The sequence below is a fragment of the Drosophila tropicalis genome, unplaced genomic scaffold (assembly GCF_018151085.1).
Source record: "Drosophila tropicalis isolate 14030-0801.00 unplaced genomic scaffold, ASM1815108v1 contig_845, whole genome shotgun sequence".
NCBI lineage: Eukaryota > Metazoa > Arthropoda > Insecta > Diptera > Drosophilidae > Drosophila > Drosophila tropicalis.
This window is the reverse complement of record NW_027173338.1, coordinates 12658500-12721131: the sequence shown is the minus strand read 5'-3', so window position 1 is coordinate 12721131 and position 62632 is coordinate 12658500. Positions and strand designations below refer to the sequence as shown.

General features: G+C 36.9%; 9 protein-coding genes and 2 long non-coding RNA genes across 13 annotated transcripts; 6 read left to right on the top strand and 5 right to left on the bottom strand.

Annotated features, from left to right (window-relative positions):
• Window positions 1-6653: 6653 nt before the first annotated feature.
• On the top strand, window positions 6654-8349 carry LOC137580899 (protein spaetzle 4-like; the record flags this gene model as incomplete). Its single annotated transcript, XM_068295043.1, is given in 5 exon segments — window positions 6654-6711; window positions 6713-6758; window positions 6761-7305; window positions 7307-7795; window positions 7863-8349. Coding segments are annotated over 5 exon segments (1625 nt in total), but the record flags the coding sequence as incomplete, so codon positions are not given.
• Window positions 8350-8958: 609 nt separating this feature from the next.
• On the bottom strand, window positions 8959-16758 carry LOC137580894 (discs large homolog 1-like protein). The gene is given in 10 exon segments (XM_068295040.1): window positions 8959-9621; window positions 9691-9907; window positions 9969-10198; window positions 10270-10508; window positions 10583-10802; window positions 10885-11139; window positions 11437-11845; window positions 11848-12123; window positions 12125-14157; window positions 16755-16758. Coding segments are annotated over 10 exon segments (3987 nt in total). The 3' UTR covers window positions 8959-9517.
• A 1894-nt stretch (window positions 16759-18652) lies between these two features.
• LOC137581489 (uncharacterized) lies at window positions 18653-26393 on the bottom strand. Of its 3 annotated transcripts, XR_011033171.1 has the most exons (16): window positions 25983-26391; window positions 25792-25915; window positions 25681-25728; window positions 24310-24642; window positions 24119-24242; window positions 24008-24055; window positions 22761-23093; window positions 22570-22693; window positions 22459-22506; window positions 21089-21421; window positions 20898-21021; window positions 20787-20834; window positions 19536-19863; window positions 19345-19468; window positions 19234-19281; window positions 18653-18667 (listed from the first exon to the last, which is right to left on the bottom strand). It is a non-coding gene; the product is annotated as an uncharacterized lncRNA (long non-coding RNA). The 3 variants fall into 3 exon arrangements; XR_011033170.1 differs by lacking the exon at window positions 18653-18667 and having other exon boundaries at window positions 19066-19281; window positions 25983-26390; XR_011033172.1 differs by lacking the exons at window positions 18653-18667; window positions 19234-19281; window positions 19345-19468; ... (2 more) ...; window positions 20898-21021; window positions 21089-21421 and adding an exon at window positions 21879-21893 and having other exon boundaries at window positions 25983-26393.
• Window positions 26394-32262: 5869 nt separating this feature from the next.
• LOC137581567 (protein spaetzle 4-like) lies at window positions 32263-33937 on the top strand. Its single transcript, XM_068295864.1, has 2 exons — window positions 32263-33185; window positions 33252-33937. Exons 1-2 carry the CDS (start codon window positions 32287-32289, stop codon window positions 33700-33702), a joined length of 1350 nt encoding a protein of 449 aa, XP_068151965.1. The 5' UTR covers window positions 32263-32286; the 3' UTR covers window positions 33703-33937.
• A 46-nt stretch (window positions 33938-33983) lies between these two features.
• On the bottom strand, window positions 33984-42417 carry LOC137581566 (disks large homolog 5-like). The gene is given in 11 exon segments (XM_068295863.1): window positions 33984-35010; window positions 35080-35296; window positions 35358-35587; window positions 35659-35897; window positions 35971-36190; window positions 36273-36527; window positions 36824-39542; window positions 39544-40286; window positions 40289-41314; window positions 41388-41464; window positions 42073-42417. Coding segments are annotated over 10 exon segments (5808 nt in total). The 5' UTR covers window positions 41443-41464; window positions 42073-42417; the 3' UTR covers window positions 33984-34906.
• Window positions 42418-43331: 914 nt separating this feature from the next.
• On the top strand, window positions 43332-45208 carry LOC137581308 (uncharacterized). Its single transcript, XM_068295518.1, has 2 exons — window positions 43332-43374; window positions 44282-45208. Exon 2 carries the CDS (start codon window positions 44314-44316, stop codon window positions 45130-45132), a length of 819 nt encoding a protein of 272 aa, XP_068151619.1. The 5' UTR covers window positions 43332-43374; window positions 44282-44313; the 3' UTR covers window positions 45133-45208.
• Window positions 45209-48865: 3657 nt separating this feature from the next.
• On the bottom strand, window positions 48866-51292 carry prd (paired). Its single transcript, XM_068294954.1, has 2 exons — window positions 51058-51292; window positions 48866-50865 (listed from the first exon to the last, which is right to left on the bottom strand). Exons 1-2 carry the CDS (start codon window positions 51122-51124, stop codon window positions 49085-49087), a joined length of 1848 nt encoding a protein of 615 aa, XP_068151055.1. The 5' UTR covers window positions 51125-51292; the 3' UTR covers window positions 48866-49084.
• Window positions 51293-51526: 234 nt separating this feature from the next.
• Window positions 51527-56892, top strand: LOC137581026 (uncharacterized). Its single transcript, XR_011033055.1, has 4 exons — window positions 51527-51583; window positions 51938-52091; window positions 52360-52770; window positions 56683-56892. It is a non-coding gene; the product is annotated as an uncharacterized lncRNA (long non-coding RNA).
• Window positions 56893-57895: 1003 nt separating this feature from the next.
• On the top strand, window positions 57896-59340 carry Pex19 (peroxin 19). Its single transcript, XM_068295181.1, has 5 exons — window positions 57896-58033; window positions 58121-58241; window positions 58313-58622; window positions 58700-58863; window positions 58918-59340. Exons 1-5 carry the CDS (start codon window positions 57985-57987, stop codon window positions 59159-59161), a joined length of 888 nt encoding a protein of 295 aa, XP_068151282.1. The 5' UTR covers window positions 57896-57984; the 3' UTR covers window positions 59162-59340.
• LOC137581024 (probable ribosome production factor 1) lies at window positions 59259-60651 on the bottom strand. Its single transcript, XM_068295180.1, is given in 2 exon segments — window positions 59259-60277; window positions 60279-60651. Coding segments are annotated over 2 exon segments (1191 nt in total). The 5' UTR covers window positions 60579-60651; the 3' UTR covers window positions 59259-59386.
• A 206-nt stretch (window positions 60652-60857) lies between these two features.
• Window positions 60858-61516, top strand: LOC137580893 (tRNA (cytosine(38)-C(5))-methyltransferase-like). Its single transcript, XM_068295039.1, has 2 exons — window positions 60858-60876; window positions 60927-61516. Exons 1-2 carry the CDS (start codon window positions 60858-60860, stop codon window positions 61448-61450), a joined length of 543 nt encoding a protein of 180 aa, XP_068151140.1. The 3' UTR covers window positions 61451-61516.
• Window positions 61517-62632: the final 1116 nt, after the last annotated feature.

Here is a 62632-nt window from a genome sequence, read left to right as displayed (position 1 = left end):
ATATATACGCATTAAATTAAAAAAAAATATTCTGTATTGTAATCTTGATTAGCGAAGATATTTATACAATGTTACACAGAGCACACGCTTCAGGTACCAGTTGGTTTCAAACTCTAATCGAGTTGCTTGATCGCTAGCTACTGCTTTGAACTCGACGTTTATGTTTCGTTTTCAATTCCCTTACATGCTTTTGCAAATATGCAATATAATCAACCATTGAAGACGTTAGTGCCTGTTTACAAAATATAAGAAAATTAGTTGAGACTTTATTTTAGGCACCAAAATTTTTGACTCCCGTCATCTAATACATAGCTGGATATGTAGCCCTTCAGGTCCGGATAAAGCACCCATTCCAATATACAATTATCAATTTTCCAATTATTTCTCCAACAGCAAAGCCGGAGACAATATTCTCCCCCTCTGTATGAAATTCCAATGTAATAATGCAATTAGCTGTGTAATTTTTCACAAATTGTTTAAAATATATTACCTTGTGTATTTTGGTCTAGGAAACTCTGAAGCATACTGAACACTTATTGCAGCGCTTATCTATACTTTGTCTTTGGTTTTCCAACGCCGACGGGCAGAGTAGTTTGCGGATTAATTTTTGCATCCTTAGCGTCTTCAAAGTGATGCCTTTGATTTTTTAATTTTATGCGGCGAATTATTGGTGTGGGACGAATTTTTGGTGTAAGCGGCGAATTTAGAAAATTGCAGCGAATCTAATGTTTAGCGGCCAGATACTTTATAAAAACAGCGAATTTAATTGTGATGGGCGAATTCGGTGCGGAGCAACTTTGAAATTTGAATGCTAATAATCAGATTAATTAAAATGATATATCGATAAAAAATAAAAATACTGCAATTATCGATTGTCAACAAACTATGCGCTTATCGATGAATTTAAATATTTTTTTAATCTATGTTGAGCAGTTGTAAATTTGAAATAAATAAAAGTGATATTTAGAATTAGATAATTTAAAATGTGGCACGTCAATTTAAAACTAAATGCAAAATTGTTACTGTAAAATCAATTAGCTGTTTTGGCAAAACTTTCACAAAAAATGAAACAAATATATATTGACCCAATGTGTTCAAGTTGACTTCATGCCATTCAATATTCATGTATGCAATACAGGATATAATAATGCAGCATAAAAACATGCAATAATAACATTCTGCGTAAATTCAGAAGACGGCTAAAAAGCATTCATTTTATGTATATTCCTTTGGGGTTTATTTTTACATAATTTCTAAATTTTTATTTAAGTAAAAAATTAATTGTTAATTTTGGATCCGAAAAGGAATTTAATAAAATTTAAATGTTTAAACATCTTTTATATACAAGTAGCTATGAATTAGCTAACACCTGCTATTGGAACTTACGTTACTCGAAGTACCAGTTTCAACATTGATGCCACCGGCAAGGAAAATGGCCGCAACCAATACCAATAATACTACTTTTGCACTTTCACTTATCTTACCCCAAATACCAGGTAGCTTACACAGATACAAATACAGACATCAACACAGAAAATCATTTAGCGCCCTAAAAACTCGAAATTATACGGATCTCACATTTTGAAGTAACTTGATATTTCTATACTCTACACATTCATTTAATATACAAATATATAAATTTTCTAAATACAAAATTTACCACGTTTTGAACATAAATAATACAATGGTCAATGGCTACACAGGGTATCTAGAAATTTAAGCACAGCAAATTAGCTTCTTTTATGTTGTTAACGAATACATTTTAGCCTCAATAAATCTTCTTTTCTAATCACTTCTGTAAAGGCTTCATTGTAAGTATGCTTTTACCTCAAGTTCAAAACAAAATTGAATGGACCTTGCATAAAGGTGCCTATGTTCTGTGTATAAATAAAAATGAACAATATTTTCAAATATTTCGCAATAACTGAAACCAGTTTTAGAAGTAGGGCAAAACAACCCAGTGCACAGATAAATAGACAAGACAGAGAAAATGGAGAAAGACCAAAGACTGCAAATATTATTTGGATCCTAAGCCAAAGCATTTCCCCTCTTTGACACTTGGTCAAAGAAAGGCGAAACTTACTCAATGGGTAATCTTTCGGTGACTTTTGGTTAATTAAAGTTCAATACTATTCAGCCACCTACTCGTTGTCGACGTAGGTAGTGAAGTAAATATTTTGGGGAAAGGCATCGCAGAGAAATATGATACAGTTAAAAATAACAAAACTGTCGTTATATTAAAAACGCATAATATGTTGTTTTTCAACTCTTGTATGCATGGAGGCTAAGGGCTTCTTTAGGTTTTATAGATAATTAAATACGCATATTGCTTTTTCATTCCCTTCTATGGCCTTAAATATTGGTTTGGTGCAAGATACATGTTTATTTAGCTACTTATCAGACCTAATAGAAATATATTATAATTTTTTTAATAACAATAAGTTGAAACTATACCGATAAGACTTTCCACAGAAATTGGCTGACAAAAAAAAAAAAACGATACGCGCCAAAAAAAAGAAATAAGTTAAGCCATGGTCCACGCCAAAATGAATCAAAACAAAAAAGCGAAAGAAACAACTAAAAAGTCCCCTACTGACCTACTAAGCAGGCGCATCTCAACGCAACGCAAAGATCCCCCCCACTTCGACATGCGCCTCCCCATTACACCTTTTTGTTGGAGGCAGAACAGGCGAGTAAAAGTTGTTTTTTTTCGTCGTCTGCGTTCGTTTGCCTTCGGTACTTATCTCTGCCACAAAAACAGTGGGACAGAAGCAGTCGAAACTGTGATAATATGAGTTATTCAATAACTTCAAATTAAATGTTTATTAGCTCCTGATCGGTACGATTTGCTAAAAAAGCTATGTTTATGACCCTCAGAATTTAGTTACAAATAATAGCTTTGAAGCTTAGTCCCTCTAAACCTCCACCACCAAAAACCCTAATGGGTTTTGTTACACAGTCTATATTATTGACGTTGCGTGTGGTGCTGTTTTGTTTTTTGTCTTCAAGTTTTTTTGCGCTGCTCGTTTTCCAATGTTTGTAGTTTTACTCCACCACCCGATGACGACGACGTCGAATAAATAAGAAAAAAGTTCCTGCAAACCATATTTGTAACAACGACACTGCATAAATCAAAAAGTATTGCCCCTACAATACCCTGTTTATCTCTTGCTTGATCTTAGCAAATTAATTTCTGGATTTCGAAATGTGTTTCTTTTTTGTAAGAAATCATATATCCAGAGAACCCGAAAGTATTGACTTTTTGAATAACCAAACACAAATGGTTAACTAATGGTCTTGGCCTTGGTCTTAATATATATGTACCTTTTTGGATGGCATAGTGATTAGATACAATGTTGTAGTTTGAATATACTCTTTACCTTATGAACACGCGGTATCACTCAGTTTTCGCTTGCGCCGACCATAGGCTATTTATCTACGGACCACCCGACGTCGTGAGCTTCCGGTTTTGGGGCGGGACTGGGGCTTAGTTGGGCTCTTACCGTATAGCCTGGTTGCAAAACGAGTGCGAGTTGTGAGAACGTCTTTGTGAAAAACTCTAAGGAAGAAAAAAAAAAAAAAAGAAAATTGACAACCGAACAAGGCAATCTAGGTACAAGTACCAAACACCGAAATAATATCTACCTGAAAAACTGTTTGACACATTAAAACTATGAAGTTTACTTTCTTGGTTGCAATACTAGTACATATATTTAACAGTGCAAAAAGTGTATATTCTGAGTGATGCCACCGCCGGACTACAAAGAAGAGTCATTATTAAGAACTCAAATCTATGGAGATAATCAAGTTTAAAAGTGGACACATTCTCATTTTCTAAAGTTGAAATTCTTTTCAATTTATATTTTTTACCTTTGTAAAGTGAGTGAAAGTAAAAAAGTGAGCATTTGATCACAAATCGAGATTTGCCGATTTAAAATAAATAATGACAAAACGGTAATTTTGGTTAAAAATAATGAACTTTAGGTTTGGTGTGAAATTTCAGATATAGGGTTACGTTCAAGTTCAGTTTTTCAACATTACCATCTGAAGAGTAAAAATATTTACACATTTAAAAGTAACTAAAGTAGGTTAAAAAATAGTGAAAAAGGGTTTCAATTTTTCTTGCAAGAATTGCTAAGTGACTTCTTTACTTCTTCTTAAAAAAATTGTTGATGTGTTTGCCGATTTTAGCGTTGCAAATGTTCACGTTTGTCTTAATAATTGTGCTGAAATCGATAATCGCTTTATGCATAATGCTGCTATTTTTTCGTTGTAGACGCTACAACACAGATACGCAAATACGCATGTAGAAGGTTGGATGGTATAGATATTTTAACGCATGACTACGCAATCATAAAAGAGTGACAAAAAATCATAAAAAGTTTCACTTTCTTTTACCGGCTTACCTTGATTTTTGTGTTAAGTTTTGCCGTTGTTTTTGGTAACCAAAGAGCCTCAAAATACAAAAGTGGAAGAAAAGTTAAACGTTTTTTTCTTTATGTTATTTGCTTTTGTTTTTGGCTTACCATTTTTGGTGGCAAGTGAAATTTTAAAACAATTTACGAATCGAAACGATAACTGAAAGCATGAATATGCATTATCGTAGCTTTAGGTGCAAGTCAAGTTTGTTGCCTAAGTCTTTTGTTTTTGTGGAAGTTTCACCTTTAATTGCCCATAGGCAGAAACGGCTTCTTCGACAGCTGCAGCAAGTAACAACCGAATTTGGTTAAATGTAACATACAACTTGATTTATAAATAATTCATTCTAGCTGCAATTGTGATCCTTGAGATCAACCTTGTATTTAGGAAATGAAGACATTAGGCAGCATCATAGATTGAAGATCTGCTTCCCTCATCCTCCTTCTCCATGGTTTTCCATCTCTTCAATTAAACAGCGCTACCGTGAAAATGGCGGCCTGTTAAAGTGTTGCATTGCTGTCGTCGTTGCTGTTGTTGTTGTCGATGATTGGACATATTGATTTGTTCGGGCCGTCTGACACTAGTGCTCCAATTATTTATTTTCTGTTTCTTTTCTGCCAATGGTTTTGCCAATTTCAGTTCTTCCAAGAATCATGTGAGACAATTTTAATGAATCGCTTTGGGCCATCAGTAGCTGGTCTTACATTTATTCCATTGTCTCGCCTCCTGTCTTTGCTGCTTTACTTTATTTGCCTCAACACCCTTCCATCTGAAGCGAAAGTCATCTTGTATTCGTTTATTTGTTTGCTTTCCATTTCAGGCTTTACATTTGTTGTGTGGTTGACCTGATTTAGTTTTCAAAACTCACACACACAAAATTAGTTTATGAAAGTCAAAGTTTTAGTAATCAACATAATTTTGCGGTCCTCATCTCCCCATCTCCCCTTTAAAAGCAGTTGCTTTATCAACATAGCCTTGATACCTAAGGGTTTCACAACAGTAACAGCTACACGAAACGTATTGTTTCTCTTCTGGGGAAATATTTTTAACCAAATTTCAAAAGTGGTGACCTGATTTGTTATTAACATTTTTGCAAAAAGAATTCAGTAATCTTTGGATAGTTATTATTATATTAATAAAAAGTGCTTGAAATAATTTGGACTTTATAATGTCAAATCGAAAAAGAGCATTGATTTCATTTTACATCTGTGAATTGTAGAAAAAAAAAAGACGTGTGAGAAAAAAGCTACCTATCTTTGAATAATAAACAACAAATTGGATTTTACCTAAATTATTACCTAATTTTGTATTAAAAAAAGCTAACCATACAAAAAATAAAACAGTTCAACACTTTCTTTTCATGCTTCGCTATGAATCATTCCCAAATCAATAATCACTAAATGCATTTCAATTTTTGCTCTTCCATACAAGACCGGTTCAGAGCCATAAAAGACGGAAACTCCGCATGGCATGGTTGGGGATTGTGCAACTACAGATGTAAAAAACAGTAAAAGGAAAGGAAAGTTTGGAAGGGCCTCGAACACCCAAAAAGGGGGAGGAGATACAATGGGCATCAGCGTCGTTGGGTTGTTTGTTGTTTTCGGCTGCCTCTCTTTTTCTTATACCACATGCTTCTGCCACTGCCATTGCTACTGACTGTGCCGCAATTTACTTCCACTTCAATAACCCATTTCGCTTTTGATTACTATAAAGTGTTCGAAAAAGACTAGCCGGCGACCAGGTTAAGAAGGAGGAGTAGTGGCATTGGCGATTGCGGCCAACCATTTGCAGTAGTCGCATGCAAATGCACATCGATCATCTTGGGTCTGTCAACACAAGTTGGAAGTTAAAAGTTTGAGTTGGCGTTGGCTCTTGCGTGAAAGTAAAACTTTAATATAGCTGGACCGCTTTATGTATGCTTTGGCTGTGCACTCGTCACGCTGGTGAAATAGTAATTTACCATCGGAAAGAGGCCACCTGAAGAAAAAGAAACCAACAAGTTTATGTAAAAACCCATCTGCCGGGAAGCACATATATGTATATCTACAAAAGCTATGCCAGTATATATATATGCTGTATATAGATATATATATATGTATACATGCTGTAAACACTTATTGAACTAATACCAGCTTAGGTATAAGCTTTATATTAATGGAGTATACTAGCTACTCAGCTTATTTTAAACCAACCGATTGAGTTCATCGTTTTGCTTGTTCTTTATATATTTTCAGGTGGATGCGTTGATTTTGGTTTTCTGTTGTTTCTAGTTTTGATCTGCCCGATGTCAGCTCGGGTTTGGATTTGATTCAGCCAATTCATGTACTCCCAATGGAAAAATATCTCTCGCCGAGGTCGAGCCCAAATGCTAGCTGCCATTCCATGTGATCTAGGAAAGCAAGCATTTTGCAATTTGCCGGGATCAGCGTATGCTTGGCATGCAGTGCGACGATTCGTTCGCGAGAATCAGGGACTGATGAAGCGCATGTATGGAGATGTGCGTCATATATCAATTCTACGAGATGAAATACAAAACAATGAAGTAAATGTGGATGACATGGAAGATACAGCTGAGAGGTATAGCAAAGATGGTGGCGCTCGTGGACGTAGTGGCAAGTATTTAATGCACGGCCGAGAAAGGGATCGGGATAGGGAGCGAGATGATTACGTAAGCTACAAAGGAAATGATGTGTTAATGGAGCCACATTTTCGGCCAGTTTCCGTGACAGCAGCAACAAAAACAACCACAAAACGCACAGCAACAACATCTGCAATTTTATCGAACAGTAACTCCACGGAGAAGCAGTCAAATTTGACAACATTACAGCCAGCCGATTCTGCGCAGAATTCCACAGCCAGTCCCTTACCATCCTTGGCTGTTGCGGATTGCAGACACAAATAGCGTCTATGAAAAGCCTGACAGTAGCAGTACCACCGCTTCAGCAAAGAGCGAGACTAATGTTCGCATTAACGATTCGCTTCAATTAGACCTACGTAATCTTACATTGGATGTCAAATCGGAAGCCATGAAACTATCAGCTACAACACCCGCTTCAGAAAATGTGAAGCTCCAGTCCAGCGAACCCTTAATAAAGTCTAACTCCAGCTCAACAGCCACAACCTCTAAGACACCCTTTGTAGTCCGGCGTAACATAACCAGATCCACGCCACCAGTAACCACGCCCATGAGCTTCTCCTCATTTCTCTCAGCATCCACCAGTACATCTGCAGTGTTGGGGCAACGACGTCCACTGAGCACGTCAACTCCAGCGCCAATCACTTCCACCGCCAAACCGTCGCTTTTGCGGGAGGGTCAACTTTTTCAAGATGCTATGAAACAGGAACCAGTGTCCATAAGTAATAATATGCGAGGAGTGTAAGTTACGTTTGCCGTAAAATCAAGAAATATTGGCTAATCAAATTTTTTTCTTTAATATACTTAGAAATGCCTGTCCTGTTAAGGATGAGGTTGTGGCACCATTCTGGGCAAATAATACTCGTGGAGAAGTTTTAGCCCTGCTAAATCTTTATCCGTTTGAGCAGTATGTTCATTGGGAAAAGTGTACCCAAGAATTTAAGCAAATGTTCTGCCGCGATGGCTGCCGTTGTGAGCAACAATATCGATTGCATCGCCTGTTGGCTTACGATCCTCATAATGAATGTAGAGGGATCTTTTCCGATTGGTTTCGTTTCCCATCCAGCTGCATTTGCAAATGCTACAACATACCCATGGAATTTCGAGCCACTTCGCGGAGTCCCCGCTCTGAAAGCAGTTTTGATCCTCATCCCAATCCCATTGAAACTGCCGAGGCACAGGTGCAAAGAGCTATATATGAGCATGCCACCGATGATTGGTATCGTCCGCGTGATGAATTTGATTACTTTGAAGGGGTAATATGCTCCACTAGTCTTTGTATTCCACAACTGTAAATTATTACCTAGAATAAATATTATTGTCAATTCTTTGCGAAATTCGTGCCGCATATGGAAGAGTAAAGAAAGAAATATTAGATATTTTTACAAAAAACATGTCATAGCTTTTTTCTGGGCATCATTTCCGTAGTGATAGATATTGATAAGTAAGACATTATGTTTTTGTATATATAGTTCAATATAATGCGAAAAAAAAAAAACAAATTAAACAGAGCGAATGTACCTTGAAATACTTTTGAACATATTCGTTAGCCGCTTTAGTGTGCTGCGTTTAACTGTATTTAGTTATTTTTTATTTATTTATCTATTATTTCATATTTTGTGGCCATAACATTGTTTGTATTTGTAGCAACATAATAATGTAGTAGTATGATTTTTATTACAAACAATTTATTGCAAAAATCAAATGTATAAAGTTTAGATTTTTAATGTATTTAATACGATATTTAAATGTGTTTGTATATATATAAGTAAATATGATAAATTAAATTTATGTAAAGTTTTTGCAGTATAAAAGGCATAATTCATCATTCATTTCAGTTTTAAGGCTAGTGATAGAAAATTGAATATATATATTTATATTTCTCACCATTTACTCAATAAATATTTGCTTTGTTCCGAGAATGGTTTTATTGGAAATCAATATTTGATTATTGAAACGAAATTAAATATATAACCTTCACAGTTAGACAGTTTTTAAAGCCAAAATTAACGTTTGCCTTACAGTAGTTTTCTGTATAGATATAAAAATATTACAGAATAAATTGCAATTGATATTAAAAATGGGCATAGTTCAGTATTCCTTAATACTAACACTCGTGCAAAAAATATTAAACTTTACAACATTTTTAAGACGACAGATAGAAAATGAAGAATACACAAATTATATACCTAATATGTGTGATTAGGTAAAAATGTAGGTTTATAAATTAAGTGACGGAGAATACACACATAAACAGTGGATAAGACACATACGTATTGAAAATACGGCGATAGAATACTCTTTATAAAACGAAACGAATCCACTAGGTTGATTAATATTGATCATTTTCCTGATCCGTAAAAAAAATACTATACGAGAAACCGATAGATATAACAGTTGAATTACGGCTAAATCCGTAACAGTTAAGCAAAACTATAAAGAAAAAAATTCAATCCGACATTTTTAGCCATTTGAAACTGGCACCCAGAGCAGCTTATCTTGTTCTTTGTCCACAGCGTCTTTTATCTGAGTGCACATGTGCTTAATGCTTACTCCTGGTATTACGGCTGCATTAAAAATTTTACAATCGTTTTACTGTTCAATAATTAAAAAGAGAAAATCGTTTTTAATCTTACCCGATATATACTGTTTGTAGTCGGAACCCAGCTTCTGGGCTCTCTCGTACATTTCCTTAGCCGCCTTTGCGGAAATTTTGTCTGATCCAAAATCTCGAATATCGCGAATCTGTTTGGCAGACTTAAAGCGCAAAAGCAACACAATTGGATAAATCTGTAAGCGCTGAAGACGTTCAACTGCTGATATTGATACATCCAAAATGCAATGGCGACGATCCTTAAGACAGAAATGTAAGTCGATAAATATTTCTACAACATTAGATAAGTTATGGACTTACATTTTTGCAAGCGTGGCTTATCGCCTCTACTGTGGTGCATTCAAATTTATTGCCCCGACGACGGTAGTCCACAAATATATTTTCCTTAAGACCCTCTTCCATTGCCTCCTGTGAACAGTCCATGGCAGTTACTTCGCATCTTTTAAAGAGATTCGAAAAGTCTATTATCAGACGATCCATTAGACATTCAGACAGCGGACCAATAATTAAAACGGGTCTTCGGATCGGAGCTGCAGATTCAAATACAAAACATTAATAATTGAAGGCAGTATATACGACATATGGTCGTTCGTAAGCATACAGTCCAAAAGCTCAACACGCTGATAGCTTAAAATACCACCGTCATCGTTTAAGAGGCCCAAGTCAGGGAAAAAACTAAGTTGCGTGTTACTGAAGCTGGCAATTTCTGTAGAATCGCGGGATGAGCTGCGCTGGTTCTTCTTGCGGCGAAAAAACGAACGACGAGCTGAAGTGCTACCGCGCCTTGCAGTTCCCGTATCACAGTCCACCACTTCACCCGATTTTAGTTCCTCCTCAACTCTAGACATCATGTAGAAAAAAATTATTAAATTAATTAACCGCAAGCTGGTATGATCATCATATTTTAAATATACTTCATTTGACTTGGAATAATGCCGCATACTGTGCGATGGCCTATGGCGTCTAATTTCCAGGCCCGCCAAAGACCAAAAGTTCCGTCAAAAACAGTACTATCCACGTAAAGCACCTCATCTTTTACAAAACGTAAGTCAGCCTCACTCAGTTCACCAATTCGATCAAACCCCACGCGAATATAAAATGAGTCACCTGGTTCATCTTTTATTTGTTTAAGTGCTAAAGAAATATATTAAAAATCAAATAAAAGACATATGTGAAAACAATCAAACACCTTTCAAATTATATGTTGCCAACTTACTGTGTAATTTGTTTTGCACAAGCATAGTGACTGTGTCGGTGAGCTTAGAGATTTCATTGGCTGCCTGCTCTGCCGTTACACCACTTAGGTCAACGCCATTATATTCCAATATTTGATCACCTATGCGTATGCCGGCATGATCCGACGGAGATCCAGCTGCGACATCATGCACATAAATGCCCACCTTGTTGCCGCCGAATAGCTTAATGCCAAGATTTTTTGACTTATCCATATGCAAAGTGACATAACGAAGAGCTAAAAAGATAAGCAACATTTGATATGATAAGACAAATGTTTAAAAGTTTCCGCACGACGTATAGAAAACTTATTTTTCGTATAATTTGTGAATCAAGCTTGTATTAATTTAATCGGCATAAATCGTAAAACATTTGGGTGTTAATTCATCAAACCAAATTATAATTGGACTATATAAATTTCAAATGTTTTTGTATGCCCACTAATAATGACGTTAGTTTGTTAAAAAGCACAAAAAAAAACCCTATATGTATTAGTAATTATTATTATAAGTAGAGCTCTGTGATCTTTACATACTTTCTGCCGCTACAGTTGATGATGGCGGTGGTGGCAATGCTGGCTTGGGATCCTCATCATAAACTGTAGAAGTGCCCGATGCTGTTGTTGTTGTTGTAGTGGCCGCAGAGGACGGCATGTCTTGGCTACTGCTGATGTCGGATTGATTTTCGAGGCTATCAGTGAAGCTCTGATCTTTTATGGACTGATGTGAGAGTGGCGCCCTTGAACCAGACGTCGACGATGATGAAGTTGTTGTGGTAGGTGGAAGCATAAGAGGCTGAATACACGACATGGGAATAGACATGGGTATTAGCATGTTACGCGCCGGTGGACGTGGTGAATTACGCGGCGTTGGAGAACCCGAATGATTCACAGGAGATTCTGGCTCCATCTGATGCCCACTTGTACTTTCATACTCTGCCGGTGACGGAATTTCTCCGGATTATATTGGACGAGCATGGTGAAAGAGTCCCCACACTGACGCAATACATTAGCGGCTATCTCCTGCGTTGCTGCTCGCATATTAATGCCACATACTTCCAAGAGTTGATCACCCACCTGGAGACCAGCACGCATCGCAGTGCTTTTGTCGGCAACAGTGGAAACGAATATGCCGCCTCCGTTGTTATTACACTGAATGGTGATGCCGAGAGATTTGTCGCGCTTATCGATGGTGACTCTTCTAAGGTCTCCAGGGCAGAGAAAAATCCGCAGGCACATTAGAGTTCCGCTTGGAACTGCCACTGCCGCCATGGCTAAGCACCTCAACATGTACCTGCGGCATGGGAGAACCACGTCCACTGCCGCCTCCGCCATTTGGGTGACCACTACTTAAAATGTTGGCACCAAAACTTGAACTCATCAGCGACATGGGAGCTCGCTCCGAAGACGAGGCCGACACTGAGTTAGCATTTGTCAGCGCAGCATAATGATGATCTATGGAACCTGAACTGTTCTTCACCATGCTTCCACTTTTGCTGGCCACACTCGGATTGGATGGTATGCGCAGTCTCTGGTTGTCTTTCTTACGAGGAAATGTTCCACCCTCGTAGATGACGCCACCGCCGGGAGTATTCATTCCATATGGATAGTGCCCATGATTGGTCATGCTATTTTGGGCAGTAAAGTCTAAATAGGGCTGCGGATGCGGGGGATGGTAATTTTCTAGATCAGTTGGTATACCAATGGCGCCCTCTATAGGCGCTTGGGTAAGAGTTTGTGGAGGAGGTGGAGAGGGAAGAGTTAGCGGACTGGAGCGTCTCATATTACCATGTAAACCACGTAAACCATGCACATTAGGGACAAAGCTGGGAAAGAGTTGAGTATGCCGATTCCCTGGAGCTTGGGTATGTAAGTGAGGTGCAGCATATAAGCCCGCTCCAGTTCCTCCCATCCCCAGCATTCCAGATCCAATACTCTCACTATCACTTGGATATTTGGGCACATGCTTGACTCCTGCCTGGGTCTGGTTTGGCGCCTGTGGCATCGGCACATGACGCTTGGGATACGCATTGTATTCGCTTATGGGTGGTGGCGGACTCTTGGTGGACAGAATGGACTCAATTGAGTTTTGTGATTTGAGCGAAATAACATCCGCAGGCTGATTGCCTCTTGCACGAAGAGGATTAAGTGGGACAAAGACTGCATTGGGATTAGTTTTGGGCAGTGGTGGTGGATGAAAAACATCGTACATTTGCTGTTTGCGTACAGGAAACTCGCCAGCCGCTGGCCCAGTGCTACCGATTGATCCAGTTCCCATTAACATGCCCGGTCCCGGACCTGTTCCAGTGACGACTTGTTGTTGGGCTTGCTGACCACTTGTCTTGGGCTGATAAAAATCACCGCTAGGGGTTATATTCAGTGACAAACGATGCGAGTTATGAGGCCGAGACCCATATCGATCTTGAGAAGGAATCTTTGGCCGAGCAACAAAAGGAGCAGGACGTTGTAATGGAAGGGGCTTTTGGGGCAATTCATCGGGTGAGCTGTAGAGCGAGTGCCGGGGATGCGAATGCTGACCCACCAAGCTGTTACCGCTATTACTGCCTATGCTGTTGCTGGGAGGTTGTGCAAAAAGCGATGTAACTGGATTTGAGTTGCGATTGGGATTGGACTTAATTGCACTTCCATTAGCATTTCTGATGTGCGCCAGTGGTTTAGACAGTGGTGGTGGCAAGGGTGGAGGAAGCTGTTCCTGTTGTAGCTGTTGTGGCTTATCACCTACTGCCATTCCCAATCCTTTTGGAGCGGTCATACTCGGGTCGGCATCATCATTATTGTCTACATTGATGGGCCCTGGTGTAAATAGCGACATTAAGGCACGTTTTTTTTCTCCGCCACGCACTATCGTCCCAGTGGGATTGTCGTGCGAAATATTAGTTCTTGGCCATGTGCCCATACTCTTGGATGCCGCTTCCTTTTCCTTTTTCCCCCGTTTATTGCGCTTAAAGAGATTCTCTTTGCTTTTCTCTGAGCTGTTCTCGCTAAGCACAGAGTCCAAAGCAGCTATGGCATCATCATGCTCCTGCTCAAAATTATCATCTGGCGTGCCTGGTTTACTTAATCTACTCAGTTTTCTTAAAAAATCGGCTATCTTGGATGGATGTTTAGACGCTGAACCACCACCTCCTCCGTTTGCTCCACTCCCACTTCCACTAACGTGCGTCATGGCGTCAGTGATGCAGCATATAAGCTTAGTACAGTTGCTCTTGTCGCTAGCATTACTCAGTGACGCGCTTGCTCAGTTGCTCCCTTAGTAACTCAGTTACTCAGTGCTGCGTTAAAATACTCAGTGGCGCAGTTCTTTACTCACATTATTCAGTGGCGCGCTTGCTTATATACTCGCTAATATTGCTCGATTGCTCGTTTACTTACTCACGTTGCTCAATTGCTCGTTTAGTTACTCACATTGCTTAAATGCTCACGTACTCATTTGCTCACTTGCGGTAGTTAGTGGCTCATTTGCTCAATTACCGAACTCAGTTGGTTACTCGTTTGCTCAATTACATTGCTCAGTTACTCAGTAGCGCACATATATTTCTCAATTGCTCACTTAGTTGCTTGCTCAAATTACTCAGTGGCTCACTTGCTCTGTTACAGTACTCAGTTGCTTACTCGTTTGCTTAATCGCATTACTCAGTGGCTCACTTGCTCACTTACATTACTCAGTGGATCACTTGCTCGCTCAAATTACTCAATTGCTTACTCGTTTGCTCTTATGCATTGCTCAGTGGCTCACTTGCTCAGTCACATTACTCAGTGGCTCCCTTGCTCATTTGATCGCTAACATTACTCAGATGCACACGTGGTCATTTGCTCAAATTTAATACTCAGTTGCTCAGTTACGCGTTTGTTGACTCACATACTCGTTTGCTCGCTTATATTGCTTAGTTACTCGAACGAGTTTGACATAAATGGGCGCATATAATTGTGGCAAATTTATATAACTGCGGCGAATATTACAAAATAGGCAAAGTGAGTCATCTTTCTTGTTTTGCTTACTAACAAAGCTCCTTTCTCATTTACTTTTAAGTAACTCAACTCTAAATGAGGTTAAATTGTACACGTGGTTGCGTCATTACGGTTATAACTTTGATGGCGACTACATGTATTCTTGCAATCACATAAATAATAATAAATAAGTGATTAATCGGAGTGATGCGTGATAGGAGGGACAATTTTTCCAATTGGTTTTGCGTAGTAAAATATAGCCCTTTTCCTATATTTTTTCTTGCGTTTAGATTTTTGTATGGGCAAGAAGCTATCTTTATGAGTGACCACGTGGGTATGGAGTCACAGGCGAATTTTACATAGATGGCGAATTTGCTTGTGGCGAATTCCTATAAGTGTGGCAAATTTGTTAAACAAGTGAAGTGAGTCAACTTGCTCGTTTTTCTCACTTACTCACTGAGTTGCTCGTTTACATTACTCGGTACTCAGTTGCTTGCTCACCTTGCTTAATTATTCAGGCGAATTTGACATAGATGGGCTAATTGGCTTGTGGCGAATACCAAAAAGTGTGGCGAATTAGACAATATGAGTAAAGTGAGTCGACTCGCTCATTTTGCTTACTCGCATTGCTTAGTAACTCACTTGCTCGCTCACGTTACTCAGTTGTTGACTTGCTCATTTGCTCGCTCACATTACTCAGTTGCTCACTTGCTCAATTACATTACTCAATTGCTTATGTACTTGCTCAGATTACTCAGTTGATCACTTAATTGCTCAATTACTCAGGCGAATTAGTTATATAGGGGCGATTTGTATTGTGGCGAATTCTTATAAGTGTGGCGAATTGAACAAACAAAGCGAAGTGAGTTAACTTGCTCACTTACTTACTCAGTTGCTCACTTACATTACTCGTTACTCAGTTGCTCGCTCACCTTGCTCAATTACTCAGGCGAATTTAACATAGAGAGGCGAATTGACTTTTGCCGATTACCAATAAGTGTGGCGAATTATGCAAAATAGGCAAAATGAGTTGACTTGTTTAATTTGCTGACTCACACTGCTCAGTTGCTTGTTGCTTACAGACTCATGAGCAACTTAGCTCAAAATAAGGTCAAATTAGGCACGTAGTTGCGTTATTACGTTTTTATTATTTCTGGCATCAACATCCCTTTCGCATTCACATAAATAAAAATTATAAAGCGATTGAAAGGGGTAATGCGTAGTAGGCGGAAAAATTTTTTTCAATTACTTTTGCGTAGTAAAATAAAGCTCTTGCCTGTTGGCGTCAACATTTAGCTTTCTTAATGCAAATGTAATAATTATGAATGGATCAAACAAAGTAATGCGGCATAAGCGTAAATATTTTTTTCAATTGCTTTCCGTGGCAACATTAAGCTTTTTGCCTTTTTTTTTACAGCGTTTAGATTTTTGTATGTGCAGGGGGTTGTCTTTATAAGTAGACACGTGGAATATAAAGACCGGCGAAATTGACGAAAACGGCGAATTTGCTTATGGCGAATTCTTATAGGTGTGGCGAATTTGACAAAGTAGGCGGAGTGAGTCAGCTCGCTCATTTTGCTCATTTAGATTACTCAATTGCGCGTTTACACATATTACTCAAATGCTGTTTGCTCGCTCACATTGCTTAAATACTTAGGCGAATTTAACATAGAAGGGCGAATTTCTGTAAATGTGGCGAATTTGACAAACAAAGCAAAGTGAGCTAACTTGCTCACTCATTCATTTAATTGCTCACTCAATTTTTCAACTACTCAGGCAAATTTAAAAAAAAAAAAAAAAAGGCGAATTTGTTTCTGGCAAATTCCTTATTGTGTGGCGAATTTGAAAAACAAGGCAAAGTGACTCATCTTGCTCATTTTGCTTACTCATATTGCTCAATTGTTTGTTGCTCACTTATTCATGAGCAACTCAAAATAAGCTTGAGTTGAACACGTGGTTGCGTCATTCTGATGCGGTATAGGCAAAAAAAATTGGTTAATTGTTTTTGCAAAGCGACATAAAGACCTTTGCCATTTTTATCTTTGCGTTAAGCTTTTGTATGGGCAAAGTTCTGTTATTATCAGTGACCATGGTGGAAATAAAATTTCAATGTGTCATGGTTAAAAAAATTAGTCCGTTCTGAAAGCGCACGCACCATTGACCAATTACAAGCTCTCGAGTAACCAAAAACGGCAATTTACAAAGTCCATTTTAAGCAGCAAATTTCAGATAGAATGTCCAAATTATGTTAAAGTAGCGAATTCAACTTGCTGATGCAAATTTATTCAAACGCGGCCAAATAAATTTTTATTTTATCCATGTTCACAATAATATTTGTTTTTCGAATAATTAGGTATTATCGATATGCGGATACTTTGCCAATATTTTTCGATTTATTATTACAATTTTATCCGTTTATCGATAAATCAAGTAAATTTGTTTTTATCGATTATTACAATATTACACGTTTATCGATTAATTGAATATTATCGATATGCGGATAATTTGCACGTTTTTGTTATCGATTTTTACAATTTTATCCGTTTATCGATAAATCAGGTACAATCGATATTCGGATTATTTGCAAGTTTAATTTTTGTTATCGTTTTTTACAGTATTATCCAGTTATCGATAAGTTTAATAAAATCAATATTTGGATAAATTAGTATACTGTGTAGTAGTTATATTAGTTTTGCATACTTTTAGGCTTTCGCATTAATGTATTTATCCATAACTTTGCGACAACGGATATTTGTGTAATTTATTGTGCCAAATTAGCGGGTTTATATGTTGTGCCTAATTTTAGGCTGTCGCCATAATTTACTATAAAAATTATTGCAGTCAATATAGACAATTCGATTTTTTATAGGAATTTAGCTGTATAGGAAAACTACTTGAACTTAATTACTCAAGCAAAAACTGCTTGATTATTTTGATCAAGAAAACTGCTTTATATGTGCATATGTTGTGATGGACTCAGTTTATAGGCATAAAAAAGGGCTTTGTTTTTAAATAATGTTATGAACTTTTTTTAAACTTTAAACATAAATTCTTTTATTTCTGATATTGAAAATAATTTCCTGCTCTTTTTTTGTTGTAAAACTGAGTGGTGTGATTTAAAATATTGGTAAAACACGCTAAAAAATAATTTTTGTGTTTTGTAAATAGTTTTCTTGTTGCAATAATTTCCTATAAAAATTATTGCAGTCGACTTAGACAGCCTGATTTTTTATAGGAACTTAGTTGTATAAAAAAACTGCTTGAACCGAATACCTCAAACTAGAACTGCTTGATTATTTCTATGTAAAAACTGCTTGTTATGTGCATATGTTGTGATAGACTCACTTTATAAGTATACAAATAAGCTTTGCTGATTAATAATGTTATGACAATTTATTCGGCGACTTTTCAATTGTGCAGCAAGTTTTATAATAGGCGCCAAATTTTTATTGTGCAGGAAATTTAATGCTGCGCAACGATTTTTTATTTGTGCAGCAACTTAAATTTTCTGCCGTGAGTTTTAAATGATGCAGCAAATTAAATGTTATGCTGCAAATTATTTAATATATGGCAAATTTTAAAAATTGCAGCGAATTTAACTTTGAGCGACAAATTCTTTATAAAGCAGCGAATTAAATATTAAAGGGCAAAATCAGAGCGAAACAACCAAAGTGGATTGCTTGTAATCGAATTATTAAAAATTATACATATCGATAAAATAAAATATTGCAATCATCGATTGTTAACCAACTTTGCGCTTATCGATAATTTAAATATTTTTTTTATCTATGTTAAGAAGCTTTAAATTTGAAATAAATAAAAGAGAGATTCAAATTAGATAATTTAAAAATGTGGTACGTGAATTTAAAACTAAATGCAAAGTTTACTGTAAAATTAATTAGCTATTTTGGCAAAAGTTTTACAAAAATAAAACAATATATATTGACCCAATGTGCTCAAGTTGACACTAAATAACCATTCAATATTCATGTGTAAAGCAGGATATAATAATGCAGCATACAAAAATTATGGTTAATCATAGTGATAACTTTAGCAACCGATAGCAAACGTTTAAAGTTGTTTTATGTATTTTCTTTTTTTAAAAAAAGTTTATAAATGCAGTACAATACTTGATTTATATAAATCGTATTCTGTGCAACGCAAATTTTTACGCAGTCCAATTTAGATATATACGCATTAAATTAAAAAAATATTCTGTATTGTAATCTTGATTAGCGAATATTTATACAATATTTTAGAGCACACGCTTCAGATACCAGTTGGTTTCAAAACTCTAATCGAGTTGCTTGATCGCTAGCTACTGCTTTGAAATCGACGTTTATGTTTCGTTTTCAATTCACTTACATGCTTTTGCAAATATGCAATATAATCAACCATTGAAGACGTTAGTGCCTGTTTACAAAATATAAGAAAATTAGTTGAGACTTTATTTTAGGCACCAAAATTTTGACTCACGGCATCTAATACATAGCGGGATATGTAGCCCTTCAGGTCCGGATAAAGCACCCATTCCAATATACAATTATCCGATTTTCCAATTATTTCTCGAAAAGCAAAGCCGGAAACAATATTCTCCCCTCTGTATGAAATTCCAATGTAATAATGCAATTAGCTGTGTAATTTTCACAAATTGTTTAAAATATTACCTTGTGTATTTTGGTCTAGGCGGCTCTGAAGCATACTGAACACTTAGTGCAGCGCTTATCTATACGTTGTCTTTGGTTTTTCCAACGCCGACGGGCAGAATGGTTTGCGGATTAATTTTTGCATCCTTAGCGTCTTCAAAGTGATGTTGCAAATTTAATTTTGTGCGGCGTATTATCAATTGTGGGGCGAATTTTGACGAAAGCGGCGAATTTTGAAAATTGCAGCCAATCTAATGTTTAGTGGCGAATTTTAGCTACAGCGGCGAATTCTTTATAAAGCAGCTAATTTGTGGTGGGCAAATCCGTGCGAAGCAGCGAAACGTGATTGCTTATAATCGATTAATTGAAAATGATATATATCGATAAAATAAAATATTGCAATAATCGATTGTTAACCAACTTTGCGCTTATCGATAATTTAAATATTTTTTATCGATATATATCGATAAAATAAAATCTTGCAATCGATTGTTAACCAACTTTGCGCTTATCGATAATTTAAATATGTTTTTATCGATATATATCGATAAAATAAAATCTTGCAATCATCGATTGTTAAACAACTTTGCGCTTATCGATAATTTATTTTATCGATATATATCGATAAAATAAAATCTTGCAATCATCGATTGTTAACCAACTTTGCGCTTATCGATAATTTAAATATTTTTTTTATCTATGTTAAGCTTTAAATTTGAAATAAATAAAAGAGAGATTCAGATTAGATAATTTAAAAATGTGGTACGTGAATTTAAAACTTAATGCAAAGTTTACTGTAAAATTAATTAGCTGTTTTGGCAAAAGTTTCACAAATATAAAACAATATATATTGACCCAATGTGCTCAAGTTGACACTAAATAACCATTCAATATTCATGTGTAAAGCAGGATATAATAATGCAGCATACAAAAATTATGGTTAATCATAGTGATAACTTTAGCAACCGATAGCAAACGTTTAAAGTTGTTTTATGTATTTTCTTTTTTTAAAAAAGTTTATAAATGCAGTACAATACTTGATTTATATAAATCGTATTCTGTGCAACGCAAATTTTTACGCAGTCCAATTTAGATATATACGCATTAAATTAAAAAAATATTCTGTATTGTAATCTTGATTAGCGAATATTTATACAATATTTTAGAGCACACGCTTCAGATACCAGTTGGTTTCAAAACTCTAATCGAGTTGCTTGATCGCTAGCTACTGCTTTGAAATCGACGTTTATGTTTCGTTTTCAATTCACTTACATGCTTTTGCAAATATGCAATATAATCAACCATTGAAGACGTTAGTGCCTGTTTACAAAATATAAGAAAATTAGTTGAGACTTTATTTTAGGCACCAAAATTTTGACTCACGGCATCTAATACATAGCGGGATATGTAGCCCTTCAGGTCCGGATAAAGCATCCATTCCAATATACAATTATCCGATTTTCCAATTATTTCTCGAAAAGCAAAGCCGGAAACAATATTCTCCCCTCTGTATGAAATTCCAATGTAATAATGCAATTAGCTGTGTAATTTTCACAAATTGTTTAAAATATTACCTTGTGTATTTTGGTCTAGGAGGCTCTGAAGCATACTGAACACTTATTGCAGCGCTTATCTATACTTTGTCTTTGGTTTTTCCAACGCCGACGGGCAGAGTAGTTTGCGGATTAATTTTTGCATCCTTAGCGTCTTCAAAGTGATGTAGCACATTTAATTTTATGCGGCGAATTATTAATTGTGGGGCGAATTTTGGTGTAAGCGGCGAATTTAGAAAATTGCAGCGAATCTAATGTTTAGCGGCGAATTTTCGCTACAGCAGCGAATACTTTATAAAGCAGCGAATTTAATTGTGATGGGCGAATTCAGTGCGGAGCAGCGAAATATGAATGCTAATAATCGATTAATTGAAAATGATATATATCGATAAAAAATAAAATACTGCAATTATCGATTGTCAACAAACTATGCGCTTATCGATAATTTAAATATTTTTTATCGATACATATCGATAAAATAAAATATTGCAGTCATCGATTGTTAATCAACTTTGCGCTTATCGATAATTTATTTTATCGATATATATCGATAAAATAAAATCTTGCAATCGATTGTTAACCAACTTTGCGCTTATCGATAATTTGTTTTATCGATATATATCGATAAAATAAAATATTGCAGGCATCGATTGTTAACCAACTTTGTGCTTATCGATAATTTATTTTATCGATATATATCGATAAAATAAAATCTTGCAATCATCGATTGTTAACCAACTTTGCGCTTATCGATATTTTAAATATTTTTTTTATCTATGTTAAGAAGCTTTAAATTTGAAATATTTTTTTTATCTATGTTAAGAAGCTTTAAATTTGAAATAAATAAAAGAGAGATTCAGATTAGATAATTTAAAAATGTGGTACGTGAATTTAAAACTTAATGCAAAGTTTACTGTAAAATTAATTAGCTGTTTTGGCAAAAGTTTCACAAATATAAAACAATATATATTGACCTAATGTGCTCAAGTTGACACTAAATAACCATTCAATATTCATGTGTAAAACAGGATATAATAATGCAGCATACAAAAATTATGGCTAATCATAGTGATAAATTTAGCAACCGATAGCAAACGTTTTAAGTTGTTTTATGTATTTTCTTTTTTAAAAAAGTTTATAAATGCAGTACAATACTTGATTTATATAAATCGTATTCTGTGCAACGCAAATTTTTACGCAGTCCAATTTAGATATATACGCATTAAATTAAAAAAAATATTCTGTATTGTAATCTTGATTAGCGAATATTTATACAATATTTTAGAGCACACGCTTCAGATACCAGTTGGTTTCAAAACTCTAATCGAGTTGCTTGATCGCTAGCTACTGCTTTGAACTCGACGTTTATGTTTCGTTTTCAATTCACTTACATGCTTTTGCAAATATGCAATATAATCAACCATTGAAGACGTTAGTGCCTGTTTACAAAATATAAGAAAATTAGTTGAGACTTTATTTTAGGCACCAAAATTTTGACTCACGTCATCTAATACATAGCTGGATATGTAGCCCTTCAGGTCCGGATAAAGCACCCATTCCAATATACAATTATCCGATTTTCCTATTATTTCTCGAAAAGCAAAGCCGGAGACAATATTCTCCCCTCTGTATGAAATTCCAATGTAATAATGCAATTAGATGTGTAATTTTCACAAATTGTTTAAAATATTACCTTGTGTATTTTGGTCTAGGCGGCTCTGAAGCATACTGAACACTTATTGCAGCGCTTATCTATACTTTGTCTTTGGTTTTTCCAACGCCGACGGGCAGAGTAGTTTGCGGATTAATTTTTGCATCCTTAGCGTCTTCAAAGTGATGTAGCACATTTAATTTTATGCGGCGAATTATTAATTGTGGGGCGAATTTTGGTGTAAGCGGCGAATTTAGAAAATTGCAGCGAATCTAATGTTTAGCGGCGAATTTTCGCTACAGCAGCGAATACTTTATAAAGCAGCGAATTTAATTGTGATGGGCGAATTCAGTGCGGAGCAGCGAAATATGAATGCTAATAATCGATTAATTGAAAATGATATATATCGATAAAAAATAAAATACTGCAATTATCGATTGTCAACAAACTATGCGCTTATCGATAATTTAAATATTTTTTATCGATACATATCGATAAAATAAAATATTGCAGTCATCGATTGTTAACCAACTTTGCGCTTATCGATAATTTATTTTATCGATATATATCGATAAAATAAAATCTTGCAATCGATTGTTAACCAACTTTGCGCTTATCGATAATTTGTTTTATCGATATATATCGATAAAATAAAATATTGCAGGCATCGATTGTTAACCAACTTTGCGCTTATCGATAATTTATTTTATCGATATATATCGATAAAATAAAATCTTGCAATCATCGATTGTTAACCAACTTTGCGCTTATCGATATTTTAAATATTTTTTTTATCTATGTTAAGAAGCTTTAAATTTGAAATAAATAAAAGAGAGATTCAGATTAGATAATTTAAAAATGTGGTACGTGAATTTAAAACTTAATGCAAAGTTCACTGTAAAATTAATTAGCTGTTTTGGCAAAAGTTTCACAAAAATAAAACAATATATATTGACCCAATGTGCTCAAGTTGACACTAAATAACCATTCAATATTCATGTGTAAAACAGGATATAATAATGCAGCATACAAATATTATGGTTAATCATAGTGATAACTTTAGCAACCGATAGCAAACGTTTTAAGTTGTTTTATGTATTCCAATTTAGATATATTCGCATTAAATTAAAAAAAATATTCTATATTGTAATCTTGATTAGCGAATATTTATACAATATTTTAGAGCACACGCTTCAGATACCAGTTGGCTTCAAAACTCTAATCGAGTTGCTTGATCGCTAGCTACTGCTTTGAACTCGACGTTTATGTTTCGTTTTCAATTCACTTACATGCTTTTGCAAATATGCAATATAATCAACCATTGAAGACGTTAGTGCCTGTTTACAAAATATAAGAAAATTAGTTGAGACTTTATTTTAGGCACCAAAATTTTGACTCACGGCATCTAATACATAGCGGGATATGTAGCCCTTCAGGTCCGGATAAAGCACCCATTCCAATATACAATTATCCGATTTTCCAATTATTTCTCGAAAAGCAAAGCCGGAAACAATATTCTCCCCTCTGTATGAAATTCCAATGTAATAATGCAATTAGATGTGTAATTTTCACAAATTGTTTAAAATATTACCTTGTGTATTTTGGTCTAGGCGGCTCTGAAGCATACTGAACACTTATTGCAGCGCTTATCTATACTTTGTCTTTGGTTTTTCCAACGCCGACGGGCAGAGTAGTTTGCGGATTAATTTTTGCATCCTTAGCGTCTTCAAAGTGATGTAGCACATTTAATTTTATGCGGCGAATTATTAATTGTGGGGCGAATTTTGGTGTAAGCGGCGAATTTAGAAAATTGCAGCGAATCTAATGTTTAGCGGCGAATTTTCGCTACAGCAGCGAATACTTTATAAAGCAGCGAATTTAATTGTGATGGGCGAATTCAGTGCGGAGCAGCGAAATATGAATGCTAATAATCGATTAATTGAAAATGATATATATCGATAAAAAATAAAATACTGCAATTATCGATTGTCAACAAACTATGCGCTTATCGATAATTTAAATATTTTTTATCGATACATATCGATAAAATAAAATATTGCAGTCATCGATTGTTAATCAACTTTGCGCTTATCGATAATTTATTTTATCGATATATATCGATAAAATAAAATCTTGCAATCGATTGTTAACCAACTTTGCGCTTATCGATAATTTGTTTTATCGATATATATCGATAAAATAAAATATTGCAGGCATCGATTGTTAACCAACTTTGTGCTTATCGATAATTTATTTTATCGATATATATCGATAAAATAAAATCTTGCAATCATCGATTGTTAACCAACTTTGCGCTTATCGATATTTTAAATATTTTTTTTATCTATGTTAAGAAGCTTTAAATTTGAAATATTTTTTTTATCTATGTTAAGAAGCTTTAAATTTGAAATAAATAAAAGAGAGATTCAGATTAGATAATTTAAAAATGTGGTACGTGAATTTAAAACTTAATGCAAAGTTTACTGTAAAATTAATTAGCTGTTTTGGCAAAAGTTTCACAAATATAAAACAATATATATTGACCTAATGTGCTCAAGTTGACACTAAATAACCATTCAATATTCATGTGTAAAACAGGATATAATAATGCAGCATACAAAAATTATGGCTAATCATAGTGATAAATTTAGCAACCGATAGCAAACGTTTTAAGTTGTTTTATGTATTTTCTTTTTTAAAAAAAGTTTATAAATGCAGTACAATACTTGATTTATATAAATCGTATTCTGTGCAACGCAAATTTTTACGCAGTCCAATTTAGATATATACGCATTAAATTAAAAAAAATATTCTGTATTGTAATCTTGATTAGCGAATATTTATACAATATTTTAGAGCACACGCTTCAGATACCAGTTGGTTTCAAAACTCTAATCGAGTTGCTTGATCGCTAGCTACTGCTTTGAACTCGACGTTTATGTTTCGTTTTCAATTCACTTACATGCTTTTGCAAATATGCAATATAATCAACCATTGAAGACGTTAGTGCCTGTTTACAAAATATAAGAAAATTAGTTGAGACTTTATTTTAGGCACCAAAATTTTGACTCACGTCATCTAATACATAGCTGGATATGTAGCCCTTCAGGTCCGGATAAAGCACCCATTCCAATATACAATTATCCGATTTTCCAATTATTTCTCGAAAAGCAAAGCCGGAGACAATATTCTCCCCTCTGTATGAAATTCCAATGTAATAATGCAATTAGCTGTGTAATTTTCACAAATTGTTTAAAATATTACCTTGTGTATTTTGGTCTAGGAGGCTCTGAAGCATACTGAACACTTATTGCAGCGCTTATCTATACTTTGTCTTTGGTTTTTCCAACGCCGACGGGCAGAGTAGTTTGCGGATTAATTTTTGCATCCTTAGCGTCTTCAAAGTGATGTAGCACATTTAATTTTATGCGGCGAATTATTAATTGTGGGGCGAATTTTGGTGTAAGCGGCGAATTTAGAAAATTGCAGCGAATCTAATGTTTAGCGGCGAATACTTTATAAAGCAGCGAATTTAATTGTGATGGGCGAATTCAGTGCGGAGCAGCGAAATTTGAATGCTAATAATCGATTAATTGAAAATGATATATATCGATAAAAAATAAAATACTGCAATTATCGATTGTCAACAAACTATGCGCTTATCGATAATTTAAATATTTTTTTAATCTATGTTGAGCAGTTGTAAATTTGAAATAAATAAAAGTGATATTTAGATTAGATAATTTAAAAATGTGGCACGTCAATTTAAAACTAAATGCAAAGTGTACTGTAAAATCAATTAGCTGTTTTGGCAAAACTTTCACAAAAATGAAACAATATATATTGACCCAATGTGTTCAAGTTGACACTAAATACCATTCAATATTCATGTATGCAACAGGATATAATAATGCAGCATAAAAACATGCAATAATAACATTCTGCGTAAATTCCAGAAGACGGCTAAAAGCATTCATTTTATGTATATTCGGGGTTTATTTTTACATAATTTCTAAATTTTTTATTTAAGTAAAAAATTAATTGTTAATTTTGATCCCGAAAAGGAATTTAATAAAATTTAAATGTTAAACATCTTTTTATATACAAGTAGCTATGAATTAGCTAACACCTGCTATTGGAACACGTTACTCGAAGTACCAGTTTCAACATTGATGCCACCGGCAAAAGTTAACCGCAACCAATACCAATAATACTACTTTTGCACTTTCACTTATCTTACCCCAAATATTGACAGCTTACACAGATACAAATACAGACATCAACACAGAAAATCATTTAGCGCCCTAAAAACTCGAAATTATACGGATCTCACATTTTGAAGTAGCGATATTTCTATACTCTACACATTCATTTAATATACAAATATATAAATTTTCTAAATACAAAATTTACCACGTTTTGAACATAAATAATACAATGGTCAATGGCTACACAGGGTATCTAAATTTAAGCACAGCAAATTAGCTTCTTTTATGTTGTTAACGAATACATTTTAGCCTCAATAAATCTTCTTTTCTAATCACTTCTGTAAAGCTTCATTGTAAGTATGCTTTTACTCAAGTTCAAAACAAAATTGAATGGACCCCTTTGCATAAAGGTGCCTATGTTCTGTGTATAAATAAAAATAACAATATTGCAAATATTTCGCAATAACTGAAACCAGTTTTAGAAATTGGGCAAAACAACTTAGTGCACAGATAAATAGACAAGACAGAGAAATGGAGAAAGACCAAAGACTGCAAATATTATTTGGATCCTAAGCCAAAGCATTTTCCCCTCTTTGACACTTGGTCAAAGGCGAAACTTACTCAATGGGTAATCTTTCGGTGACTTTTGGTTAATTAAAGTTCAATACTATTCAATACCTACTCGTTGTCGACGTAGGTAGTGAAGTAAATATTTTGGGGAAAGGCATCGCAGAAATATGATACAGTTAAAAATAACAAAACTGTCGTTATATTAAAAACGCATAATATGTTGTTTTTCAACTCTTACTTAGCCATGGAGGCTAGGGCTTCTTTAGGTTTTATAGATAATTAAATACGCATATTGCTTTTCATTCCCTTCTATGGCCTTAAATATTGGTTTGGTGCAAGATACATGTTTATTTAGCTACTTATCAGACCTAATAGAAATATAATGTAATTTTTAATAACAATAAGTAGAAACTATGCAAATGAATTTCCCCCAGAGAATTGACAAAAAAAAAAACGATACGCGCCAAAAAAAAAAAAGAAATAAGTTAAGCCATGGTCCATGTAAAATGAATCAAAACAAAAAACGAAAGAAACAACTAAAAGTCCACTACTGACCTACTAAGCAGGCGCATCTCAACGCAACGCAAAGATCCCCCACTTCCACATGCCGCCTCCCCATTACACCTTTTTGTTGGAGGCAGAACAGGCGAGTAAAGTTGTTTTTCGTCGTCTGCGTTCGTTTGCCTTCGGTACTTATCTCTGCCACAAAACAGTGGGACAGAAGCAGTCGAAACTGTGATAATATGAATTATTCAATAACTAAATTAAATGTTTATTAGCTCCTGATCGGTACGATTTGCTAAAAAAGCTATGTTTATGACCCTCAAATTTAGTTACAAATAATAGCTTTGAAGCTTAGTCCCGCTAAACCTCCACCACCAAAAACCCTAATGGGTTTTGTTACACGGTCTATATTATTGACGTTGCGTGTGGTGCTGTTTTGTTTTTTTGTCTTCAAGTTTTTTTTGCGCTGCTCGTTTTTCAATGTTTGTAGTTTTACTCCACCACCCGATGACGACGACGTCGAATAATAAATAAGAAAAAGTTTTCCTGCAAACGCATTGTAACAACGACACTGCATAAATCAAAGTATTGCCCCTACAATACCCTGTTTATCTCTTGCTTGATCTTAGCAAATTAATTTCTGGATTTCGAAATGTGTTTCTTTTTTTTGTAAGAAATCATATATCCAGAGAACCCGAAAGTATTGACTTTTTGAATAACCAAACACAAATGGTTAACTAATGGTCTTGGCCTTGGTCTTAATATATATGTACCTTTTTGGATGCTTATAGTAGTTAGATACAATGTTGTAGTTTGAATATACTCTTTACCTTATGAACACGCGGTATCACTCAGTTTTCGCTTGCGCCGACCGACTGCTTCTATCTCTGACCACCCGACGTCGTGAGCTTCGGTTTTGGGGCCGGGACTGGGGCTTAGTTAGGGGCTCTTACCGTATAGCCGCAGTTGCAAACGTGAGTGCGAGTTGTGAGAACGTCTTTAAACGAAAATACAAGGAAGAAAAAAAAAGAAAAGAAAATTGACAACCGAACAAGGCAATCTAGGTACAAGTACCAAACGCCAGAAATAATATCTACCTGAAAAACTGTTTGACACATTAAAATATGAAATTTACTTTTCTTGGTTGCAATACTAGTACATATTTAACAGTGCAAAAAGTGTATATTCTGAGTGATGCCACCGCCGGACTGAAAGTCATTAATGGAAACTCAAATCTAAGGAGATAATCAAGTTTAAAGTGGACACATTCTCATTCTAAAGTTGAAATTCTTTTCAATTTATATTTTTTGCACCTTTGTAAAGTGAGTGAAAGTAAAAAAATGAACGTGATCACAAATCGAATTTGCCGATTTAAAATAAATAAACACAAAACGGTAATTTTAAATAAAAATAATGAACTTTAGGTTTGGTATGAAATTTCAGATATAGGGTTACGTTCAAGTTCAGTTTTTCAGCATTACCATCTGAAGAGTAAAAATATTTACACATTTAAAGTAACTAAAAGTAGGTTAAAAATAGTGAAAAAGGTTTCAATTTTTCTTGCAAGAATTGCTAAGTGACTTCTTTACTTCTTCTTAAAAAAAAATTGTTGATGTATTTGCCATTTTTTAAGCCATTGCAAAATGTTCACACGTTTGTCTTAATAATTGTGCTGAAATCGATAATCGCTTTATGCATATTAACAACTATTTTCGTTGTAGACGCTACAACACAGATACACAAATACGCATGTAGAGGGTTGGATGGTATAGATATTTTAACGCATGACTACGCAATCATAAGAGTGACAAAAATCATAAAAAAGTTTCACTTTCTTTTACCGGCTTACCTTGATTTTGTGTTAAGTTTTGCCGTTGTTTTTTTTTGGTAACCAAAGAGCCTCAAAATACAAAAGTGGAAGAAAAGTTAAACGTTTTTTTCTTTATGTTATTTGCTTTTGTTTTGGCTTACCATTTTTGGTGGCAAGTGAAATTTTTAAAACAATTTACGAATCGAAACGATAACTGAAAGCATGAATATGCATTATCGTAGCTTTAGGTGCAAGTCAAGTTTGTTGCCTAAGTCTTTTGTTTTGTGGAAGTTTCACCTTTAATTGCCCATAGGCAGAAGCAACTTCTTCGACAGCTGCAGCAAGTAACAACCGAATTTGGTTAAATGTAACATACAACTTGATTTATAAATAATTCATTCTAGCTGCAATTGCCGATCGCCGAGATCAGCAACATTGTATTTAGGAAATGAAGACATAGGCAGCATCATAGATTGAAGATCTGCTTCCCTCCATCCTCCTCCTTCTCCACTTGGTTTTCCATCTCTTCGTCGGCTTCTGCTTTTCGTAGAAAGTAGCTGACATATTAAAGTGTTGCATTGCTGTCGTCGTTGCTGTTGTTGTTGTCGATGATTGGACATATTGATTTGTTCGGGCCGTCTGACACTAGTGCTCCAATTATTTATTTTCTGTTTCTTTTTTTTTTCTGCCAATGGTTTGCCAATTTCAGTTCTTCCAAGAATCATGTGAGACAATTTTAATGAATCGCTTTGGGCCATCAGTAGCTGGTCTTACATTTATTTCATTGTCTCGCCTCCTGTCTTTGCTGCTGCTTTGCTTTGCCTCAGCACCCTTCCATCTGAAGCGAAAGTCATCTTGTATTCGTTTATTTGTTTGCTTTCCATTTCAGGCTTTACATTTGTTGTGTGGTTGACCTGATTTAGTTTTCAAAACTCACACACAAAATTAGTTTGAAAGTCAAAGTTAGTAATCAACATAATTTTGCGGTCTCATCCTCCCCATCTCCCACTTTAAAGCAATTTCTTCAACAAACATAATAGCAAATTACCTAAAGTTCCCAACAGTAAGCAGCTACACGAAACGTATTGTTTCTCTTCTGGGGAAATATTTTTAACCGAATTTCAAAAAGTGGTGACCTGATTTGTTATTAACATTTTTGCAAAAAGAATTCAGTAATCTTTGGATAGTTATTATTATATTAATAAAAAGTGCTTGAAATAATTTGGACTTTATAATGTCAAATCGAAAAGAGCATTGATTTCATTTTACATCTGTGAATTGTAGAAAAAAAAGACGCGTGTGAGAAAAAAGCTACCTATCTTTGAATAATAAACAACAAATTGGATTTTACCTAAATTATTACCTAATTTTGTATTAAAAAGCTAACCATACAAAAAATAAAACAGTTCAACACTTTCTTTTCATGCTTCGCTATGAATCATTCCCAAATCAATAATCACTAAATGCATTTCAATTTTTTGCTGCTCCATACAAACCGGTTCGAGCCATAAAAGACAGGAACTCCGCATGGCATGGTTGGGGATTGTGCAACACAGATATCAAAAAACAGTAAAAGAAAAGGAAAGTTTGGAAGGGCCTCGAACACCAAAAAAGGGGAGAGATACAATAGGCATCAGCGTCGTTGGGTTGTTGTTGTTTCGGCTGCCTCTCTTTTTCTTATACCACATGCTTCTGCCACTGCCATTGCTACTGACTGTGCCGCAATTTACTTTTACTTCAATAACCCATTTCGCTTTTGATTACTTATGGTGTTCAAGAGCTAGCCGGCGACCAGGTTAAGAAGGAAGTAGTGGCATTGGCGATTGCGGCCAACCATTTGCAGTAGTCGCATGCAAATGCACATCGATCATCTTTGTGTCTGTCCAACACAAGTTGAAGTTAAAGTTTGAGTTGGCGTTGGCTCTTGCGTGAAAGTAAAACTTTAATATAGCTGGACCGCTTTATGTATGCTTTGGCTGTGCCTCGTCACGCTGGTGAAATAGTGTTTACCATCTAAGTGAGAGCCACAAGTTTATGTAAAGCCCATCTGCATGTGCACATATATATGTATATCTACGCATGTATATAGATATATATATATGTATGTACATTAAACACTTATTGAACAATTTTCCAGCTTAGGTATAAACTTTATATTAATGCGATATACTCTAGCTTTATTTAATACTAACAGTTGAGTTCATCGTTTTGCTTGTTCTTTATATATTTTCAGGTGGATGCGTTGATTTTGGTTTTTCTGTTGTTTCTAGTTTTTGATCTGCCCGATGTCAGCTCAGGTTTTGGATTTGATTCAGCCAATTCATGTACTCCCAATGGAAAAATATCTCGCCGAGGTCGAGCCCAAATGCTAGCTGCCATTCCATGTGATCTAGGAAAGCAAGCATTTTGCAATTTGCCGGGATCAGCGTATCCTTGGCATGCAGTGCGACGATTCGTTCATGAGAATCAGGGACTGATGAAGCGCATGTATGGAGATGTGCGTCATATATCAATTCTACGAGATGAAATACAAAACAATGAAGTAAATGTGGATGACATGGAAGATACAGCTGAGAGGTATAGCAAAGATGGTGGCGCTCGTGGACGTAGTGGCAAGTATTTAATGCACGGCCGAGAAAGGGATCGGGATAGGGAGCGAGATGATTACGTAAGCTACAAAGGAAATGATGTGTTAATGGAGCCACATTTTCGGCCAGTTTCCGTGACAGCAGCAACAAAAACAACCACAAAACGCACAGCAACAACATCTGCAATTTTATCGAACAGTAACTCCACGGAGAAGCAGTCAAATTTGACAACATTACAGCCAGCCGATTCTGCGCAGAATTCCACAGCCAGTCCCTTACCATCCTTGGCTGTTGCGGATGCAGACACAAATAGCGTCTATGAAAAGCCTGACAGTAGCAGTACCACCGCTTCAGCAAAGAGCGAGACTAATGTTCGCATTAACGATTCGCTTCAATTAGACCTACGTAATCTTACATTGGATGTCAAATCGGAAGCCATGAAACTATCAGCTACAACACCCGCTTCAGAAAATGTGAAGCTCCAGTCCAGCGAACCCTTAATAAAGTCTAACTCCAGCTCAACAGCCACAACCTCTAAGACACCCTTTGTAGTCCGGCGTAACATAACCAGATCCACGCCACCAGTAACCACGCCCATGAGCTTCTCCTCATTTCTCTCAGCATCCACCAGTACATCTGCAGTGTTGGGGCAACGACGTCCACTGAGCACGTCAACTCCAGCGCCAATCACTTCCACCGCCAAACCGTCGCTTTTGCGGGAGGGTCAACTTTTTCAAGATGCTATGAAACAGGAACCAGTGTCCATAAGTAATAATATGCGAGGAGTGTAAGTTACGTTTGCCGTAAATCAAGAAATATTGGCTAATCAAATTTTTTTCTTTAATATACTTAGAAATGCCTGTCCTGTTAAGGATGAGGTTGTGGCACCATTCTGGGCAAATAATACTCGTGGAGAAGTTTTAGCCCTGCTAAATCTTTATCCGTTTGAGCAGTATGTTCATTGGGAAAAGTGTACCCAAGAATTTAAGCAAATGTTCTGCCGCGATGGCTGCCGTTGTGAGCAACAATATCGATTGCATCGCCTGTTGGCTTACGATCCTCATAATGAATGTAGAGGGATCTTTTCCGATTGGTTTCGTTTCCCATCCAGCTGCATTTGCAAATGCTACAACATACCCATGGAATTTCGAGCCACTTCGCGGAGTCCCCGCTCTGAAAGCAGTTTTGATCCTCATCCCAATCCCATTGAAACTGCCGAGGCACAGGTGCAAAGAGCTATATATGAGCATGCCACCGATGATTGGTATCGTCCGCGTGATGAATTTGATTACTTTGAAGGGTAATATGCTCCACTAGTCTTTGTATTCCACAACTGTAAATTATTACCTAGAATAAATATTATTGTCAATTCTTTGCGAAATTCGTGCCGCATATGGAAGAGTAAAGAAAGAAATATTAGATATTTTTACAAAAAACATGTCATAGCTTTTTTCTGGGCATCATTTCCGTAGTGATAGATATTGATAAGTAAGACATTATGTTTTTGTATATATAGTTCAATATAATGCGAAAAAAAAAAACAAATTAAACAGAGCGAATGTACCTTGAAATACTTTTGAACATATTCGTTAGCCGCTTTAGTGTGCTGCGTTTAACTGTATTTAGTTATTTTTTATTTATTTATCTATTATTTCATATTTTGTGGCCATAACATTGTTTGTATTTGTAGCAACATAATAATGTAGTAGTATGATTTTTATTACAAACAATTTATTGCAAAAATCAAATGTATAAAGTTTAGATTTTTAATGTATTTAATACGATATTTAAATGTGTTTGTATATATATAAGTAAATATGATAAATTAAATTTATGTAAAGTTTTTTTGCAGTATAAAAGGCATAATTCATCATTCATTTCAGTTTTAAGGCTAGTGATAGAAAATTGAATATATATATTTATATTTCTCACCATTTACTCAATAAATATTTGCTTTGTTCCGAGAATGGTTTTATTGGAAATCAATATTTGATTATTGAAACGAAATTAAATATATAACCTTCACAGTTAGACAGTTTTTAAAGCCAAAATTAACGTTTGCCTTACAGTAGTTTTCTGTATAGATATAAAAATATTACAGAATAAATTGCAATTGATATTAAAAATGGGCATAGTTCAGTATTCCTTAATACTAACACTCGTGCAAAAAATATTAAACTTTACAACATTTTTAAGACGACAGATAGAAAATGAAGAATACACAAATTATATACCTAATATGTGTGATTAGGTAAAAATGTAGGTTTATAAATTAAGTGACGGAGAATACACACATAAACAGTGGATAAGACACATACGTATTGAAAATACGGCGATAGAATACTCTTTATAAAACGAAACGAATCCACTAGGTTGATTAATATTGATCATTTTCCTGATCCGTAAAAAAAATACTATACGAGAAACCGATAGATATAACAGTTGAATTACGGCTAAATCCGTAACAGTTAAGCAAAACTATAAAGAAAAAAATTCAATCCGACATTTTTAGCCATTTGAAACTGGCACCCAGAGCAGCTTATCTTGTTCTTTGTCCACAGCGTCTTTTATCTGAGTGCACATGTGCTTAATGCTTACTCCTGGTATTACGGCTGCATTAAAAATTTTACAATCGTTTTACTGTTCAATAATTAAAAAGAGAAAATCGTTTTTAATCTTACCCGATATATACTGTTTGTAGTCGGAACCCAGCTTCTGGGCTCTCTCGTACATTTCCTTAGCCGCCTTTGCGGAAATTTTGTCTGATCCAAAATCTCGAATATCGCGAATCTGTTTGGCAGACTTAAAGCGCAAAAGCAACACAATTGGATAAATCTGTAAGCGCTGAAGACGTTCAACTGCTGATATTGATACATCCAAAATGCAATGGCGACGATCCTTAAGACAGAAATGTAAGTCGATAAATATTTCTACAACATTAGATAAGTTATGGACTTACATTTTTGCAAGCGTGGCTTATCGCCTCTACTGTGGTGCATTCAAATTTATTGCCCCGACGACGGTAGTCCACAAATATATTTTCCTTAAGACCCTCTTCCATTGCCTCCTGTGAACAGTCCATGGCAGTTACTTCGCATCTTTTAAAGAGATTCGAAAAGTCTATTATCAGACGATCCATTAGACATTCAGACAGCGGACCAATAATTAAAACGGGTCTTCGGATCGGAGCTGCAGATTCAAATACAAAACATTAATAATTGAAGGCAGTATATACGACATATGGTCGTTCGTAAGCATACAGTCCAAAAGCTCAACACGCTGATAGCTTAAAATACCACCGTCATCGTTTAAGAGGCCCAAGTCAGGGAAAAAACTAAGTTGCGTGTTACTGAAGCTGGCAATTTCTGTAGAATCGCGGGATGAGCTGCGCTGGTTCTTCTTGCGGCGAAAAAACGAACGACGAGCTGAAGTGCTACCGCGCCTTGCAGTTCCCGTATCACAGTCCACCACTTCACCCGATTTTAGTTCCTCCTCAACTCTAGACATCATGTAGAAAAAATTATTAAATTAATTAACCGCAAGCTGGTATGATCATCATATTTTAAATATACTTCATTTGACTTGGAATAATGCCGCATACTGTGCGATGGCCTATGGCGTCTAATTTCCAGGCCCGCCAAAGACCAAAAGTTCCGTCAAAAACAGTACTATCCACGTAAAGCACCTCATCTTTTACAAAACGTAAGTCAGCCTCACTCAGTTCACCAATTCGATCAAACCCCACGCGAATATAAAATGAGTCACCTGGTTCATCTTTTATTTGTTTAAGTGCTAAAGAAATATATTAAAAATCAAATAAAAGACATATGTGAAAACAATCAAACACCTTTCAAATTATATGTTGCCAACTTACTGTGTAATTTGTTTTGCACAAGCATAGTGACTGTGTCGGTGAGCTTAGAGATTTCATTGGCTGCCTGCTCTGCCGTTACACCACTTAGGTCAACGCCATTATATTCCAATATTTGATCACCTATGCGTATGCCGGCATGATCCGACGGAGATCCAGCTGCGACATCATGCACATAAATGCCCACCTTGTTGCCGCCGAATAGCTTAATGCCAAGATTTTTTGACTTATCCATATGCAAAGTGACATAACGAAGAGCTAAAAAGATAAGCAACATTTGATATGATAAGACAAATGTTTAAAAGTTTCCGCACGACGTATAGAAAACTTATTTTTCGTATAATTTGTGAATCAAGCTTGTATTAATTTAATCGGCATAAATCGTAAAACATTTGGGTGTTAATTCATCAAACCAAATTATAATTGGACTATATAAATTTCAAATGTTTTTGTATGCCCACTAATAATGACGTTAGTTTGTTAAAAAGCACAAAAAAAACCCTATATGTATTAGTAATTATTATTATAAGTAGAGCTCTGTGATCTTTACATACTTTCTGCCGCTACAGTTGATGATGGCGGTGGTGGCAATGCTGGCTTGGGATCCTCATCATAAACTGTAGAAGTGCCCGATGCTGTTGTTGTTGTTGTAGTGGCCGCAGAGGACGGCATGTCTTGGCTACTGCTGATGTCGGATTGATTTTCGAGGCTATCAGTGAAGCTCTGATCTTTTATGGACTGATGTGAGAGTGGCGCCCTTGAACCAGACGTCGACGATGATGAAGTTGTTGTGGTAGGTGGAAGCATAAGAGGCTGAATACACGACATGGGAATAGACATGGGTATTAGCATGTTACGCGCCGGTGGACGTGGTGAATTACGCGGCGTTGGAGAACCCGAATGATTCACAGGAGATTCTGGCTCCATCTGATGCCCACTTGTACTTTCATACTCTGCCGGTGACGGGAATTTCTCCGGATTATATTGGACGAGCATGGTGAAAGAGTCCCCACACTGACGCAATACATTAGCGGCTATCTCCTGCGTTGCTGCTCGCATATTAATGCCACATACTTCCAAGAGTTGATCACCCACCTGGAGACCAGCACGCATCGCAGTGCTTTTGTCGGCAACAGTGGAAACGAATATGCCGCCTCCGTTGTTATTACACTGAATGGTGATGCCGAGAGATTTGTCGCGCTTATCGATGGTGACTCTTCTAAGGTCTCCAGGGCAGAGAAAATCCGCAGGCACATTAGAGTTCCGCTTGGAACTGCCACTGCCGCCATGGCTAAGCACCTCAACATGTACCTGCGGCATGGGAGAACCACGTCCACTGCCGCCTCCGCCATTTGGGTGACCACTACTTAAAATGTTGGCACCAAAACTTGAACTCATCAGCGACATGGGAGCTCGCTCCGAAGACGAGGCCGACACTGAGTTAGCATTTGTCAGCGCAGCATAATGATGATCTATGGAACCTGAACTGTTCTTCACCATGCTTCCACTTTTGCTGGCCACACTCGGATTGGATGGTATGCGCAGTCTCTGGTTGTCTTTCTTACGAGGAAATGTTCCACCCTCGTAGATGACGCCACCGCCGGGAGTATTCATTCCATATGGATAGTGCCCATGATTGGTCATGCTATTTTGGGCAGTAAAGTCTAAATAGGGCTGCGGATGCGGGGGATGGTAATTTTCTAGATCAGTTGGTATACCAATGGCGCCCTCTATAGGCGCTTGGGTAAGAGTTTGTGGAGGAGGTGGAGAGGGAAGAGTTAGCGGACTGGAGCGTCTCATATTACCATGTAAACCACGTAAACCATGCACATTAGGGACAAAGCTGGGAAAGAGTTGAGTATGCCGATTCCCTGGAGCTTGGGTATGTAAGTGAGGTGCAGCATATAAGCCCGCTCCAGTTCCTCCCATCCCCAGCATTCCAGATCCAATACTCTCACTATCACTTGGATATTTGGGCACATGCTTGACTCCTGCCTGGGTCTGGTTTGGCGCCTGTGGCATCGGCACATGACGCTTGGGATACGCATTGTATTCGCTTATGGGTGGTGGCGGACTCTTGGTGGACAGAATGGACTCAATTGAGTTTTGTGATTTGAGCGAAATAACATCCGCAGGCTGATTGCCTCTTGCACGAAGAGGATTAAGTGGGACAAAGACTGCATTGGGATTAGTTTTGGGCAGTGGTGGTGGATGAAAAACATCGTACATTTGCTGTTTGCGTACAGGAAACTCGCCAGCCGCTGGCCCAGTGCTACCGATTGATCCAGTTCCCATTAACATGCCCGGTCCCGGACCTGTTCCAGTGACGACTTGTTGTTGGGCTTGCTGACCACTTGTCTTGGGCTGATAAAAATCACCGCTAGGGGTTATATTCAGTGACAAACGATGCGAGTTATGAGGCCGAGACCCATATCGATCTTGAGAAGGAATCTTTGGCCGAGCAACAAAAGGAGCAGGACGTTGTAATGGAAGGGGCTTTTGGGGCAATTCATCGGGTGAGCTGTAGAGCGAGTGCCGGGGATGCGAATGCTGACCCACCAAGCTGTTACCGCTATTACTGCCTATGCTGTTGCTGGGAGGTTGTGCAAAAAGCGATGTAACTGGATTTGAGTTGCGATTGGGATTGGACTTAATTGCACTTCCATTAGCATTTCTGATGTGCGCCAGTGGTTTAGACAGTGGTGGTGGCAAGGGTGGAGGAAGCTGTTCCTGTTGTAGCTGTTGTGGCTTATCACCTACTGCCATTCCCAATCCTTTTGGAGCGGTCATACTCGGGTCGGCATCATCATTATTGTCTACATTGATGGGCCCTGGTGTAAATAGCGACATTAAGGCACGTTTTTTTTCTCCGCCACGCACTATCGTCCCAGTGGGATTGTCGTGCGAAATATTAGTTCTTGGCCATGTGCCCATACTCTTGGATGCCGCTTCCTTTTCCTTTTTCCCCCGTTTATTGCGCTTAAAGAGATTCTCTTTGCTTTTCTCTGAGCTGTTCTCGCTAAGCACAGAGTCCAAAGCAGCTATGGCATCATCATGCTCCTGCTCAAAATTATCATCTGGCGTGCCTGGTTTACTTAATCTACTCAGTTTTCTTAAAAAATCGGCTATCTTGGATGGATGTTTAGACGCTGAACCACCACCTCCTCCGTTTGCTCCACTCCCACTTCCACTAACGTGCGGCATGGAATCAATGGAATCTGTTTGCGCTGAAGAGGTTGTTGTGCGACACGGATGACCCCCCTTCACCAAATTGCACATGATCTTGCACATATTTAAGAGCAAAAATGTTGAGTGTGTCGCTTCGTGTGTCATTAATTAATTGCATTACCTCATCAATAGACTGCACGGAATCCATCGATTTGTTATTGATACTTAAAATCCGGTCGCCTACATCCAACTCAGGCTCATAAAAAGCCTTCGAATTCTGCTCTATTTTGGCTATAAATACTCCCATATCCAGTTGGAGTCCATGATTATCGGATTTAAGTTGAACCGAATACGAATGATGCTTGCTGTGCCTAGTTCGTGATACAAGGAGCAAAATGCGTGGAGCACACGCTCGAATCTCGTCAAGTACCATGCGCTTTGAAAGGGCTTGACAATCCATATTGTTAATTTTGCAAATGACGTCGTTAATTTTAAGTTTTCCAAAGGCAGGTGAGCTATTTGTAACTCCACAGACAAGAGGAAGTCCTCTTTTATTGCTGTCATCCAGTATAATACCTAAATCACCATCGTGATAGTTGGCCAACTCAATCTCTAGCAGATCTTCACCCTCATAGCTGCTCATGTGAAAACTCCGACGCAATGCATGGTCCAATTGTTGCTGCGACTCTAATTGCTCTTTCAGCAAGTCTATTTTTTTCTGCGCCTCATCCTTAAGCTTTTTGATCTTTTCACTGTCTCTGATAGCCATAAGAGAATCGGATATAGCCTTATCCCGCTCGTGACGCATTTTATCACACAATGTTTTAACGGAGTCGCGTTCTTGCACAATTTTTCGCGCTGCGAAATAGCCCAATCTCTTACTCTTTTTGCTTCGTCGGCGTCCTGTACTGCTCGCTCCACTTCTGACAAAGCTTTTTCAAGGCTTTTACGCATCTTTTCAAGCTCTTTGCTAGTGTCGTCTTTGCTGCTGCTGCTAGTGAATTCCTTGGACCAAGAACTCTCCCGCGATTTGAGCAGATCTCGCTTTTTTAACTCTGCATTGGCCAGTTGTAACGCTTTAATTTCCGTCTTAAACATTAGATCATCTTTCTTAAAGCGTTCGATTTCTTTATTAGCTAGCGCTAGATCATCGGACATTTTCTGGTGTTCTTGCAAAACGTTGTCCTTCTCAGACAGCAGCTGGTTAAGCTCTTCATTAAGATTGACCACATTTTTCGTCTCCTTAGAAAGCAACAGCTTTAATGTTTGGTTCTCTTCGCCACGTTCGCGATAGAAATTTCTTTCTTTCTCCATTTCTATATAAGATTTCTTATATTTTTCCCTTTCGACAGCTACCATATTACGCTCCTTCTTAACCTCGGTCAATTTTTCAGAGCAACTACCGTCACAGGCCGACGATTTGTTGTAATAATACAGAGCATTGCCGCTGCCACCAGTTGGAGCCGTGGTTTGTGCATTAGTATTACCATTCTGCTGTTGCTGACTTTCCATAAGCCTTAGTTTTTGTTTTAATCGGACACTTTCCGCCGCGATATCTGTGTATTTGTTACGATCAGCTACGATCACCTCTTGGTAGAGATTCAGTTGAGTAGCCAACTCATCACAGCGTCGCTCTGTGTCTGAGTGCTGATGTCGAAGTGTAGTAAGCTCGAGTACAGCCGACTCATATTGCGATTGTAGCAATTCATATTTCTTGCCCTGTCCTGGAACAGGAACGCCCACTCCAACGCCCACACTGGTATTCACTACCTTATTTGGACCATTGTTGTTGGCCATGTTGGCGGCCGTTGTGCTGCCACTAGAATTTGATGGTGGACGGAGAGTGCTGTCGTAACCCACATACTCTGAACTTTCTTCTACAATAAAGATAATTTGTTTAGAATTTAAGTCAACTGACAGTTGTTTTATTTATATGTCCTATGTCCTCACCTTCCTGACTGCTGGTGCTGGTCAAAGAAAGATCTCCGGAAGCCATTTTTGCCATTACAACATCTTTTTTCTAATTTCTGTAAAAAGGAAGTAAATTTTATCAAGAAAATAAGAATATTTTGTTATCCTTAATTTTTTATGGTTTAATGAAGAGGCGATAAATTTGTAGAAGGAAATTGTGCCGCTCCCAAATAGTTTTTCGTCGCCGCTTTTAATTTAAATCTTTAAACCAAACTAATAATTAATAATAATATTAAAAATATATGCCTTTTCATCATATAGTCATTATAGGGTATAAAAATACACACAAACATAGATAAAACATAAAACGAAGGAGAAATGGCAAATGGAAGAAACCAAGCTTTCAAATAAGCGTTGCAAAAATTGTGGTAATTAAGAAATAAAAAGTAAAAGAGCAGAGACTAAAGTAAGAAATTAATTGAAGCGTAAATTGTTAGCAACAAGCTATACATAAGTACACATACATATATATGTATGTACATATGTACGTTTGTATATATTTATGTATTTCACTTTTTTAAATGAGTGTGTATGTGTATTTATGTATGAATGGTGGCCAAACAAGTTGGTGGAGATACAATACAAATTATATAAACTAACTAAATAAAGAGGAAAATGCACCAGCGACGGTTTCTTAAACATACCATGTTTACCTTTGGCTTACCTTTTAATCAGCACAGCTGCAACTAAAAGTAAATCCAAAATTGTCCAACTTGCATCAGTGTATGCGTTTCTCCGCTAACACAGGTCCAAATAGAGATCCAAACCAACACCCGGAAGTTGTTGGAGGAGGGTCAAGAGGAGGAGGAAAAACAAAGGTCAAAAAACGGCGAAAACACACTCAAATTACTTGAAAACACTTCAAGAAACTGTGAAACACTCCATGCCACGAAAAGATCACGAACTTGCACCGAAAAAAAAAATATATTACTAATGAACAAAAACTAAAAAAAAAAAATAATAATAAATCGCCTTCTTTTTGTCTTGAGTCGCCCGAATTCACCAGTGCCCTACTGAATTCGCTCCATTATGAATTCGCTCAGCAATTATGAAGAAATTCGCTTTACAATCACGAAGAAATTCGCCGACTATACGTTACAGTTTTAGATGTACTGTCTATGTTTAAAGTACCTAAAATTGCAATCTAATCCTTGTTGGTCGATCCATTGTAAAATCATTTATTTCCACAAAAATTTCTCCTGGAAAAGTTTCGTTTTCTTAATAACAAGTATTATTCTAGTAGTATCAATCTAGAGTTAATACAGATGGACATTAATATCGACTCGGCATTTGGATGAAATTTTAGAGTTATAAAAAAAAAACTAATAATAATAATAAAAATAAATTATAATGATACTTTGTGAAAATAAGAAAAACATCTAATTTTATAATAAAAAACAAATAGTTGGAAAATTATAGTGTGTGTAAGCTAAATACTATTGTTGAGTATGCAGATATCTAGAGCTTAATTCTTGTTTTCATTAGCCTTGACTTTTCCCTATCCCCCCAATTTTAATCGTTTTATTCATGTGTCACTTTATTTTGTATGTAAAACGTGTTTATAAATGTGTATTTCTAATTGTCACTTGTTTTGCTTTTTCCAATTCTCTGCTCGTCTTTGCATTAGCATGCAATACTTTAATTGTAGTTAAATTCAGAAAGCTGATAGCCGACCACTGTATGCATTTCCAAAACATATTTTTTAAAGGCAAAATCATTTACGTTACACATCATGAAGAATATCACATTGCCGGTTAAATGACTTTAAAAAGTTCTAAATTAGCGCAATTAATATAACGGATGTATACATTAAACCATTCATAAAACCATTTATCCTGCCTCCTCCTCCGCCTCAAGGATATGCAACAAGCCGCCTAAAAGCTTGCTACTTTTTTTAGTTCTCGTTGAGCAGTCAAACAACATACATCAAGGGGAAAACTCAGCGGAATAACGAAATGAAAATGTGGTAATGTGTTTGTTTGTGTGTGTGTAGTAGACCTCGTGATTTGTTTACCTGTCAAAATAATAAATACTTATATATAAACTACACTGTACTTTTGTTGTTGCCGTTGTCGTTGCACATTGGGCCAGAGTCTGGCAGTTTGGAAACATTTACCAGGAATAAAACATAATTTAAATTTTTTGAATCCGTCACGGTCTTATTCCGGGAATTCCAAATATATACAACATTTGCTGCATACTTTTAGGATTAGTTTTTTTTTTTAATTTTGGGAAAAAAGATCTTGTAATAAATGTATAATTTCATATTTTTTTGGTAATTTGAGTTTTGAAGTCCGCTTAAACATCAAGTTAATGCATTTTATCAAAAACCCAGAGAACTGGTTTTTTATTTTCGATTTTTATTGCTACAATCTGAGAGATAGATATTCGTACCCAAAACATTTAAACTCATTAAAAAAACACTGGTGTCACAAAATTGTTTTAAATTATTAATTCGATTTTCCCAATGTATGCACTTTCTAGTTATTCAGGATATATTTTAAAACATTTTGCAACTTTATGCAAAAAAAGAGCAAATTGTGTGGCCCAATGTGCGCCGGCATTGGCATTTTTGGCTAGGATAGAAAGAGAGACAAGCTAAGATAGGATTCGCTGTCCCTTGATACTAAAGGTCTCGTGGCCGCACTAAAACAGAAAAAATAGCAGTTAGGTGTATAATAATTTAACGGCAATGACCCTGAACCCATCGAAATAAGAAAAAAAAAAAGTAAAGCGCATTTAGCCTGATTTCAATAGCAAATAGAACAAAAAATATTTATCACTTTTATCTCTGACTTATTACTCAAACCATAACAGAAATATTTTAAATCATAATATCAATAATTACGTCCTTATCTTCTGTCCAAGCACAGGTCCTTATTAAAACAGTAACCAGTTAGCCATTATGTACACGGCTTTCATTCGAATTCAGCAACAGCACCAACAATGCAATTGCCTAAATGTCTCAAGATTTAGTTGCATTTTAAATCAATTTAAATTAATGGGACAACAGAAGCCGAAAGTAACTCTGGTAAAGCAAATGCAGGAGCCAGCAAGATTTTTTATAAAGCCCCACAAGTTAGAACCGCGGGTTAAATCCTATTCAACTTCAACCAATAAGGAAGATTTTCGCATCTATCAGCAGAATATTGATTTAGATGCATTTTTTGGTGAAGAACAGAAATATGAGAAGGTTTCGGATGTTTGTCTGGTTAATGATCATTTTATTTTGGTGAAAATGCCGCCAATGTGCAAGGAGCCCACTTCAAATTTGTCTGCTTCAACTGCCGATGCTGCTTCCAAAAAGTCGAAGTTACCGAGATGTTTTAAGTGCAGTCGCTCGAGCCGTATATCCCCAATTATAGAAGACGAAGAAAAGTTGCCCCAAAAATCAACTAAAATACCAAACTGGAAGTTAAAGGATCAGGACGAAATTGAGGTATTCGATTCCATGACACGTTTGACACTATCTTATCATGAAGAACAGCCCCTCAAAATCGATGCATTGCAGTCTACAACTCATGTTATTAATCGTGCTCCAGTGCATTGGTTTCTTTGGCCTTTTCGATGGCGTTCTGTATCCAAATCTAAGCCCCAATTGGCAGCAATTCATAAAACCTATTTTGTAAAATGGGCTAAACCTCCAAAAGCACAATGGCAAGGATACGGAGTGGATAAATTGAAAAATTATAACCTACGACGTTGTCGTTCCTCGATTTTTTAGATACAGCAAAGCAATTTGTTCTATATATTTTGTATGCTTAGAATTAAAAAAATGTAACCTACATAGCAAACAAAAATTGTTAGTTTTTAAATTGTATTCCCTGTTTAGTACATCATACGGTTAGCTCTTATAAGTAATGTAGCCTCAAAAAAATTGGCGCTGTCAAGTACACAAGTCAAACAATAAATTTGCGCATTTAAAATAAGTCCACAACTAAGAAATGTAGAGGCAGTGCAGATAAAGTATAAAAACTTTGCTGCAGTTCTTAGTTACTTTTTCAATGGAATTTGCATGCGTCCATGAGGCTGGCGCATACCATGAAGAAGGCTTCATTAGCTACTTCATGTGTTCGAAAATGTCGGGCAATGTCGTTCGTTACTCCCTAGCCACCGCTAGGGATGCACTGCAGCTAATTAGACTGAAGGAACCCAGACCCCACGAAACGAAAAATATAAAACAGTTTTACGATAAAAGCCCAACAACAACTACAACTTTAGTTCTATCAAATGAATAACTCTCTTTGGCAGTAGGGAGAGAAGTTGAAGGGAAGCAGTTTCGGGGGCGACTACTAGCCCCGTGCGCCACAATATATATACATAATAGCAAAAAGAAAAAATAAAATTAAAACCGTCACGCCAGGCGTCAGCGTAGCAAAGGCAATCGCGGTAAAAACAAAGCACCAGCACCAAAAAGTCAGCCCAAAAGGAGCTGAAGCTCAACTCTGGAGTCGGGGAGCAACTCACTGAGGCAGCGGGGTCATAATAAACCATTAATATGCAAGTGGCCTGTGACTGAGTATGGGCCTTAACCTGGCGATAAGACCCAACTGCGTTTCGGTGTATCAAAAATCGAACTGTGTTTGTATCAGCTATAACTATTGTTCTCCCTTATGATTGCCCTTCACTGTACGTGTATTTGTCATTAATTATAATGTCGGCATAAAAGGCGAACACATTAAGCGCTAGGCAATGGTCAAATGTTGAATTAGCTGGCTTAGACTACTAATATGAAATAGAGGAACGGGGTTTAACAGAAGCATATACTGCTACTATTAAAGTCGCCAAAATAAATGCCACATTCGGAAGCTACCATTTCCAATCTTATAAAGTATTTATATTATTGATCGGTATTAACAATTTGAGTCGGTCAAGCCTCATCAGTTTGTTGAAACGCCTAGATCAGGGATACTACAGGAGCCAGAACCATAAAATTTGTTGACTTTCGAGTGGCTTTTTTGACTTTTGGTTAATATGGATTTCCGCAAATGGAATATAGGTATTTTTAAACCTTAACCTTTTGGCAATATGGTAACGCAACTTTAACAAGATTTCGTCTAAGATAGAACGCCAAAATAATTTGTATAGCTCACCCTTCTTATTTTAATTTCTTTGACCTCTTTTAATTAGTAAAAAGAAGCGTAACGGTTCCACATCATTTGGTGTATCATTTTTTGCGCTTCCCTTAGACCAGATAGAAACCAAACGAAAACCGAAACACAGACAGAAAATTCTTGCAGGGATAGGTTGCAAAAAGGAAGCTTGTTGGCAATTCGGGCTATAAAAGGAGCAACAAAATAGAATTTGCCTCCAATTCCCGCAAAGCATTCCAAATCGATTACGAGTTCCTCTAAGATCAAACAGACAGGCACAGAGAACGAGAACGAGAAAACTAAAGAGACAGAGTCGAAGTGATGACAATTGTCTAGTTGGCACCGACAGCGCAACGACCTTCGATCATTCCAGAGCATACTGCCAATCATCGTTAATGATGGCAATGTCCTTGTGCCCTCTGAAATTTTGACAAATCAATTTGTGAGCTAACAGCATGCAGGACAACTCGGAGAAGTCGGTGACGATGTAGTCAGTGGGATAGCTGTAACATCGGAAGACTGTCGCTGTGACTCAGTATGAGTAGTTTATACCTAAAACCGAAATATTTGTCAACAGACTATTGGGTTAAAAGAAAATTGATTTCTGCAAACAGGGCCCCTAGCTAAAAATATTCAAAATAGCCCAAAATATGAACGAGTCAATTATTTGAATATCAAATTAATTTTTACGCAAATCATCTAATTACTAGGCGATTACCCTTGACTTATAGACTACTTATTCGCAAAGAGAACACCTCATTAGCACTGGATTATCACAGCCCAAAGTACATACACACACACACACATGCATACATAAGTACATACGCTCTTACCTGACTTCATTTTATATTTTTACCTGAGTTTGACTTAGGCAGAACTAAAAGCTAAGCCTTTCTCCGTGTTATTCCTAACTCTTGCCACTTTGGGTTAACAGCAAAAGGGTTTGTGTCCTGGCTAAGGGTCGTTTCCTGCGCATGCCTCGAAGTATGACAGCAAATAAAACTTTATGGTATATCATAAAATTTGTTTGAAATGTGAAACAGACATGATTCTGTTTTTGGTTCTGCATGCTTCCTGGCAAAGGATTATTTCCGAAACCAGCTAATCCTACTTCTCACCAACATCGTAGTTTGTTTATGTCTTGTCTAGTGCAAATCCTTGGACCGAAAGTAAACTCCTGGAAGTGACATTTTATTCGCAAATCTCCTTCAACAAAGCCAAATATTTGAGGTTTTGCGCTGCTTATGCCAGAAATAACGCCTGATGCTGCTAGAGAATTTTATTTTATTGGACTTTTAAAAACGACGGCAACAGGTAGATCGGCAAAGAGCAATTAATAAACCAAAATAAATTCTGATTTCAATGCGGTAGGGACTTGAAGATTACTATTTTCCTATGTTTTTTGATGCCCAACACGTTTGTCAGTTCATTAATCACAAAAATCTAAGGCAGCTTGGCTCAGAATCTCTGTGGATTCCAGTAAATGTAGAGTCCAAACTACTTAGCTTTTTTATAACCTAAATGATTTAAGAAAAAAAAACACAAATTTATGAAAATTAAGATTATGACGTACTTTTAAAAAGTTTATTATAATAATAAAGTTTATTGTAAAGATATTTTGATAAGCCAAATCAAATTGTCACTAAAACGACAAAATCGTTAAATTATTTTAATTTCAAATTCAAATCTTTCAAAGCGATATGACTATTTTAAAACTGATTATTCTAGTTGATTTAGTTTAGATTCGACCATTTAAGCTTTGACATTGTCATGTATTTTATTGTAAATTTTTATCGTTTCCAAAAATGAATGCATACATATCAAAAATACATATAATGGGCTAACGTAGTTGCTATTCCATTAGCGCTCAGTGGTTTATAATTAATTGCTCAAGTGTAACTGTACTTTTATAATTGCTTGAAACTCTTACGACTAGGAAATACTTTGCTGTTCTTTGGCATTTATGTCGCTTAAAAAGATAATCTTTTTTGACGCTCTGAAATGAAAAACTTGCAAGGGTATACCAAATTCGATAAGGTCTAAGTAAACGCGGTCCTCTGGTTTCAATAGCAGCAATTACAGAAAAATGAGGCAATTAACACCTTGAACATGACGTTGAAATTTGTAGCAAGAAACTAGGAATAAATCTTTAGCTCACCAGGTTGTCCCATCACAAAAAATAGAGTCTCTTCGAATATCCTGTGGAGTTTGTTTGAAATTTTCAGACATGTTTTCGGAAATAGGCATTAGCTACTTAAAGGTTCTAATGTACAAAGTGATTTGCGACATCCAGCTGAGAACAGATACAGAAGCGTGTCAAGGTCTCTTTAAAGAAATTGAGATTCAAATAGAGTTTTTGCGCAATTTTGGATATTGAGATAATTATTTTATTTTTAAGCACTATCTTATGGTTATCAAAGCCTATTTCTTATAAAATTGGAAACTCCAAAATTAACTTAAAAGTCTTTATGGAAAAATACTTAAAATACACAGAGCTTCCCGTTTAACTTTATCTTAAAAAACAAATATCTTTGGCGACGCGTATTTTGAAAAATATATGTACTATATTTAGTATGCCAAATCCTAGTACCAGGAGTGATAGAACGGTTGTGGCGGCATTGTCGTGTAGTTGACTTTCGATGGCGACGAAAAAGCGGCGGCTGCTGCATTGAAGTTTTGCGGCATGAAGTGCGTCGTGGGCGTTGGGGCATAATGTGGATGACCCGTGTTGGTGTATTGCCCATGATGTGGATGGGCATGAGGATGGGACGGAGGCACGTGGCCATGTGGGTGCGAATGGGGATGTGCCGTTGCTGAAGGATATGTCGCATATTGTGGTGCTGCATGTTGATATGAATGAAACATTTGATGAGCTGCCGACATCTCCAAAGCCTGGCTTGTTGAAGTGATGGAATTAAGAGAGTCCTCTGGCGACAGGGGAGCATTTGGGCGTATTGTAGTCCAGCTGCTATATAGTTGCGGCTGTTGTTGAGTAACAACCGCCGAAGCTGACACCAGATCGGCTGCTTCCACTTTCAAATCAGCGGAGAGATCTTCGCTGTCAGCGCTGGCATTGGCCAGTGATTGCGAAGACTCAGCTGGATTAGTTGCACTACCACCTCCACCCACTACTACAGCCGATAGACTGTTGGGTGTGGGTGGTAATTGCCCAAAAGTGGAAGATACCGACTCATTGGGGCTCTCGTTACGTGGCATTGTCTGATGTGGCTCAGATTCAGTGCTGTAAACGGAGCTTATTTGAGATTCATAGCACGAGGAGGATACTATGAGGTTGGTGCTTGCATTGTTAGCTGTACTAGGCATTATATAGCTGGCTGTGCTTGAATTAGCTGGACTGAAGAAATGATGGTGCGGCGGTGTATTGGATATGTTGGTACCAGGCGAAAGATTGCTACCTGGCGCTGTAGCCGAGGGTACGGAACTGCCATAGAAATCGTATTGGTGTTGGTATACCGCATCAATGGTAGAGGGCATGAGGGCCATGCTGGCTACACTGGGTACAACACCGACAGAAGAAGCCATCATGGAAGATCCAACTGGGGGAGATGTGGAACCACCACAATTCGCCACCCCAGCGACACTTGTGCCCATCACGGAAGTGTTTTGTTTTCGTAATCGAGCACGCCGATTACTGAACCAAACCTGAATTCGAGCTTCCGTCAAATTAGTACGCTGTGCTAGCTCTTCACGGGTGTAAATGTCCGGATACTGGGTACGCTCGAAGGCTCTTTCTAGTTCATCTAATTGGGCCGCTGAAAAGGTGGTACGACACCGGCGCTGTTTTCGTTTCAGAGCAATTCCTGGTTCACTTTCGCAATCGGAGATATCCTCATCAGATGGTTTGCTGTTTGCGTTGTTGCTGTGGTTTAAATCTGAACTGGAAGAGCTGGAAGAAGTCTTATTCGATCTTGAAGTGGAAGATAGCTGTTCCCCATCATCAGGTGGAGCATCACGGCCGCGCACCAGGCGCGATATAGCTGATACCGAAGGTGCAGTGCTGCGATCGCAAATCCCCTCACGTATCAACTTTTCACGAATCTCCCAGGAGAACATTCCAGGATGGTTGCGTTTATATTCCTCAATTCGATTCTCGATCTCTGGTGTTGCAATGCGGGGCTTTGAACCACCAATAACCCCTGGGCGTATGGATCCAGTTTCTTGATAGCGGTTCAAAATCTTTGAAACACAGCCATGAGAAACACGAAGTTGTCGCGAGATAACACAAGGCCTAATGCCATCGGCAGCCATCTCTACAATTTTTAAGCGTATGGTATTAGGCAATGGACGTCCGTTAATGAAAACACCACCCAGCTGATTCACACGTCCTTGGCCGCTGTTCATATCTAAGAATCAGAAAGAAGAAACACAAAAGACATTCAGTCGTCAGTTAGGTACGTACAAAAATAATATGGGAAGAGTGCGCGTGTCACTTGATTTACGACTCCTTCACACAATTGACTTCCCGGTATGAAACTAGCGAAGGTCATAATATCCATTAAAGTTAGAGAGAGCAAAGGAATAGCTAGGACTCTTACCTTGCATTGAAGAATATCCACTGAAGAATGGTCTGTGCATGGCGGCGGCATATGCAGTCACAGTCATAGTATACCTTTAGCGTAAAATATTTATATTAGTTTCAGCGAATTCGCTAAATCCGCTCGTTGGTTTGCGATATGTTTATAATTTTGGTAGTTTTGATTTATTTTTATGTAAACGTTGTGAAATTTCGGTTTAGCCACGACGAGGAAAAAATTTAAGGAAGACGCGTAAATATTGTATGTCTGCCTCGTTGCGCAGTCTTTGCCTAACTGACTTTACAGCGAGAAACAGCCAAGATCATGCCTTTCTGTGAATCCAATGATGTCGGCCATTCGCTTGGCAGGTAAAACTACGCGGACCAATGGCAGCTCGCAACATCTTGCCTTCTCGTTCTGCCTCGTATTTTAAGATCAGCCGCCGTTGTTATTGGGGGCGTCTTGTTAGTATAGTGCACACGAAATGGAGGCCAGTTCCTAATTCAAAAGCCTATGGGGCTGGAGAGCTTGGATACACAAATAAATGGTAAGGACCTCAATAAGCAGTCACTACTCTGCAGAAGAGTAAATGGGTATAAGTGGCCCAGAGGAAGTGAACTGATTCCGAGTCTGTACCAACCATCATAAAAGGTAAACATTTAAAATGGTATTTTGGGAATCAACACTTCCGGAATTTTTAAGTTTGATATTTTGAAATGTATAATTTTTGGAGTCTTGGAAAGCATAAATAGTTAATTTCTTAAGATTTGACGTATATAGTTTTATGACGTGTTCCCTCACATAGAGCACGCATAATGCAATCGAGTATGCATTAAATAGTTTACAAGCGTAATATATCCTTTATTGATACCTCATTAAAAGTACATGAAATTGATTATAGGAATGAATGCTTTGTTTTGTGTAACCGGGCAGTCCAAACAAACTTTTTCTGGCGAACGAAACGGAGGTTACCGAAAATAAATTTCTCAAAGAAATGTGCATTTAAATCTAGAAGGATAAGTAACATATACGGAGCATATGTAACTGTGAAATAGGTATATTAATTTTAAGTTATTTATAATCCATATAACGTTACTATGGATCAACGAAAAAGCGTTGAATTTTGTGCGATTAAATTATACATTTTACTTATGAAATTATATTGGAAAAAGAAGATTGAAAGAGCCATTCATTCAACAACTGTAATATAAACAACTTTACTAGTCTTTTAACTTGTATACCCATTTTAAAAACATTTGGAAATTTTTTTTTCTCGCCGGTATCATTACACGTTCATAACCATATCCTTGTCACGCTGTTCAGACCTACATTTATACAAAGTAGTGGCGTCTTTTTGGCCGTTCTTTAGGCTATATGAGTTTTTGATTAATTACACACTTCCACGCAAAAGAACACCAAGAATACAAAGTATCAAATCCACCACGGCTTGAAAGAGCCTCAGAGAAAGCGCTCTATGAGTTAAAATTAATGATGGATATATCCCAGCTGTAAAACGCCAGCGAGGAAATTGGAATAGAGGAGACGTGACTAATTCTCGGCATCTTTAGCTCCTACTCCCGCAAATGTTTTTGGTTCTGTTGTTATAGCCAAGGACAACGGAGGCCACAAGTCAACAAAAGCCAGAGGTTTCTACTGCACGGCTACAGGCTGCTCGTCAGGATGTTCATGTAGGCTAAATCAACGGGAGAACAAGTTTACATTTACGCCTAGCAGGTGAGCTATCTATGTATATACATAAATATAAATGTAACGTGTCCTTGAAGTCCATTTTTCTTAACTAAGCTTTAGTATTAATTTTAAAATTTTTCATTGAATAAGATCATTCTCGACTTTATACAAAGTCAAATACTTGTTGAAAGTCGTGATTATTTTTAAATTCGTTAATTTTCTGAAACAATGAACCCTGAAAGACAACTCATATAACGCTAATTTTGCTCTATCAACCCAAAAGAGGATTGAGAAAGGCCGTACCATCATTTGTGGGAGAGAGATACATAGAAATAGAATGGGAAAGAACCAATCCTGGGTATGCATCACTGAAGAACTATAGAAACAGTAGGAGGTAGTGACACGGCCATAAACTTGCCCATTTTCAATTCCGAGAAAAGCCCAGTGTAAGAAAGTCTATGTATGTACATATTCAGACTACGAAATGAATAAAGGACGATGCTGAAGGGACTTTATATGATGACCACCTAGGGCGCCATGAATGAAAATATCAATTATCCGACTTTCACCAGGATAGGTCCTTCCATACCTGTCTAACTTGCATCTTACGTTTTTGTTTGCCTGTGTGCTCAATCAATGAACAATTATTTCAATAATTGTTTGAACTATTTGCCCTTATCCGTGTCTTTTATTACCCCACAAGCACTTTCAACACTTTTTATTTTTTTAGTTTTTAGCAAGTTCGTTATTAATCAGCATTAGTACTGTATCAGGCACATATTTGGAAATAAATAATATACCAGTGAATTGTTAGAAAATGTTGTACATCCAGTAAAATCTCTAACTCTCATTTAAAAATTTCAATTAACCAGCAAAAATAAAAAAAAAAACAAATCACAAGAATCAATATGATATTTATAAGGTTTAAATATATTATTTCCATCGCCCTACAAAACTTAACAAAAACAAATTTAATAAGTTAATTTCGCATTGTGAACGTACATATTTGAATTAGAAAGAGATGAAAGATCTTCAGAAATGTCATATTAAAGAATTCCGTTTTATAAAGCAATGAAAGTGATCTAATTTTTCATACATCAACAGGTGTCCCGTCCATAATCGTTTAGTTTTGGCTATTTTGCTCGATTCTTCTTAACTTAATGTTCCATATCGTTATATTTTTCCTGTTTTTTTGCTGTTACCAGCAGTTTTTAGTTTGTGTGTTATTTGTTTTTGCGAATCGATTCGATTTGCCCCAGAACTTAGGTGGACTGTTTCCACACCTTACAACGACCTTGATCGTGGGTTAAACAATGCTCAATTCTTTTCCTCGTGAAAAACTGGCTACAATATAGTCTATAAGAGGATTGACTTTAGATCTAATCCGTAGTAAGTTAAAGTAAATACAAACCCTTTACATGGACACAATATGTTGGACCTGCACAGCAGCAGTCAGTTCTAATTCCAAGGATCATAAAAACAGAAAAAAATCCCCGCTAAGCATGCAAACAAATGCCAACAAAATGCCAAGATTAAGAACAGCACAGTGGCAACAGCTTAAAGAGATTTCATGATCCTATGACTTTTGCTAAATATTTTGCACAGAACTTTTTCTTGATCTTCAGAGTTTTCGGGTATGATTATGGCGACTAATCGCATTATAGGGCCAAAAACGGGTTTATTGATCAACACTTATGAACCAGGTAGCTTGGACTCTGAAAAATAATTCGGCTTAACGCAGCTAACGCCCATCCGTAAAGCCTAGTGAAAGTAGGAGGACCAAGGGGCATTTCCCGGTTGCTTCTGCTCCTTTAGTTGGCTAATTGAAGGCATTAGTTGTTTGTGGGTGAGCAATGCTTGTTCTCGAATTCTCACTTTAATGCATTGTATGCAAATAGCTGAAATTTCATACTCGCATAGATTTCAGCTGAAAGTCAAACTGCGTGGTTCGCCGCACATTCGTCATGGCACAGAGATCAGACATAGAATTTTGCCGTCGTCTTGTCTAGAACTATATAAGAAAAAGGGGTAAAAAAAATTGAAAACGGGAGCGACAGTTCACCCACAAATTTTTAATACAATATTGTAAACTCATTTACTCAATCTTTCTAAACGCCGTCTTTGTCGGCTAAGATCAGAGGCCATTGCACAAATTGATCATTAAACAGAAGGCAGGCTTGAAGGTAGGCGCAACAGCAACAACGTTGTCCAACAACAACAGAGCAACAGTCCAAAATCAAACATCTGGAGGCAAGGCCAGAAAACCTGCTGGCTGGATGCTGGTCTAAGAAAGTGCTGAAGTGCGAGACGATCAAGCCAAACGTCAACAAGATTAATTTGTTTTCTCGGACTGCTCTCAAGTGGTTCCATCGATCAGCGAAGCAACCTGCAACCTGTTGTCCCAAACTCAATATATTTCCACTCAGATTTGTAATTGCTCTGCTTTGTATAGTCGATCACCACGGAGTGAGAGCATCATCATTAGCTGCTCACAAAAGTAGGTGGCGTTTTTCTCACCGACCTTTTTGGTTTTTATTTCTATTAATTTTAATGTAGCGATCTCTCGTCGATAGAGTTGATCTTTTGGCGGCGTTTGCCACGTCTATTAGCCACGCTTCGCCATCGGATATATGCGAATTCAAATAAAATTATTTAATTCAACATCAGCATACATTAATCAAAACGCATTGAATGATTCGTTTTTATTTAGAAAATGCATTAAAAATGGAAACTGATCATTTCAAACAACTATTAAAAATTGAAAATTTAATCTATAACCAAACATAAACTTTCCTTCCAAATATGAAATGTCTTTAAATTGTAACTTTTTGAAAACTTTGTGCTGGAAGCAGCTACACTTCTAAAAAATGTTCTTACATAAATTGGTCGGCTAACTTATGAAGAAGATGCACCCATGACGAATTGAGCCACAGTGGCTGCAATCGCATACTTAAATTCCGCTTAATCACACCCGAAAAGCGACCCACATCATCTGGAGACGACGACCCTACAACCTCCAAAATATAAAAAAAAGAAAAAATTACAACAGACGGAAGGCCTCATTTACGTCTGCTTTGATAAAACAGTCGTTGGGTGTCAGAGCATGAAGAGGATCTCGCCTCATTGCGCAATAGCCCATAAGAGAGGATCGGAGAAGCAAAAATCAGACTGCCAGTAGGGTGATTTCAAAAGAATATATTCCAGGAAACATTTTCAGCCCTTTAATCGCAATTAGCAATGGATCCCGATAATATCAAAAGGAATGACACCCGCCAGAAACCAAACTACTCGTGTGTGCATATAAAACCGCATTCATAGTCAATTACAACGACAGTATAAAGTGATCAATATCGTCATAAAAATGTTTACTTCTTCACTGGAAGGATGTCCAACAATGTAGAAGAAAAAAACTATCTACGATCAGCGACCGTGAAATCGCAGTATGGAAATTTTAGCACCAAAAATAAATGATGGTGCCGGGTTCCGTTTTAACACTCTTCTCGAGAATCGAGAAGCCCATCTTATGCGCAGAAGGCCAGGTATAGCATTTGAAAATGTCCATGAAAATATGTTTGTGTGTAAAGTTTTGTATAAAAAAGAAGGTTTTCCGCACTTCAATATTATGCGAAAAAAGAGCGACGTCTGGGAAGTGGAAAAATAACTACAATGTACATTCAAAATAGTCAGTTTGCGATGCAAAGAATAAAGAGTTAATAAAGGGGTTTTCCATTTCGACTTTTGTTTTGACTTTTTGACTTGAACTGTTTCATTTCCAGGAAAAGCAAGGAAATGGAATTCATCCTGACCTTTAAAAAGAGCGTAAATGCAGTTTCTAAATGTTCTTCCCCTAACAGAAATATATTTTCTGCTACCCTTACTAGCATATAAATTTAACTAAGCCTAAGTCACATTAAACTCATAATTGAAACTCTATTTATGCATAATTTTTTATTTTAGCTCCGCCCATTCAATCAAACTAGAACCGAAAATCCCTCATAAAACTCCGCCCCAAAAAAGAAAACCAAGAGAACATATTTAGAAAAATACTGCTACACTCACTGCGTGGGCGTATCAAATTTCTCAATTCGTTTTGGCATTTCAGTAAAATTGTGTGGTTAAAACAGGGAAACATATTTCAATGTGAGCGAATGAAAAGGACTTGAGATATTTGGCAGGGTTCCGCACTGACCTTGAAATGTTGGACTCCCTACTGAAGCAAAGAAATTCCATATGTATTTTGGGTAGATCGGTAAAATTCTGGTTACGGAATGGCAAAATGTATTCGCTGTAGGTGTGCGGTTTCAGTTTTGGTCGCAGATCTTCGCCGCCGATCTTGCACAGCAAGGTGCATGACCTTAGGTGTAAGCCATTATTTAGCGCTGGTTTCGTGTTTCGAAGAATAACCATAAATATTTTTGGTGATTATATTAGATAATGCTTAAATAATGTCCTTGGATTGTTTGGATTTTTGAACATATGTATGTACGTACTTGTCTCCATGATTCATTAGGAAAATTAGAATGTACCTATACATTTAAACATATTAGTATGTATCATAAGTATTTTTGGTAATTATATTAGCTAATGAGATAATATTAGAGTTTAAACGAAGTATGATTCACACCATTGTTTTTGGCTTTAATTTAGTGGTAAAAATTTCCCGATTTTAAAGAGGAATATATGAAACAATATTTACATCAAATTAAAATTAAATCGGACTTTAGATTTGAGGTCTATTTCCATTTTATATATTTAGTGAACTCTGCAATAAATCAAGCCTCTATTGATATTAATTATATACCTATTTCTTGAGTACATTTCATTAAATAGTGATCAGACCGATCGACTACATATAGTTTTTTACAGAAAACTATTCAGAGCATTTTTAATAATCTTGAGGTTTTGAGCGAGCTGCTAAAACTTATTCTTGATAAATGTAAAAAAATATATTTATATTTTTTTTTGCTAATATTAATTGAGGTTTTTTTATATTTTACAATAAAATCGAGACTTGTAACAAGATAAATTATTATTAACTTTGAATTTCAATTGATTTTCTTTTTTCTTCAAATTTAATCACTTTTTTTATATTGAAATTTTGCGCGCCCAACTTCAATGATTTTGCAACACTGTAAAATATATAAAAACATGGGTCGCCTTATAGTGGTTTTTTTCACTTTATTCGATTGAGAGCACTGTCGGCCACCCCCACAGGGAGTAAAATAGGAAACAAAAAAAAAATTATTAAATTCTTACACAATGACTGACGAAAAGCAGAATGGAGATGAATTAAACGATCTTTTGGATAGTAAGTAGATATTTCTTAAAAATGATTATGCAAAATATTTCCCTTCTTATGTAATGGACCTTGCCCCTTTATCATTCCTTTTGCCAGGTGCTCTCCAGGATTTCGATAAGGGAAAAGATGGTGAAAGCGGCAGCGATAAACCAGAAAAGTCCAAGACTTCGGAAGTTAATACTGGCGAAGGCGATGAAGATCCTGATGCATTTTTCATGTAACAAAGCGAAATTAATTTGAACTTGAACAACTTGAACTTTGTCCTTCCCCCCGCCCTCATTATAACAGTGAACAGGCTAAGGTGTTAGCGGATCGTATGAACACACTCTTCGGTGGCCCAGATACCCCATGCGGCGATATACCACCGTTGCCTCAAGATCCTGATCAAATAATTTCTGGCTTTCAAAAAATGGCAGAAGCCGCTGCTCTGACTTTAAGCGGCGAAAATTCGGCAACTGATGACGATGTCAGCAAATATTCAGATAGCATTTCACAGGCTCTAAGGGGTCTTCAGGAAGGCAGTGAGAATCTGAGCGCTCCAGCTTCCGATAATGATATTGCGAGCATGTTTGGATCTCTTAATTTGGGAGGGGATGGGGTAAGTAAATTTTTTGATTCGTCACTGAGAGTAATTACCTTCTAGAAACTAACTATAAATGTGCATTTTTATTTCAGTCCGGAGAGACCGATGGTAATATGTTTTTACCCTTCATGGAGGGTATGATGCAAACACTGCTTTCGGCAGAGATCTTATTGCCAAGTATTAGAGAGCTGCTTGAAAAGTATCCCAAATATTTGGAAGAAAACGATGCTAAACTAACGACTGAGGACAAGGAAAGGTAAAGCAGATTTTTTTCTATGAAATAAATTATATTTCGCTACCTCTTTTTTAGATTCCAAAAACAGCTAGAGTTGTATAAAACTATCGAAGGACATCTGCAAGCTGAGAGCCCCGAAGATTCCTCAGCTGTTAAACGTGAAAAATTTCGTGTGGTTTTGGATGATATGCGAAAATTGCAAGACTATGGCCAGCCCCCAGCAGAGATTTTAGCGGAAACTGGAGGAGACTTACCATTTGGCGATGCCACAGCAGCGGCTGGAGGTCTGCCTGGAAATCCACAATGTCCTACTATGTGAGTATTTGTGGGAATGCGAGAATGGTAAAATATGGTGATGTGTGCCAATTACTAATTGTTAGTTGTTGAGTGTTACACATTGTTTAGTCCATAAGGAATTCTTTATAAATTTCTATTTTATTTTAAATTCAGACAACAAGAGAAAAAAACGAAATATTTGTGGTGGTCATTTAAAAAATATCCATTATCCATTGTTTTATTTGATAGAAAAAAAGAAAAAGCTGATCTAAAGAAAGAATCTACGCCTCGATTCCATGGCATGACGTTTGTTGCTTATTATCCAAGCATAGTCCCCAGTTTTGCTGTCAAATGTGCCCTCTTGCAGAGATCTCAATTTTAAAGTGAATCTGGGCCCCAGCTCTCTTAGTTTAACTCTTTTCCCCTCCTTATTAAACTCATAGCGATGATGACGAAAGAATATGTAGTCTCTCTGATTATGGAACGTCACAGCTCGGCGACCCCTAAATTCTGGATCATGATGAAACAGTGCTCCTAGCATGCGTCCGACAGTCAGACCTAGACGTGTTGTAAAATTTGTTAGAATGACTTCCGGTCTATGTTTGGTAATTTCCTTGTGATCGCGTTTTATATCCGATGTAAGCTTTACATTTGATAATTTAAAATGAGCTGTTGGCCCGTTAGGCAGGTGAATCATCAATAACCCATTGGGTTTTCTTCTATCCTCATTCACTATCACAACATCGGTGAATTCCTCTCGCTCGGCACTCTTGCATATTTTTTTTACAGATGATTTGTTACGGATTTTAACCAGGGCATTGGGAAAAATGCGCGACAGCTCCAAGCCAAACTTTCTTGTTTTCGTAACCGGGTTATCGGCAAATGTGATGAGGACTTTGGGCTCATAAGAGCGCTCGAAATAAGAGCTGAAATCGTCTAGTTGCAATTCCTTTTGTAGCTCCTCATTGTCCGAATCATTGAGATCGCCAACTTCTGTTTGATCTTTCTCACGTAGACTCTCAATAGTATGCCCAGGGTTGGCAGGAATCCCAGCTTTGCGACGAGCGCGTCGCTCTTGCATTTTCTTTTTATGCTTCTCCTTTTTCATTTTTCGATACAGGGCCATGCGCTGTTCTTTGTTTTTCATTAAACTGAGGGGGATTCAGCACCGGCAAACGAGTTTTCCTTTCTTCGTTGTCCTCAATTTCGTCGTCATTTTCATAGTCATCGTCCTCGTCATCGGAGCCTCCCTGGTCAGTGTCCTGAATTTCAAATTCCGCTGGCTTCAATTTTCTGGTTTTCTTGGGCGAGTCTTCCTCGTCGCTGCTATCGGTGACTTGTCCTTCGCTGTGTATTTCGACATCTTCGGCATCCTGTTGCTGATCCTCTTCAAAACTGGAATCACTGTCAGAGTCTTCCTCGACCACTGGTTGAGATTGTTTTCTTTTAATTTTAATCATTTTATAACTATTTAGAATGCAACACGTGCAGCTGCTATTTTATGAGGTGATGTAGTATTGTAAAACAACTGTATAGACAACGAACGATCATTTTACTTCGATAACGTCGATATCGAATACTGTTATCCGATAAAAGTGCGATAGATGGTCAATCGATGGCTTTTGCACCACTAGTAGCATGTGTTACAAAGCAAAAATACTTTGCAGGTTGATACCGATGGACAACAATGCGATTCGATGCAATTTCGTGTTTTAGAATTATTTATTGGAGTTGATGGCATGCAATATGCATTTAACTGTAAGTAAGTTGCTGTTTCAAATACAGATTCTAATTTTATTTTCCCGCAGACGCCAAGTTGCAAGGAGAAGTCGTTGCGGCAATGGATGGCAACACAGTTGCAAATAAAGTTTATGCCCACAATTATAAAAATCCAAAATATTTGAAAACCCGGAATATTCAAAGTTTAAGTGAGAAGGAAGTTAATAAATTGAATGCCAATATGCTGCTAATGTCACCGCCATGCCAACCACATACTCGTCAAGGGCTACAACGCAAAACCGAAGATAAGCGTTCCTCTGCCTTAAACCAATTATGCTCGTTACTGCCAAAATGCGAATCCATAAAGTACATTCTTATGGAAAATGTCAAAGGTTTTGAATGTTCAAAGGCTCGCCAACAATTTATTGAGGCTTTGCAGCAGGCCAAATTTTACTGGAGAGAGTTTATATTAACGCCTACCCAATTTCAAGTGCCAAATACTCGGTATCGCTACTATTGTTTAGGACGAAAGGACCAGGATTTTAATTTTCCCTCGGAAAAGATATGGGAGCAAGTCCATTATCCTGCCGATGAAATGGATACAATCTCATAAATTTGCTGCGTTAATGTTGATAACAGTGTATCGATAACATCGATGACGATAATTTCACTCCGACAACGCCGATAACAATATCGATAATATCAATTACGATAATTCCAGTAATTCCGATAACAGTATCGATTACGATAATTCCACGCCGATAACCGTGCATCGATAACGATAAATTTGCTCGAATAACATCTATATCGAATACTGTTACCCGATAAAAGTGCGATAGATGGTCAATCGATGGCTTTTGCACCACTAGTAGCATGTGTTACAAAGCAAAAATACTTTGCCGGTTGGTACCGATGGACAACAAAGCGATTCGATGGAATTTCGTGTTTTAGAATTATTTAGTGGAGTTGGTGGCATGCATTTAACTGTAAGTAAGTTGCTGTTTCAAATACAGATTCTAATTTTATCTTCCCGCAGACGCCAAGTTGCAAGGAGAAGTCGTTGCGGCAATGGATGGCAACACAGTTGCAAATAAAGTTTATGCCCACAATTATAAAAATCCAAAATATTTGAAAACCCGGAATATTCAAAGTTTAACTGAAAAGGACGTTAATAAATTGAATGCCAATATGCTGCTAATCATCGATGACGATAATTTCACTCCGACAACGCCGATAACAATATCGATAATATCAATTACGATAATTCCAGTAATTCCGATAACAGTATCGATTACGATAATTCCACGCCGATAACCGTGCATCGATAACGATAAATTTGCTCGAATAACATCTATATCGATTACTTTTATCCGATAAAAGTGCGATAGACGGTCAATCGATGGCTATTGCACCACTAGTAGCATGTTACAAAGCAAAAATACTTTGCAGGTTAATACCGATGGACAACAATGCGATTCGATGCAATTTCGTGTTTTAGAATTATTTATTGGAGTTGATGGCATGCAATATGCATTTAACTGTAAGTAAGTTGCTGTTTCAAATACAGATTCTAATTTTACCTTCACGCAGACGCCAAGTTGCAAGGAGAAGTCGTTGCGGCAATGGATGTCAACACAGTTGCAAGTAAAGTTTATGCCCACAATTATAAAAATCCAAAATATTTGAAAACCCGGAATATTCAAAGTTTAAGTGAGAAGGAAGTTATTAAATTGAATGCCAATATGCTGCTAATATCACCGCCATGCCAACCACATACTCGTCAAGGGCTACAACG

What these genes read in the sequence shown, in the direction of transcription:
- Pex19 (XM_068295181.1), top strand. Translation starts at nt 57,985, where the DNA reads ATGACTGACGAAAAGCAGAATGGAGATGAATTAAACGATCTTTTGGAT. An exon ending in TTAATTTGGGAGGGGATGGG is followed by an intron (nt 58,623 to 58,699) that starts GTAAGTAAATTT and finishes TTTTTATTTCAG; the next exon opens with TCCGGAGAGACCGATGGTAA. An exon ending in ACGACTGAGGACAAGGAAAG is followed by an intron (nt 58,864 to 58,917) that starts GTAAAGCAGATT and finishes CCTCTTTTTTAG; the next exon opens with ATTCCAAAAACAGCTAGAGT.
- LOC137581308 (XM_068295518.1), top strand. Translation starts at nt 44,314, where the DNA reads ATGTACACGGCTTTCATTCGAATTCAGCAACAGCACCAACAATGCAAT.
- prd (XM_068294954.1), bottom strand. Translation starts at nt 51,124, where the DNA reads ATGACTGTGACTGCATATGCCGCCGCCATGCACAGACCATTCTTCAGT. An exon ending in TGGATATTCTTCAATGCAAG is followed by an intron (nt 50,866 to 51,057) that starts GTAAGAGTCCTA and finishes TCTGATTCTTAG; the next exon opens with ATATGAACAGCGGCCAAGGA.
- LOC137581567 (XM_068295864.1), top strand. Translation starts at nt 32,287, where the DNA reads ATGAAGCGCATGTATGGAGATGTGCGTCATATATCAATTCTACGAGAT. An exon ending in AGTAATAATATGCGAGGAGT is followed by an intron (nt 33,186 to 33,251) that starts GTAAGTTACGTT and finishes TAATATACTTAG; the next exon opens with AAATGCCTGTCCTGTTAAGG.